A 72,089-nucleotide genomic window follows, 5' to 3' on the forward strand; every position below is an offset into this window, starting at 1 on the left:
AGCTGCTGTGTAGCCATGGGGGCAGCCATTCAAGCACAGGATACACAGTAGATAACAGATAAGTACTACTATAGTTTATATAAACAAGCTGCTGTGTAGCCATGGGGGCAGCCATTCAAGCACAGGATACACAGTAGATAACAGATAAGTACTACTATAGTTTATATAAAAAAGCTGCTGTGTAGCCATGGGGGCAGCCATTCAAGCACAGGATACACAGTAGATAACAGATAAGTACTACTATAGTTTATATAAACAAGCTGCTGTGTAGCCATGGGGCAGCCATTCAAGCACAGGATACACATTAGATAACAGATAAGTACTACTATAGTTTATATAAACAAGCTGCTGTGTAGCCATGGGGGCAGCCATTCAAGCACAGGATACACAGTAGATAACAGATAAGTACTACTATAGTTTATATAAACAAGCTGCTGTGTAGCCATGGGGGCAGCCATTCAAGCACAGGATACACATTAGATAACAGATAAGTACTACTATAGTTTATATAAACAAGCTGCTGTGAAGCCATGGGGGCAGCCATTCAAGCACAGGATACACAGTAGATAACAGATAAGTACTACTATAGTTTATATAAACAAGCTGCTGTGAAGCCATGGGGCTGGCCATTCAAGCACAGAACACACAGTAGATAACAGATAAGTACTACTATAGTTTATATAAACAAGCTGCTGTGAAGCCATGGGGGCAGCCATTCAAGCACAGGATACACAGTAGATAACAGATAAGTACTACTATAGTTTATATAAACAAGCTGCTGTGAAGCCATGGGGCTGGCCATTCAAGCACAGAACACACAGTAGACAGCAGTTTTATCAGTGCAGAGCAACAGTACGTTATATTGGCATTCCTTTAAAACACTTGCAGGTTTTGGTGTTACTAGTCCTTTACAGGAAAAGGAAACCCAGTCGGCGCAAAAAGCCTCCCCCTCCCATGTGTTGCCCCCCCCCCCTCCTCCCCCTGGCCTACCTGTCCCGCTGGGCAAATGCCCCTAACTTGTTACTTACCCTTCTGCGCAGGTCCAGTCCACGGAGTCAACATGCGCAGGTCACACGCACCATCTTCTTCCACGCGATCTTCTTCCTGCTTTGACCGGCGTTTTGGCGCATGCGCAGTATGAGCATTTCGCCGGTACAGATCTACTGTGCATGCGCCAAAAGTCACAAAGTTTTCAGACTTTTGGCAGTAGATCGTACCGGCGAAATGCTCCTACTGCGCATGCGCCGGTCAAAGCAGGAAGAAGATTGCGGCGATTTAGAGCGCTTCGTTGTCACTCGGAGCGTTTCGTTTTCCGAAGTCGCCAGAAGTTTCCTCGTGAATCGAGTTTGGGCGACAGAAAATGAAGAGCTCCGAGTGACAAATCTCCTCTTCTTCGGGGGGCGTCTAATCTCCTCGAACCGCCTTCCCCTGTCGCCCCACCGGCGGGAAGAGGCAGTTCGAGGAGATTAGTCACCCCAAATTCGAGGAGATTTGTCGCCGGGCGACTAATCTCCCCGAATCTGACCGTATATGTCTCTGCCCTAAAGTGTCATAAAGAAGAAAGTAGAAGATATATCAAAGTCATTTCTGTCACATGTTGTATATGGGTTTGTATAAGGCAGAACATTTACATCAAACACTTAATGAATAAACAGAGAAAAAAAATGTATGACAATGAAAAACTTTCCTCTAGGTCAGGACAACATTTATAGGACAACAATTGTCTTTATTATTATTATTTATACAGTATATATATATATATATGTGACTGTACAAAGTGCTGGAAGAAATGAGTCCCATGTTGACCTTTAAAGAGGACCTGTCCCCGGGACATAAAAAGCTGTTCTATAATAAAAGTTATTTGCAAATAAAACATAAAAGGGGTGGTTTGACTTAATGTGAACTTTCAGTATTAAAGTTTTCAGTTGGTCTTTATTTTTTATATATTTTTAATGTTTTGCCTTCTTCTTCTGACTCTTTCCAGCTTTCCATCTAAAAAACAAATGCTCTGTAAGGCTCCAAATGTATTGTTATTGCTACTTTTTATTCCTCCTCTTTCTATTCAGGCCTCTCCTATTCATATTCAAATCAATGCATAGTTGCTAGGGGAATTTGCACCCTAGCAACCAGATGGCTGAAATTGCAAACTGGACTTATGTCTTCACAATGTTCTTTTTCTGACACACTTTCTTTGGCTGGGGCTTGCTTTCCTGTCATGGGGAGAATTTTGGGACTTGGCCTGTACATGACATCAGTAAACATTGCCCTTTTATATCTTTCTTTCTTGAGCCACCATTTTGTGTTGTTCTGTGTGTGTTTGTCACTCACTGATCACATGACAGGAAGCAATGCAGCTGTGTCATGGGAAGTTAGACAGCTCTGTGCATTGATTGGCTGATCTAAACTAGCAGTGTGTGTGTGTGTCCTTTGTTTGTGTGAGAGCACGTTGTCTTATATAAGTCAGACAGAGACAAATGACACCAGACTGTATTGAACTGAACAGCAAATTTAGTCAGTGTTAAAAGAAAGTAATTCAATTGGAGCTGGAGCCTCACTCCTCTGGGGCTGACTGGGATTCTCTACCCAAAACACAATTACTGTCATGGCTTTCCATTCACTGCACTCTCTACAGGCCTTCACACAACTTGCTTCCCCTCAGGTTCCCTCTGTTCCAGGCCCTTGGGTTTCTCTCAGGTTCCATTAGTCTTACATTTGGGTATAAAATACCTCCCAACTGTCCCTTTTTCGGAGGGACAGTCCCTCTTTTGACAGCTCAACCCGCAGTCCCTCATTTGTACTGGAAAGTCCCTCTTTTCTCTGCACTGAACAGCCAGAAAAAGAAACAACGTTTCTCACTTAATTGGCTTTTAGCAGAGAGCCCAGAACAGCTAACAGGTGCAAATAAGATACTTTGTAACAATTTTGAGACACAAAAACACAGTTTAGATAAGGAGAAATATTTTCAAACTTTCATAACCTGCAAAATTTTGTAAAACGAACATGGTAATTAGGGGGTGTGGCCACAGAAAGGGGTGTGGTCAAAAATTGCTGCGCTACATGCGGAAAAAAACATTTTGTCCCTCTTTTTACTTCCAAAATGTTGGGAGGTATGGACTATAACAGGCAGACCCTTGTCTCCTCTTCAGTCTCACAGGAGAGCCCATAGGTGTGTGTGGGACCCACCACTTCCACCCTGTTTACTTGAGGCCTCCCTCTGCAGCCCATACACTGCATGTAAAACACACATTTGTACAGCAAATCAAACTGTCACTTATTTTGTTTCCATTTTATTTCACCTTTTGATAAACAAGTCCCTTGTGTTCTTTACAAAAAAGAGCAATTAAAAACAGCTTTATCAGCCAAACGTATTTGCAGCCGGCAATGACTTCACGTCACCACAAGAGGCCACTGTAGAACTTATTAATGATGATAATAATAATAATGACGATTATAAGCAGAATGCTAAGTAAAGTATAAGGAAAACGAGTCGTACTAGTTTATATGGGCAAATAACTATTTAAATGGCAGGTGGAGCTGCAGTGTATTGTGTTGCATGTTGACTCTGCAGATGCAAAAGTTATATTAAACAACCCCAACCTTGTCAGTCTCCCCTCATAATTTAACTCTTCCCTCCCTCTAACCAGTTTAGTTGCACTTAGTCTCTGCACTCTCTCCAGCTCATTTATATCCCTCTTAAAGGGATACTGTCATGGGAAAAAAAAAATTTCAAAATGAATCAGTTAATAGTGCTGTTCCATTTAATAGCGCTGAAATCCATTTCTCAAAAGAGCAAACAGATTTTTTTATATTTAATTTTAAAATCTGACATGGGGCTAGACATTTTGTCAATTTCCCAGCTGCCCCAAGTCATGTGACATGTGCCTGCACTTCAGGAGAGAAATGCTTTCTGGCAGGCTGCTGTTTTTCCTTCTCAATGTAACTGAATGTATCTCAGTGAGACATGGATTTTACTATTGAGTGTTGTTCTTAGATCTACCAGGCAGCTGTTATCTTGTGTTAGGGAGCTGCTATCTGGTTACCTTCCCATTGTTCTTTTGTTTGGCTGCTGGGGGGAAAGGGAGGGGGGTTATATCAGTCCAACTTGCAGTACAGCAGTAAAGAGTGATTGAAGTTTATCAGAGCACAAGTCACATGACTGGGGCAGCTGGGAAATTGACAAAATATCTAGCCCCATGTCAGATTTCAAAATTGAATATAAAAAAATCTGTTTGCTCTTTTGAGAAATGGATTTCAGTGCAGAATTCTGCTGGAGCAGCTCTATTAACTGATTCATTTTGGGAAATATAATTTTTTCCCATGACAGTATCCCTTTAAGGACTGGAGTCCAAAACTGCCCCCATACTCCAGATGAGGCCTCACCAGGGACCTTTAAAGAGACATAATTATATTTTCATCCCTTGAGTTAATGCCCTTTTTTATACAAGAACTTTATTTGCTTTAGTAGCCACAGAATGACACTGCCCAGAATTAGACAAAAAACCCAGATCTGAGATGGTCTGACTGAACAAATTCATAAGCAATATAACATCATTTTAACTCCCAATTGCTGATCCCACCCCAAATGTGGGAAAGAGGTTACCAAAATACCTTTTATGTTTTAATGCTTTATGCTTCAGTGTTTTCAGTTGTATGGATGCATCACGTATATATTATTTTGCACACTAGAGATTCAGGCTTCTTATTTAGTCCCAGCCTGGTTGTCTGCAAGTTCCTCGTGTAAAACTCAAATTCACTGGACACCACAGGGCAGAGCAGTCTGCTGTATACAGATCAGTTTCCAGTCTCACTGGCTGTATCTAATGAGAGCAGGCATAATGATGCCCAAAAATCTTATTCTATGAAGTGACAAATAATACATAAGAAATGATACTGTGGTAACTAAACTGGTTAGAGGGAGGGAAGACTTATGAAGGTAGACTGACAAGGTTGTTTTCTCTGGAAAAAAGGCGCTTGTGAGGGGACATGATTAGACTTTACAAGTACATTAGAGGACATTATAGACAAATAGCAGGGGACCTTTTTACCCATAAAGAGAATCACGTACCAGAGGCCTCCCCTTCAGACTAGAGGAAAAGAAGTTTCATTTAAAGGAACAGAGTAGGGGGTTCATCACAGTGAGGACAGTGAGGTTGGGGAATGCACTGCCGGGTGATGATTCAGTTAATGACTATAAGAGGGACTTGGATGATTTCTTGGACAGACATAATACAAAGGCTATTGTGATACTAAACTCTATCGTTAGTATAGATATGGGGATATATCATTTATGTGACAGTAGGGAGGGGTGTGTGTATGGGGCTGGGTTTTCATTTGGAGGGGTTGAACTTGATGGACTTTGTCTTTTTTCAACCCAATTGAACTATGTAACTATGTGAAGCATATTCTGCCTGTGCTTTGCCATATGATTTCTAGTAAAGTCATTGCGACATTCTTATGAAACCTGGGTCCAGCTTATTTACACAGCAGGGCAATTACAAACAGCAGCCACGCTAATGTAACAATAGGGCGGATAGATACCAAGCAATGACTTCCTTACAGAAAAATAATTACGAGTGAGATTTTATTATCAGCCTCTGCTAATGCTTTAATTATGATGCACTGCGGGTATCTTGTGTGCGTGGCAAACATTGGGCTTCATGAAGCTGTGCCAAAGAAACAAAACATCTCCAGGGACTATTAACTGTCAGACGAAAGGAATCCTGTCTTAACCGTACAGAGAATTGTTCTAGATATTAAAGCTTTAAACTCATTGCTATTTTTTAATGTAATTACTTTATAGCAGGTAAGATCTTCACATTTACTGTGAGTTTATAACCGTATGATACCCCAAAGAGCACAAAATCCAGTGCAATGTCTTCATACAGTATTTGTCTTATAATAAAGAATATATACTTTAGCATCTACTCAAGGAGATTCATTTCCTCTAAAGGTAATGTCCCCCAGAAAACATTCCTCCACAGTTTTCTGCCCCAATTCAATCAGCCAATGATAAAGCTACCATCTCTCAAAAAATCCTTCTCCCAGGAACATCAACTTATAGAAAATCATCCTTTTCTTCCAGAGCATTTGTCACCCCAATAATCAACTTCCTAGAACCCCTTCTTCCAGAACAATCAACTCCCAACTCCTCATCTTCTTGAATAATCAACTAACTGAAAATTTTTGTCCATTTCAATCAACTGCTAGAAAAGTTTTCTCTCTGGACAATCTGCTCCCTGAAATGTCATTACCCCAAAAAATGAACTTATTGAATGTCCTTCACCCTGTACAACGATCTCCCTCAAAAATTGGCCAAATAAACACCTTCTACCTGAAAAGCCTTATGTAACCAATAAATATACAGTAGAACAGAAGAAGAATATTAATTATTAAAAAAACAATGTAACTCCAACTTAAAGTATATTTCATTGATGTTTCTCTCTCCCTTCAAACAAAACCACCATAGAGGACAACTCAGCTAAGATCAGTCATTGGCAGGCCAGCTAATCAATAGAATTTGTAATATAATAATTTCTACTATATCTAATTCTTGACAATTATAGGAAAATTGTATCTCGCAATGTGACATATATAAGACTTTATTTTACTTAGTGTTAGCCTCATAATCCCTGGCAAGGGCACCGAACATCCAGGACAGACCAGCTAATCAGTAGCATGCATTGATACCTCTTACCCTGAAGATCCTTGGGTACCAAGCATTCTAGATAATAAATCCCACACCCATTCAAAACAAATAGTCCACCCGCTGGTCCAAGAGCATTTTTGGATGTAAGTGCCACTAATTTGTGCAACCACTGTATCCCACTTTGTACAACTACAACCCTTGCATTTTTAACTGCATCTCATCATTGTCTAGTAGACCTATACGGTTGTGTAAAGGTATTATCTGTGCGTGGTTCAGATGTTATTTCAAACCAAATACTGAAGAACAAGCACAAAATATGACTGTGGTCAATATATTAAATAAATGAAGTATTTATGATGATATATGCATATGTGCATTGCAAAAAGTATATCATTTAAGCCCCTTTCAGATTTATAAAATGCTTTACTATCTGGTAGATGAACATTTCGAAAACACTTAGACACAGGGAGGAGGAAGTGGATGCAACAGTACATGGCATATCTGTCGACATTTACATGATTAAAAGGACATAAAATAATACTTATTCTTGCTCCACCCAGTTATCACTCAATCATAACCACAGCCCTAAGGGATTTGACAGATTAATCAAAGTGGACACAATCAAATGATATTTTAATTAACATTTCACCAAGCATTAAGACACCATAAAATGTGTTTGGGAGGGCACATTAAATAGGAACACCCATATAACATTGAATATAAAAGCTATTCGTGTTTGAGAGTTACTACATCCTCACTTCTTCTAGACCAGGAGGCTTCATACAGCTTATTCTGTACCATCAGCAACATGTCTTGCAAAAAGAGCTGTGGATCTTCAAGAGTATCTGTAGGGTGTGGTGGATATGGGACCTCTGTTTGCTCTTTCCTTGGGAGCTCCGGAGGAGCGTGTAATACTGGTGCTTATTGTGGTAGCATGAGTGGAGGTGCTGTTGGTGGCTTGGGTGGCGAGTTCGGCAACTTTGCTTTTGGTGTAGGCACTGGTGCACCATATGGCTTTGGTCTTGGTGCAGAGGGCCTCCTGGCTGGTGGGGAGAAGGAAACCATGCAGAATCTAAATGATCGTCTGGCTGCATACCTCAACAAAGTGCATGCTTTGGAGAATGCCAACTCCGACCTTGAGTGCAAAATTAGAGATTGGTATGAGAAGCACCGGAATATGTGTATGCCTGACAGAGATTACAGCAAATATTACCACATTATTGATGATCTCAAAAAGCAGGTATGGAACTTTAAAAATCTTTCATGTATTACCTTTCAATATTTCAACCTGGAAATTTTGGAATAATTTCAGATGTATGCATGCAATTTAAATATTTACATGTTCCTCATGATCATACTGTTTCGAGAAGTATGTTGGATTTGAGAATGCCTGGCAGAAGGGACTCTCTAACCTGGTCATTTTCTCACATGTAGATTCAGTGTGCCAGTGTAGATAATGCCCGGGTCATCCTCCAGATTGATAATGCACGCCTTGCTGCTGATGACTTCAAGCTGAAGTAAGTTGATGTGTTCATAACTTGCCTAATACTTGTCTACAATACAATAGCATTTACAATAACATTTGGTTTCTTTAAAGGTACGAGAACGAGCTCTGCCTCCGCCATGGCGTTGAAGCCGATATTAATGGCCTCCGCAGAGTTTTAGATGAATTGAATCTTGCCAAATGTGACTTGGAGTCTCAGATTGAAAGCTTAACAGAGGAAATTGCTTGTCTCAAGAAAAACCATGAGGAGGTAACACATATTAATGAATAAATACATTTAACCTAGTCTCTGTTTAACAACTTTTTCATATAATAGGTCTTAAATTAAAAGCTAGTAGTTGCAGTTCGTTTTTTTGCAGTAACTTCAGTCTTTGTTCATGCCTAATAGCTCATTTCTCCCATATATTGTAGGAGATGAAGAGTTACCAGGGTGCCACAGGACACCTCAGTGTGGAAATGAAGGCTGCACCAGGAACTGACCTTACCAAACTTCTAAACGATATGAGAGCAGAGTATGAACATATGGCAGAGAAGAACCGTAAAGAGGCAGAGGCTCGATTCATTGAAGCGGTAAAACTCTTAGAGGAACAATTAAAAAGGTTCGAGTTCCTGGTTTGATATGGAAGGATTCATTTGTTTTTTCACGTGTGTGTTTCAGAGTAGAGCACTCAAACAAGAAATATCATCTGGCGCAGAACAGATTCAATGCAGCAAAACTGAGATCTCAGATCTGAAGCGAACCCTCCAAGCATTAGAGATAGACCTGCAAGCTGCCCTGGCTATGGTAAGGGAGCACCATTAAAGAAATAAAAGGGATATGAGTCAATTTCCAAAATACAAGCATGTTATAAAATGTAAGAACTGGAGGAAATGTTTGGTTTCTTAACAACAAAACAACAGAGGTGCAGAATAATAGTACAGTACTACACTTGTGGAAGTAAGCTGGTCAGTTTGCAAAGCTCCTTTAGAAATGTAAGCAATCTTTGCAAAAATGTTCTGGTTTTCACATTTCAGAAAAAAACACTGGAATGCTCTTTGGCTGAAACCGAAGGGAACTACTGTGCTCAGCTCTCCAAAATCCAGGCAAAGATCAGCACCCTGGAACAACAGCTATGTGAAGTAAGGACTGATATGGAAAGACAAAGCATAGAGTATGAGCAGCTCCTAGACATCAAGACCAGACTGGAAATGGAAATAGAAACTTATCGCCGTTTGCTCGATGGAGAGCCATGGTAAGTAGAAATCATGGTAAGGAATTTTCTTTTGAGAAGGTTGACAATAATGAATAAAAAATGACCAGGCACCATCCACTCTTGTGCTATCATCCAACCATTATCTGATACAATGTACCTATATTTATCAAGGATGGTTTCTTCTAAAGATAGGATAACACCATAGAGGGCAAGTTTTTGGAGAACATACTAAAGCCTACAGTTTTGGCACAAAAGTTTTACAAAGTTCTTTATTTCTTTTTCAGTATTAAATCCTATCCTGCTGTCGCTCCAAAAGGTAATAAGCTTTATATGTTATTAAAATATGAGTTTTTAAGAACCATGTTTTAACTGTGTATTCCCCAATGCCCTATGTAGGCACCCTACATTAATACACTATTCTGCATGAATTAATTCTGTTTTCAATTGAATTTACAGAACCATGTAAAACCAGGGTAATTAAAACCATAGTTGAAAACCTCGTCGACGGAAAGGTTGTATCTCATCAAGTCACAGAAAGAAAGGAGTAATTCACCAATACATGCAACACGGATCTGACCTTCAAAATCTGGCCTTAACTTTCTGAAGCACAGAAGCCTCCTGACATCAACCCTTCTCTTTCCTGCTACATAATCTACATTATGCACTCTTCCAAGAATTATACACACCCATCAATCTCTGGTGTTTGCCTTTAAAATAAACTTTTCCTTTGAAGCAAAGTTGCCGTTTCTGTGAATTCTTAAATTGTGATGATGTATTGCAGTTTATACAACATTTTCTAGACAGCCAACATTATTCTTATGAACAGTACAAGGGGTTCAGGTGTCTCATTGCACATGTACCACCAAGCATGGATACTAATATACGTAACTAGAGATAAAGGGGTAAATTGCAACAGGAGTAAGGTGAAGTCTTTTTTAGAAGTCATCAATTTATTTGGCCACAGTTTGCATTAAGTGTCTTCATGACCACTCTAAAAGCATGAAGTTACATTTACAGAAGGTTGCTCAGGTAGCAGCAGGTTGGTTAAACTCTTTATGTATCCTTCTGAAATCAAATGGTCACATTTGAGAAGGCCTCCATACAATAATCAGAACAGGGCTGATTTAAAGTTGACTTTGGAGACTACAAAGATCTTTTGAATACATGCCCAAAAATACCCAAATATACCAGACCCACTTGAATCGAGAGTATTGGGTTTTAACAAATGTTCCCATATCCTCACACGCAACACCCTTACTGCACAATCTAATATTCTAAAATGGCTTTTTAAAGGCATATTAAATGGCGTGTAATACATTTTCCATCTCATAAGTAATGATGACATAAATAAAATAAAAAAATAATGGCTGTAATTCTTGCCTATTATGTGTGTGAGGTTTCATCTGCTCTGGGAGGATGGTGTTGAGGAAATTTCCATAAAAGCTTTTCTAACTGTTTGTTTCAGGGCTAATGTATGTGTTAATGATGTATAACTTGTAACAATGAGTTGTGACCACACCCTAACACAAGAGAATTCTGTAAATGACTTTATCTATGTGTGAGTAAGTACATAATTCAGTCAACACTTTTGGTAGGACTTGCTTATTAGAAAATGTTATTTATACATGTTAAACCCCTATGAATGTTCTCCACTTTTGTCTGTAGCTTAAAGGAATAATATGGGCACAATTAAAGGGGAGTGCAAAGTTTTTGCCCTTTTCTGGCCCAGGCACCCGATGAACTTGCACTTAGGCAGATAAGCTGGAGAACAGCAGGTCATTGCAGGGGCAGTGGCTCCAAGTAACAGCTAAACAGGCCATTCCTCAAGTCTTCAAGTCTTGGTCTTCCATAATAAAAATAAAGGTTTAAACTTAACAGTAAGTTATATATACAATCTTTAGCGGAGTAATACAGCTGTGAACATTGGAGTAGGCACTCAATGAGTAGTCCATCGGTGGCAGAGAAGTAAAATAAATGTGGATTTATTTGGTACCAGCAAGCAGAGGCTGCCTTATGCATGTCCTGTTAATGAACACCTAAGATCATAGGCTCCATCTTGTATTTCCTGCCGACCACCATTGTAGGCCCTTGTCATATATTTAAACAGGGCTGAATTCCTTTTGCAAACCACAAATGCTGCTTCCAGAGTGGGCCAATCAGGTTGTACTCCAAGTTAACTATGATAGAGAACAATCAGACTCAGATTGTGTTGAGACTATCTAGAACTGACATCTATGGTGCTGTGACCAGCTTTCTCGAGGGGATTTGTTTCTAGCTATGAGGATTAAGGGCTACATTTACAGAAGACTTCTGCTTTGTTTCCCTTCAAAGCCAGTGTAAAATATAAATAAATACAGGAATTTATTTAATAGATGCTGCAACATAACATATGGAGAACATATAGGTATGGACATAGTCTGAACACATTCCCTCTATAATAGTATAAGTAGAATCAGGGTTTTAGGGTAGAGAAGTAAGTATTTGTTCCAAAGCCCCTGCATCAGAGGGACCCTTGTGTAAAGTGGGGGAGGATGCCCAACTTCCAAGCCTTCAGCTTCTGAACTTTAAAAGGTGTTATGGGTTTGAATTCCTACACCCGTTCTATGCATCTCCCAGGCGTTGGACTTCTCCCAATGCCTCTAAAGTGATTAAGATATAAGTTATATAACACTTATCTCATTAAACATAGAACTACAGCAGCAATATAATTACTTCTCCTTCACCAAGGCTATCAATGTATGTCATGAGACAAAGCTTTGTCTGGAATTCCGCTGTGCTTCCCTGTAAACCACCGTCTTGTAATGACAGAGGTAATACTACGTTTTTCGTCAATGTAGATTATCCTGAAGGGAAAGAAACTTTGGCACGTCTGTTGCTATAGGTCTGCAATTATCCTCATTAGCAAAATAAATGTTTTGAAACCATTCATTTACTAGGTCATTACATGCCATCCTAATCAATCATTCCAGTTAAAATATAAAGCTTCGACTTCGCTGACAATGGGATAAAGAAGACGGCATCAGAGGGAGGGCTCATACATGATGAGTATGTGCCATATTGCACAGGTTGGATATAATAAAGAAAAGGATATACCATAAGGTGATATACCATAAGCAGAATTCCAACATTATTTAGGGTACATGCTAGTTTGTGTTCACCGCAACTTGAGTGTAACTCAATAATATTGGTGCAAATAAGTAATTTGTTTGCCTACATTAATATGGTTTGGTTACTTTGTAGCAGGGTGCAGGAACAAGGCTCAAACTAGGAATGTAGCATGGGGTGAAGGACCCATAGGGATGCCAGGAAAACTCCTGGTGGACCCAGTGTCAATAGCCCTACTTATCACTCAACCACTTGCCTTGTATGCTTATACCATGGCCACTTCCCATTTCTATATGAGAACAAAGGTAAGGATAGGTGATAATATGTACGGAAAAGTGGATATCCTGGTTGGCTTAAAGGGTTAAGGAGGGGTGCTGGCATATAAAAGGGGGTTAATGTGTAAATTGGTAGACATACCCTAACACAAGAATCTTTACTTTACAAGGTCTTAAATATTGGGATTTTCTAATAAGATTAAAACTCTTACTGTATTTCTGTACCTGTATCACTGTCCTATAAATATTTCACTAATGTATTGATAGTAAAGGCCAAGACAGACTCCAGTACTTACTGCAATTGAGAAAACATGGCACTTGTTCTAATTTGATATACCCCTGGAAATAATTGAAGAGCAATAGGATTTAAAACCGGCTGAAAACCAGATGAGCCACATTCTTATTTAAGAGTACACATTTATAAGCTGCATTCTCAGGAAGGGTAAACTTTCCATAATGTCCAGCGTGGCAGTGCTTAGAAGATATGCCATCACCTCCCGCACTCACAAAAAAGAATCATCACATCCCTGGATCCTTTAATAATACTCAGCTTTTCCATTGGAATCTGTAAGTACTGCAGTCGCCTTATCTGCTTATCTGTCTCTATTGAGGTTCACAATAGCAAACAAGGGTTGGGCTTTATGTATTCCAGAAGAAACACAAACATACAGTAGCGTTCCCTTGTCTGCTATGCACACGACTAACAACGATCACAATAAATTGCTCGGAATATACTGGAAATATATGAGGATTTGGTTTGGGATTCGGCTGAATTCTAGCACTTTTTTATGGGTTCGGATTCAACTGAATCGGAATCCTACCAATCATGTAACTTTAAAGCTTTGCACAACCAAAAGTGACCATTTTGTGTTTGCAATTGATTGAAATGTTCTAAAATTGTAATATTCAGATTAAGTTTGGTATTTGGCCAAATCTTTTGTAAAGGATTCAGTATTTTCCAAATCTAAAAAATGATTTGTTTTTGGTCCATCCCAAATGAATCTTTACTTATCCAGAACTACTTAGTAGACAATTTCAGATTCATTAATACAGACTATATACAGATACAAAGATTAAGTGCCTCATGGTTACAGGGGTTCAATAGAGCTTACCGTAGGGCTAATTTACAATCGGCAAGTATAGCATAGGGTGCACCTGTTACACCAGGGATCCCCAACCTTTTGAACCCGTGAGCAACATTCAGATGTAAAAGGAGTTGGGGAGCAACACTAGCATCAAATATGTTCTTTGGGTGCAAAATAAGAGTTGTGACTAGCCATTTGGTAACCCATATGTGGACTGTCAACCAACATGAGGCTCTGTTTGGCAGTACGTGTGGTTTTTATGCAACAAAAACTTGCCTCCAAATCAGTAATTCAAAAATAAGCACTTGGTGTGAGCCCACTGGGAGCAACATCCAAGCAGTTGGAGAGCAACATGTTACTCACAAGCTACTGGTTGGGGATCACTGTGTTACACCATTACAAAAGTGCTGGTGCCTTCTTGTACTCGTCTATGCAGTTGCCCTTGATTTACAAAATAAGGTGCAATGCAGTGTGGTGTAAAGGAGCCCCGTACTTTAAAGCTACCTTGAATGGGCAATAATTCAGAGGTTCTTTTTGCATGTTTTCAGCCTACAGGTCCTCCTGCTTCTGCCAGATGAATTCTACAGGTTTAGGAACAGCTACATCAAAGACAATCCATTTTACAAAAGGCAGCATGCAAATGTTGTCTCCTGCACTAATATGCTGGGTAATAATGTTGTTTTGTGGGTAAACAGAAACCCCTAACATGTCCCATTATTAACAAATCTACATCATGTACCATAATCCTATTGCAAAGAACAGGTGTGCAATTAATGTTATGAGATTAGAAATACAGTACTAAACCTTTTTCCCAAGATTCTTCAGTGTGTTTGGTTTTTGAATGAGTCATTGTTGACTTTGTATTAGATGTATGAGCTCCTAGTGGCACGATTCTATGATCTTACTCAAGCACAACGGCTTGGCTGGAACCATGTTACGGTATCCACACACTTTCCATTTGTTTGTCGTAGCCCAGAAAATAAACAGATACCTGTGATTATATAAACTGGGGATCTTCAGACAACTGAAACAAATTTTGGGAGTAGCAAAGGCTATACAAGTTATAGTTTCAGTTTGTAAGGATGATAATAGACTGGGCAGGACTTATAGGATTCATCTAGCTGTTGCCTTACATGTAAAATGGATAAAGTCGCCCTGTAGCTTTTGTTGAACAACATCACTGACATCCTTGTCTGACCATAAAACATTATCCCAACGTGATTGGGGATCAGCCATGCATTTTCTTGCCATATGTAAAACATTAATTGATGTTACTCTTGGATAGCAGTGATTTCTTTCTTAAATGACTCTACATTTGCTTGTTATGTTTCTTTTGTGATGTCATAAACACTAACTTGACTTGATGCAGGATATATGTCTAGCACATGTGTCCCCCAAGGAAGGCCTAAAACATTCTAGTTATGCTGCATGCTGATTACTCCTGGAACTATAGGAGGGTGAACGTCCCTGTTTCCACAGAAGAACCTGCGGGGGTACCAAGAGGAAACAATAAAACCTTTCAACAGGTGTTTCTGGATTTCTGGACCAACTACTACTTATGAAATGCTCTGAAGGAATTTATAGATAATCTGTAATTGTACCTGCAAAATCACAAAGGAGCCCTTGAATGAATACCTGCACATTTAGCCTACACACAACTGACTTGCCCCTAGTGAACTAACACCATTAGTGTTTCTGTGCCCGCGGATGCATGCTATTGCACTGGAATTCAGGGGGAACATTTTTGGATTAAAAATATGGCGACTTGCATCCATCTTTGCACTTTGAGCAGTGCACTTGTATTTGTAAATTCTCTTTGTTTCTGATGTGTTAGAAGGAGAAGGAAAGGTCTTTTTACTTGGGGGGCTAAAAGTTAGGCACCCCCAATGTACTTACCTGAAACCCCAGGCTGGTGCACCGATTAGGAGAAAACTGCACTGGTCCAGGATTCTTCCAGAGAGCACCACAGGGCCAACATCTTCCAGCTTCTTCTTTTTTCTCACGGCTGTGCATGCTCAGTAGAGGGAAAAGCCGAACTTTAACGAAAAAAAAGGTTATTTCGTTTTACTGCGCATGTGTCTGCCCCGGGAAATTTGAAGAAAGAGGAAGAAGAAAGACGATTGATCCGTGGTGCTCGCTGGAAGAACCCTGGGCCGTTGCAATTTTCTCCTAATAGGTGCACCGGCCCAGGGGTTCAGGTATGTAAATGCAACCACTTGGGGGTGCCTAACTTTTGGCACCCCAAGTAAAAAGAGCTTTCCTTCTCCTTTAAATTACATTTTTGATGCTTTTGTAAACTCTTTATCAAGTGATTGAAGAATGCTAATCTAGCACCCTTACCCTGTAGTCTTTTATACTTTTATTCAGCCTCCACTGAAATTATATATATATATATATATATATATATATATATATATATATATATATATATATATAATTACTGGTGGCTAGAGAACTGCACACAGGAATGGTATTAGTTACAGGTTCATACCATGGAAACATAGTGATCACATATGTCTTTAGCATTTCTATACGAGAGCAGCTTTACCATCCATTGTCTCTGAACAATCGAACAATAATCACCGTTATTACTTGTTGCTGCAACAGTACAACCAGAGCGAATGAAATGGATTTGTTATGAATTGATCAGATTTTAAAGGGGATGGATCTTCCTGTCAAATGAAATGTCATTTCGCTTCCAGGAAAGAGAATCTGATCAATATTCATATTTCAATCTAATCTTTACAAAGACCAAACATGCAGTAGTTTTATTTCTCTGTTTAGCTCGAGAAATAATGAAAACTATAGATTTTTTTTGTGATTAAAATAGAAGGCAAATAGTATGCGCAACACAAGCCATTCATTAAACTTGAGCAAGGGGTATCATGCCCCTCTAAGCCAAAGGCGACTGTCAGCAATTAAAACAAGACAATCCTATTAATGACAAACCCTACATGTCAGTTAACCTTTAAAACTTTTTTTTATATTTGAGTGCTTTCCCCTTAAAGATGTGTTTTTCTGTAGTCACAAGGCATGAAGCTTACATGACATTAGACTGCAAGGCTTTGGGTTAGTTCCATGCCAATAAGGTAAAAGGGTTACTCCCTGCCCCTCCCTCTGTTGCCTCCCGGCTGTGTTTAATCAATAGCTCGCTCACCAGACGCAAACTCCCAGGCACGCTAATATGCCATCCTGGCAATATTAATGGGATTGGCTCGGGATTGGGAAGCCCTGGCTGGCAACTGGGAGTAGAAGGTAGGAGTTCTGTATATTCGCTTCCCTTGTCCTGAAAACTCTCACTCTCTCTTTACTTTTCCTTTATTTATTTCCTCCTTTGTCCCCTCCCAAATGCAAAGGAAAGTTCTCTGCATGTTTAGTTAAGAGACGTATATCACGTTACTCCATTACTTAATGAATAACTTCCGTATGCCCCGAGCTGTTGTTGCTTTTGCAGGTACCATACCCTCATAGTGAGTTATAATCCAGTGTTTTATACAGTGCTTATATTATATTTTATTATATTATTCAGCACAATTGTGGAAATAATAAATGGAAATCATTCCTTTCCAGGCTCACAGCTGTCTGGGTAGCGAATGATAAAGCCAACATGGATTTTCCGATGGACGACTCCATTCTTCTTTGGAATCCCGATTTCCCAATTTCCAACCCGAAGGGGACGATGAGAAATCTCAATGACAGACTGGCCGATTTCATGAAACACTGCTACGACCTCGAAAAGTCCAATCTGGTGTTGCAAAAGAAGATTGAAGAACGAGTGAAAGAATTTGCCCCCGTGGGGTATGACTGGCAGAAAAGAGAGAAGGAGAGCAATGATCTTCTGCAGTCAGTAAGTTCAGTCCATATGTATCAATATAACATATTAATTATATGTCCCATTATATGTCTCTGTCCCACTGTGACTCAGCCAAACACACAGCCAATCTGCACAACCCACCATGTTTTTTATCTACAATTGGGGCCACCATCAGAGGGTCCAATGGCAGAAAAGTATAATTCAAGGGCTGTGAAGGGGGTGGGGAATGTGCAGATTATGGGTGGGGTTTTAGCAAATTGGGGCGTGACTGGATGGATGATTTTTTTTTCCATTAGGGACACCATTCTTTTTTTTGGCAGGGCCCTCCGCCTGGGACCCTGGTGACCAATGGGTTAATAATGGGTGCTCCCTTGGGAAAGGCTGTGTTTTATAGCCCTAGAGGTTATTTATTTAATTGGACAAAGTTGACACTGTTTTAGTAACTCATACAACCAATGAGTAATTTTTTTTTTTCATCTCTAAATGCATTAGAACATTAAAAGCTAATGATTGCATAGTCCTCTAGCTTGGGATCCAGTACCCCATTACAAAGGGGGCGCAACATACAAACCCACTGCATTGCGACACCAGACAAACATTCATCCACCATTAAACTGCAGCTGATCCAAACTTCTGTACAGATTCAAGAAGAGGCTCCAGTTAGAACCCACACATTCAAACACTTGCAAAATCTTGTTGTATTCAACTGCGCAACATTGCCCGAATACGACCCTATCTCAGTTCAGAATCAACTAAAACACTGATTCAGTCGCTCATCATCTCCCGCCTTGATTACTGCAACTTACTCCTCACAGGTATTCCAACAAGTCACCTTTCACAACTCCAATCTGATCTAAACGCGGCCGCTAGACTCATTCATCTATCTCACCGCTCAACATCAGCTGCTCCCATATATATGTCCCTTCACTGGCTCCCAATCTCCTCTAGAATCAAATTCAAATTACTTACACTCACCTTCAAGGCCCTTAATAATGAAGCCCCTCCCTATATTTCATCTCTGATCTCCAAATACTCTCCTTCACTAAACCTTCGCTCTGCTTCTGATCTTCACTTCTCCTCTCATCACTTCTGCCCATTCTCCTCTACAAGACTTCTCTGAGGCTTCTGCTTCTCTCTGGAACTCTCTGCCTCCAGCTCTCAGACTTTCTCCTTCTTTCCAAACTTTCAAGCGCTCCTTAAAGACCCACCTGTTTAAAGAAGCTTATTCAACGTACATTAATTAATCAATCATTGCTGTATCAAAAAATTTTTTTCTAAAATCCTAATATCTCAATTGTACCCTAACCTTTACTTTGTAAACTCTAATTTGTAGGGCCCTCTAATCCTATTGTACTCTGTAACCCTTGCTAGTTATCCACCATTTATTCCCTGTTATAACTAAGGTAAAGCACTGCGTATCTTGTCGGCGCTATATAAATAAATGATGATGATGATGATGAAGCTTGCATTTGGGCATATTGTTGTGAAACATTGGCTGATATTACACTGTAATAAAATATAGGTAGGGCAAATAAAGTACTATTAAGGTGTTCAACATTGGAGCTTTAATATGAAGCTGATACTGCTCACTACAGCTGCTAGCATATCGTTAACCTTATTAATAATAATAATCAGGATTATTTGGGAGCTGTAGTTCAGCAATTGCATAGTGCAGAAACACTGATCACAAGCTTATATTTACAACCTTTCGCAAAGGTGTATTTGGAATAAAAATGAATCCAAGTCAATAGGCTTCTGCTCGCCCACTCCCTGTTAAGGATCCACAGGCCTCAGATGCCTTATAACTGGACTTTCTAGATCAGGAGGAACATTGTGCAGAAACTATTGCCTCCTCCTGGGGACAAGGGTTCAGCATTCATTGGTGCACATTCTAGGAAACACATATATTTGTGAATGATACAAGACAAAATGTTGGCACTACAGCATTATGTCTGTGCCCTGAGCTCACAGAGGCCTTTATAGAGTCCTTACATACATAAATGAAATAACCAGACTACATGGAATATTTTGGTACTGAATCAGCGACCCATGTTACACCTCAGAGAATGGAAGGTAAGTTCCTGCTTATTTTAAAGTTCTGCTTATTACAGAGTTCCTTTCTCTGACCTGAATAAGAACGGAATTCCAATACAAGGGAGACACAAGCACCGACTCATTTATAAACATTGGGCAGCAACCCAGTGATTAGGCTTTTGCAGCCAGCTGCAGGTACAACAAAGAAATCAAACATCTGATTGGTCGCCATGGGTTACTGACCAGGTGCAAACGTGCCCAGTGTTTAATTGACCCCCAGTCCACTCTCTAAATTGAGCCCCTAACTAGGCAAGAAACCCCTCCTCTCCACAGTCTCCTACTTGCTCATCCTCATTAGGTAGAAGTTGCCCTTGAACACAGCAGAACTGTACACTTAGCTCAGCGCCCGTGTGACGTTTGCCTTTTCACTTGTAACAAATTGATTTGCTAATCATGCAGTTAAACAGCTCCCTGTCTGTTATTAGTAATGACTAGGATAATTACTTGTAATCCTTTTGTTGGGTGCCAGAAAGCTATAAAGGACATGAATCATACCTGGCACCTCAATCGCGGCTATTAATGTTTGATATAATGCATGGCTTTTGGCTTTGCTCTCCTTTAATTACACCTCTGTCTTTCTCTTGCAGATTGGGGACACGGTTATGCTAAATGCTGCAATCTCTCTAGACATTGACAATAACCTCATGGAACTTACACTCCTTAAGGAAAGGTAGGCTTTCTTCTTTTGCCAATAGGTCAAACATTTTTTAGAAGGACAACTGGAGTTGTGCTGCCAATAGCCACCAGCTGGAGCTCCTGGGCCAAGGGATCCCATGAAACATCCAAAAAAACATGCAGTTTTTTCAATTCCTGTTCTTCTCTTACGTCTCACTAGCATTTTTATAAAAAAAGTGCCTGATCCCTATTCCACCCTTGGAATAAAGGGGAAGCAGCTAACTAATGAAGAGCCTATCAACATCTCTCTTATACCTATGGGTTTGAATTGGGTGAACCATTCGGCTTGAATAAATACATTTCCTAAAAATCCCTTTTTTGCCATGTATTGGAATCTTCTGCCTAAGCATGTTAATATGTAACTCATAATAATAATAATAAATATCCATTTCCAGGCTATATCATGAGCAATTTGAGCACAAAGACATTTTACAGAAAAAGAAACTTGTGGAATCCGTGCTCGAAGAAGTCAAACTTTCCGTCCGCGATATAGAATTTGCAATCAATGACAAGATGGCGGAACTTAAAGACTTAAAGCTGAGTCACCAAGAGGCAAGTTCAGTTATTTCTCTGATTTGTTTAATTTGAAAGGCACAGAGAGGTTGTTCACCCAAAACAGGGCCAGTGGCTGTAGGGGGCACAATAAAGTTCAGCCATTTAACATGATCCTCATTATGTTAGTCCCCCCTATACCAACTGGTCATTGTTATTATAAGTTGATCCCTGACATTTTGCATTATACAACAAGACCCATGCATTGGCCTTGACTCCTTTAAATATCTGCTATGCTTAGCCAATTTAAAGAGTCCAAACAACAGCCTATTCATTGATGTTGGCAAGTGAACTGAAAAATTCGGTGTTTCTAAAATTCTGACATTGTCAGCAACTCTGCTTCCCTGTCTGTATGAAAGAGGCGGCAGAGGCTTGAAAGCCAAGAACAAAAACAACCAGACATAATCACCGGAGACCTGAAAACACTGAGTTTTGAAATCTTTGCAACAGTTTTACAGCGTTGTTGTGTAAGGGATTTGCTTTTGAACAATACAAAGGGGAAGAACAGAGTTTCAAGTTCCCTTAGTTCAATGGAGATGAAAGTTCACTGTTGTCTCTTTATTAGATAATGTCTACAAGAAAGCCTTGGGGAAAGGTCTCTCCTGTGGACCAGTTTTTCAGCAGTCATGTATATATAATTGTAGTTTTGTGTCTAGTCACTTTATTATTGCAGTTGTGCAAGAAAATAAAAGGGCTGGAGTTCCTGGGTGACACAACATGTGTCAATAGCTTAGAAGTCCATAGCTGTCTTTGGTGAAATACAATAAAACTAATGAACTTGCCACTGTGTGTCAACTGTTTTGCTGGCCCACTGAATGGGGCCAATATAAGGGATGATGTGTTGTGAATGAGTCAGTTTGGGGTACATAATTGGAGTCGCAAACCTTGTTTTGAAGTAGGCGAGGCTCTGACCAAATATTTGTCCATAAACAGTCAAATAGTAATTGAGGATAAGTTGCCCAAGTAAACCCTATTTTACCTGTACTTTATCCAGAAGAAGATCCATGTTTTCAATTAGGAAGAGTTGTCTATCTTATTAGAGATATAAATGACCTGCTTATCCCAAATTCCAGTGGCATAACTAAAGGTTTAAGGGTTCCATCTTTGTGGGGCTCACTGGGCTTTGTGGATTCTGGCTGTAGCGTTGCAGATCTCCAACAGGGCTCCACCAGAGTTGTGCGTCTTGGTGCAGTCACACACCCCTGCTCCCCTGGTAATTACGCCACTGCCATACATTTAACAACACCAAATCAAATCTGGCACTTAGCCGCCCAGATCTCCATGGAAGTTTTATGGCCTCCAGCCAGCTTAAGGGTTCCATAGGCTTCTGTGTAACAACAGTATCATCAAATGATTACAATATGGTGCAAGAAGCTGTGGTGTGTCAGATAAATGCCCCACTACATAGCAGAAAGTAACAACCTTGCGCACGGCTAATAGTATTACTAGAAAACTGTGTTTAATCCATTATGGAGAACCGCTGCTAAAATATTCATAGGATAGACCAAGAAGACATGACCCTGTCTTAGATGTTTAATAGCAGCTGGCAGTGGAGACTTTCATTTGCAAGAATAATTGAGCAACAGTCTACTAGAACATTTGCAGAGAGCATTGCATAGAAAACATATAGGGAATATCTGTATGTGTTCTTAGGGATCATTTATAAACACAAGTGCAATGTGCAAGTGCAACGTGGGACGCAAATCGCTATGTATAATGCAGTGTTTTGTATTGTGGCTCCACTCTGAGTTGTGTCCACTGCAATTGCGCCTGAATGATAAGCAAGTTAGGGTTACGGCTAGTGGATTGGAAGGAGGTACTCTTTTTGTGAATCAACAATCTCTTCAATGGATCACCAGCTCTCTGTGCTCCAAGAGACCCAATACAGCAACCAGTGGCTAGACACTAGACACCACCGGGCCTGGGTGCATAATGTGCACCTGGTGCCTACAGGGTCCTCCTGGGACCCCCTTTGGATTAGCCCCAGCTCCAGTAATGATCACACCCCCATACCACTGGTAGTTACACCACTCACAGAAAACGAGGAAAGCAGTGTTCAAGGTGCAAAAAAATGGCAGATTGCAGTAATTGTTTTGCACTTTGCCTTCCTTGCTGCCCATGACCCCTTTATGCCATTTTATTTAGTTAGTCTAATGAAAGAGGGTGCCACCTTTTTCAATAACTTCATGAACCCTTTAATCCTTTTTTTGTTGAAGATGTTGGATTCTGGTGGAAGGCACAATTATTCACATCGTCAATCCGAGGAAAAACAAAAACACAACTTTATGTGACTTTCAGGGGTCTTTTACCAGACCCCTATATACTGTATATACATTTTACATACAGTGAGGAAGCTAAGCAATTCAAAGAATAATAATATGATTTGATTTGATAGTAGAATAGATGCTATGTGCATATTGAAATGACTATTATACATTAGGGATATAAATGTTTATCTTTACTGATTGCTCTGGAGATAGGGGAGGATGGATGTCTGGTTCCTGCTGTTTTTTCACTGTCTCTGTCTCTCCTAATGACTGCAGGCAGTCCAGGCTGTGCAGCAGTTAATTCCCCCTATCGATGAGATTCAGTTTGCCGTGGTGGAGGATGGGAGCAGGATGGAACTGTCCCAGCTTCTCAATGAGATCAGGACACACTATGAATCCCTCATCAGCAGCAGTCAGATGCCTCTGGACCTTTCAACCAACACCCAGGTAACAATTTTACTTGACTGGGGAGCCCTCAGGGGAATCCGTGCAGAGTCATCACCTACCTGACTCAGCTTTTCTACTGCTGCCTTAGTGCAAGTAATGCTGGGGAGGGAGGGAGCGCCACTGCAGAGGGCAGCAAACTACTAAATGCTGATTATCCAGCCTAATACACCCAGCATGCACTCTAGCGTGGGACTTTTATGATCAGTTGGATGAAAGCCTATTTGCATTATTGAATATCAATAGGCCTTGTGCTAAATCCTGGCCTGTGGCAGCATAAGATCATAATCAGCAAGTTTCTTCACTTTCATGCATCAGATGCCATAGAAGACATTCTTTTTTATTTGTTATTGTTTTATCTTCCATAATGTTCTAATGTATGCTTTGCATAAAATACTTCATCATCGGAGCAGGGACTCTTCTACTCAGGCTACGTCCATGCTATTTTGGAAAAGTCTGTACTTCTGACAACCCAATAAAAAAATCCACTGAGAGGGGACATGGGCTGTTTATGACTTTAAAAATATAGTGCATCCGAACATCCCTTTTGATGTGCTTGGTTTATCCATACTGCTTTATGTAAAATATATGATATTAAGCTTTAAATCCAATCCATGTGATGTGAGATGTTGAGTTGATTCATTTATTATAAGGTGGCCCTATGCAGTGATGCCACTCAGTAATGTCCATTATGCTCCTGGTATTTCTAAAGATTGTGTTTTAAGTTAACCCAATACTAATATGACATTAGGTCTGTGGATGGTCTGACCTTGTGCAAGAGACTTTGTTTTGAGCCTTAAAATACAAAGTTCCTGCAGACCAGAAGTTTCTACAAAATTCATACACAAAAGCAGGCTGTTTACTGAGCTGTATTGTAAGGTTTTGCTACTGTGGAATGTACCAGACAGATCTAGTGCTCTGCTGCATAGTCCCACAGGCCAAGCTCTGCCCCATCCATCATCTCTCTTACACCAATGAGATATGGAAAGCTGCACTTTGCCCACAGGCTTCCAAAGCAGTAATACAGGTACAGAGACGTAATTACTATGTACATTCTCCATTCTTACTTTTGCTTTGGTTTTCTACGTCATTTTATGTAACCTGCTGATACTCATTGAGTTACTGCAGCAACCAGTTAAGATGTTTGTTTGCATGAGGCAGAAATGGAAAGCTAATAATTACAAAAATTCACAAAAATAAGCCGCTTGAAATATTCTGTTTACATCTAGAATGCTCTAAATATGAACCTGGTCTCTACTATTGCTCATTTATTTAGTGTTGTTGTTAGGCTAATTTAATAATACCTTCTGTGGCCATATAGACATACAGTAAGGTTTGTTCCTGGAATTCAACTTTTATTTTTGATGGGAGAAGCACTAGGCCAGGGCCAGAGAGCTGTATTGTAGTAGATAGAGTTGTGAGCTGCCTGTAATTTCCAGTGATACCGAGTCATTTATGGGTTCAGTGGCCTGTGGTTGGGTAGAACATGGTGGGGCTCATTTATCAACACTGGGCAGATTTGCACATGGGCAGTTACCCATAGCAACCAATCAGTGAATAGCTTTTTAAAGCCAGCTGCAAGTAGAACAATGAATGCAGCAATATGATTGGTTTCCATGGGTTACTGTCCATGGGCCCGGTGTTGATAATCGACCCCCGGTGTGTTTACTCTACTGCTGTCCTTGGGTTGGCCCCTTTTTGCTGGGCATCATTCTGAATAATACAGTATGACAAGTACTTCATCCATCTGAAGGCAACGGCAGACAACTCTCATGAGTTATTTTGGGGAACAAGCATATGAGAATTATGCATGGGAGAGGGGTTAAAGAGGGAAGAAGGCAGATGGCTATAAAGGAGAAAAGGAGAAGCAATGGCACATCGGCAAAGAAAGAACAGTGAAACTGCAGATTACACTACATTCGACCTACTGGTTTGTGTTTGTGTTGGGGGGAATAGTATAGGTAATCAGATCTTCCACCCAAACAAGCTCAATCTATCATGAACTCCACCAAAACAATCTACGAATCCGTCATGGATGCTTAATAATTCTTTACAAATTTTATTTTTTTATAATATTTTTGGAGCTAATAATGGTTTATTTATGTGATTCCGCAATCTAACACTGTTTTTCTTAATCAGCCATGCTGTTTGCCAGAAATGCATTGCAAATTGCTGGTTCATGCTGGAATCATCCATACATGAAAAGGCTTCTTTGGCAAGGTCAGCAAACAAGCAGATCTTTGCCTAATTTGGCCACTCATTTGCTGATCATTCTGTGGGCCTACAGGGAAAGGTCAGAGGGCTGCATCAGTGCTTCAATGTGCCCAATAGGATTTTCAAACCTCAACTGATATCTGTCCTGAGTCAGCAGCATTTTTCTGGGATGTTGATAGCCAGCTTTTGACCTGATAACATTTCTCAGCAACTCACAACATGAGGGCATCGGTGCTGGAAGAAACAAATTTAATAATACCAAATAAATTATTTCTTGATAGTAATGGTTCTCATTTAATTGATTGCTGCTCAGGGGCCCTCTGCTGTCTGTGTCTGGCCCCCGTGAATCAGTTTGGGTGTACAGCCTAATGACCTGGGAGAAGCTCTTACTGGTGCCAGGACCAAAGCGGAGAACATGAAGACATAACTGAGGTCTATAATTGTTGGTTTTCTTTCATGTTGAGTATAAATGTATTGCATGACTTCCTAGTTCTTATCATGATTATCACTTTTACATAAGGCTTATATTGGAGATTCCAGGCAGACGTTAAATCTGGATTCTGGAAGATGAGAGCCTAACACTGCAGTGTCTATGTCATTTACAGCTAGAAGAAGAAGCACGGAAGAAAATGGAGAAGGAAGAAGAGGAGCTGAGAGAAGCCAGAGCCAATCTCAATGAAGCCAGGCGACAGTGGAAAAGCCTTCAAGTAGAGATTGACACTCTCCAAGCTTTGGTATATATTACAAAGCATTGAAGTGTGTGAGTAGTCATGAAGGTCCCAGAAGCATCAGTTATGAAAACTTAATTCCGAAATGAGTTAGCCTTTGAGGGAGAGTATATGGATTAGTTGAGGTCTGCGGATCTACCAAATAGAATAATTACTTAAAAGGTTGTTGACAGGACTTTAATATGAACAGTTCCAAAATCTTAAAAAAAAGGAACAATGATTTTTTTTTAGAAACAAGCTGGATTTGGTAAACTGGGCTAGTTCCAATTCTAGAATCTCATTCAGTTTCCTCTAAGAAAACACATACAGGTTTAGAAAAGTCTAACATATCATTAACATGTTAGTTAATGTTTGCAAGAAGCCATTCAAAACACTTCCCAAATACAACTGAAGCCTTTCTGTTTAATGCCTAGCATTGCAAATGAAACAGAGATAATTTAAAAGCCATCATTAGTTTGGAATGATAGTATTAATTTAAGCAGATTATTTTATTTATGCTGTTTTAAAGGAAAGGAGCTTGAAATACACCCTACAAGCTACCAAGCAGCAACACCAGAAGCAACTCAAAGATCTGGCTGAGGTGATTGTGGATTTGGAGCAAGAGCTGAAGGAGGTGAGGCAAGGCATCCGAATCCAACTACAAAAGCACAAGATGCTCCTGAATACCAATATGAAGCTGGAGCAAGAGATCTCAGCCTATCGAACCCTACTGGAGAGAGAAGAAAAGAGGTGAATTATTTTTAAGTAAGAATACATTGTACTGCATACTATATTATTTATTTTGGAAAAACATTTTATATTGATGAAGGCCAATGTGAGCGGGGTGATCCTTTTCACTGACCTGACAACTTCTAGTTCCAGGAATACTATGCCCAGTATAGTAAAAATTTCCAATTTTGTCCAAGCCCATGTAAGGGATCCCTGGGACTTAGATGTTCAATGACTGTGCAGCCCTTCCTTAGAAAGGTGCATTTTTTTCCAAAACGGAGCATCCGCACAGGAAAAAATGTAGGGACACCCCACAATGAATTAGCCTTTTCTTGCCCTTTAATATTTTAGTTAGAAAAATCCAAATTTAATTTTGAGATCCTGGCTCTCCTTACATTCAAGAAATTTTCAACAGTTTGACATTGAAACCTGTATCAGAATAAAGGTTGGAATGAACATATAATCATGATTATTAGTGTCAAAATCCTCTCTGTAAATGACCATCCTCAAATCCTTGATTTAACCTGGAAGCAGTTGTTTGTGCAAAATGCAATGACCAACTAATATTGAAAAATATTTAAATTTTTCTACCTTTAGGTTGGTTGCTACTGATGCTGAGAAATTTCAAGAGCAAAAACCATCCACAAGTAGAATAGCTTTTGCCTTTCCTCCTGGTGAGTATCTTGAAAGCTGTCACTTATCTGGTCACCCAAGTGGTTGTCCCTAATTGAGGTTGTCTGGTCACCCATGTGGTTGTCCCTAATTGTGGTTGTCTGGTCACCCAAGTGATTGAGTACAAAATGTTTTAAGCAAAGTGTGCATGCCCTAAAATAGTGACCATGTCTTTCAACTACTACCATAGCAAATTAAGAGCTGTGTTGCATACAAAAGGGCATTGACTCAAGGGATAACTTACCTTTTTGTTACACCCTATAGAAATGTAAAAAAACTATTTCCTCTATAACATTATAGGCTTCTCATCTGATTTGTTAATGTAGGTATTAGCTGGGATTCAGAGACGGATGCCTCACAGAATCAGAGTGAAACATGCATTGAGGAATCTGGCAGTTGGTTCAGCGAGGATGATGAAAGTAAGGCAAACCTAAGTAAAGAAATACAATTGGTTGTAATGTAGAAGCAGGGGTAATGCTAACAGGGTTTGGACCAAAGGGTTTAAAAGGGGGATCCACATGCAAAATGATGCATTTATATGGATTGCCAGATCCATTTTTCAATAAAAATGGGAATAGTTACAGAGGAACTGTACCCAAAAACATATCCAATATGGATGAATCAAACCTTTTCAATGTTCAAGAGCAATGCCACAGTACTGACTGAGCTGAAATAAATGCATTCCTACAGGCTCAAGTGTCGACAAGATTGCTGAGAGCGACAACGAATTCAAACAAAAGTGGCCAATGTTTAATGGAAAAATCGAGGAAGAAGGCTTAGAAGCAAGTGGCACTGTTCAGTAAGTTTTTATTCAATACTATGCTTATTATAATATCTGGGGTGGGTTTTCGTCTTTTTAAATCTCTGGTCAAAATTAATTTGGCAAAGACAATACATTAGTTGTAAAGAACATACAGTAGGTCACACACACAACACTTTATAGGCACATAAACCTTTGGACTGTCTCCTGCCTAACATGGTCACGGTCAAGTGTCCCCCATGAGATAGACTGACAACCAAAGAGAAAATGTCTATATGCCTCAAAAGATGTTTATGATGAAAAAATACATATTTTAATTCATCTCTTAAATATCAGCTCTTATTTCTTCAGCTCAGAGTTTGGTTGTTGAGACAGCAAACACCCACAAACGTACCAATATCGCTAACTTATTTTTGCAGAACTGCCAAAGTGGACAAAGTTATTAAAGAATGGGAAGGATCGTTCTTTAAAGACAATCCCAAGCTTAGGAAGAAGTCGGTGTCCTTGAGATTTGATCTTCACCTTGCTGCAGCTGATGAGCAAAGGCCTCAAGCCAAAGAGGACAATTTAAAAGACATAGAAGTTCGGTTGGTAATGAGACGCTCATGTAGCATTCCCACCTTGAGCCCGTGAGTTACTTCCAACGAATCCAAAGATAACTTCATGGACAAAATGGATTTCATGGCAAAGTGCATCGATACACACTAACAAAAGGTGAAAGTGTTTGAGCTATGTTGTTATCTGCAACAAAACCTTAGGTAATACTGTACATGTTATACTATTTCAAAAAAAGAAAATGTGTAGGTTTATGGTTATTGGTCAGAATCCTACTTTTTCATATTTATATACCCTTCTCCCTTAGCTCCCACCCACATTTACACCCCAGAGTTTTTCACCAGTTAGTGGGGTTAACATAAGCAGCTCCAGGTAAACAGAACATTATTTATTGACTCATCATAACATTTTATTGACTCTACCATTGGCCATTCAACGTATGTTCAGCAAAATCTGCAGAGTAGCTTTAAAGAAGGAGATATCCCTTTACAAAAGACATGGACCTTCATCTTCTACCTACATGTGATGTGCAAGCCGAAACAAATGTTACCTGCAGAGCAAAGCAACCAATTCAAATGACTTTATCACTTGCTCACTGGTACAACCTGAAAAGGTTGTGTTTGTGCTTGTAAGACTTACTCTGAAAGACATGGAGTCTCTTTCTATAAGTGCAACATGGAGCTATGATCTTTGGGGCTAGGGGTGTAAATATAAAGGGGTAGACTCTGCAACTGCTGGGCGGCGAGGAGGTATGGGGGTTCCCAGTGGGGTACTGACTCATAAGCAATTGTTAATGAAAAATGCCTTACTCCCATAGTTTAGGGTGGTCCTAAAATTATTTTTGATGTGGTTTCATCATTGTTTGAAGCACCCAAAACCTTATCCTGAAGTAATTTCTTGGACTTCTAGAGAAACAGAAGAACTTTAGCATAGGGTATGAAATATGAAACTAAGAATCACTAGGCTATGAGATGACTTGAATTGTAGTTATTTATATACTGCTAAGGTTCCTTCTCAAAACAACATACTAATAATTATCTTTACTTACCATATGTTTTTCGGTTTTCAAATTTGAACTTGAATGTATCTTGAGTGCTATGCAATAATCAAACCAAAGGAAATGCATATATTCCTCTGTAGTAGAAAGTGAAACACAAGGTGTTTTTTTAGCTTTATTTCATATATTATTTTCACTGGCTCCTCTTTGCTGTACGGCTGATGTATGTTGGGGCAAATAATTCTGTAAAGGGAGCAAGCTGGTCATTTACATTTTAGGGCAGTGATCCTGTCATGCACATTAATTCCAGCTTAGGTGACAGTTGAAGTAAAAAGTAGTAGAAATATGAGTTGCCACCTGGGAGCTGTTAGTAGAAACTAATAAAAGCATCGAAGCTACAAAGGAGACAGGTATGGGAACTATTTCTCAGGGTAAAGGAGAGAAAGAAGATTTATGCCTGGAAACCAAAGTTAAGGTGACAAAGGATCTTTTACCAGATCTGCACAGATCTCCAAATAGCTCCAACGTCAGTGCTCTTAGCAAGGTAATAAATAGAATTTTTTAAAACATTTTAAATCTGGCATAAGCCTGCTGTAAGTGAATCCTTGTGGGATAGGTTTTTTTTGTCTGGATCAATTATGTCAGCTTTAATAGGGGGCGGGTTGTGGGATAATGCTTTAATATTCATATTGGCAATGTCTACATATCAAGTAATAACAGATTTCAAAAACTGCTGCCTTGCGAGGAGAGCCGTTTATGTGTATAGATTTTTTAAGGTAAGAATGGCCTTAATCAAGAATTTTATTTAGTCGTTTGCCAGAATGCAATATTTCAAACAATTCTGAATCATTTCACTTCAACGCATCATTACTTCTACTTAATTTCATTTTAAGCTGCATTTCAGTGGGATGTAAATACCAGTAAAATAAAAATATTGCTAAATCAGTATTTTTCTTATATTTGTCATGGTTAAGATGAAGTGAAGACTCTATTCCACTGACCCCTAGTAGTGTACTCATCGAAATATCAAGTTATTCTGTATATTCAATTCAGGTAACTAGGAACACCAGTGAATGACAGGGTGGTCTTCCAAAACATAATATAGTACCAGGGACCAATGCAACAGAACATCTGCAGTCTACCTCTGGTCTTTCTTAAAAGAGAACCAAACCCTTTATATTAAAATCCCCTACCCTACATAGACCCCCTCCCTGTGTTACCCTGCGCATGTGCCGAAAGTCACAGGAATTGCTGAAGCATTGGGAGAAGGCCCAAAGATAACTGAAGAGAAGAAGATGGTGCCCGTGAACTCCGATGCAACGAGGGGAAAGTAAGGAGTTAGGGACAATGTCAGACTGGCCCATTGGGATACCAGGAAAACTCCCGGTGGGCCCAGGTGTCAGTGGCCTCTTGCTTCTGACCATTTAGCCTATTTCATGGTCATTCCCTATTTGTTTATGGGAAACAAATGCTTTGGATATAGTTTGGAAAGTGAGTCCAAGGTCTAAGGTGGGCCCACAGTCTAAGGTTTTCTAGTGGGCCCCTGGCATCCCAGTCCAACACTAGTTTGGGGCCTTTAACCAGGTTAACACCTTAGCTGATGGGAAACAGGGAGGGGGTCTATGTAGAGTAGGGGGTAGGGGATTTTAATATAAATGGTTTGGTTCTCCTTTAAATGCACAAAGCAGACTATCGTGCTGCCACCCAATGCAATTAAAACATAGTATCACACATTGGGCCAGATTGAATTCAGTGAGAAAAAGATTTATCACGTGAAAAGTCATGGACGAGATTCCACCTCAGGCCTGTGTAACATATTGAAGCAATAGAGAGTAATTGAGGTAGGAAAGGAATTGTGCCATAAGAAGTCGTAACCAATAAAAGTGTAGAGGCCCACAATGGTTTTAGCAAACTATTTCCACTCACGTAAATACATTTATTACACAGCTTTACAAATAAAACCATTAATAACGTGTACTTTAATATGGGCAGTGTATTGTAATGTTCTTTTATTCACATAACTTTAGAAATATGCCACTGGATATTGTTCAGTGATGGGCAGTGGGAATTGTCTTTATTATTGGGCAGAATTATGCGACTATTTAGTGTGATCCACTTGTCCATCAGTAATTAAACTCGCTTGCAGGAATATAGATGTAGAATATTTACTGAAATGGATTAAAGAAGGCTCATATTTGGATCCAGCTACTGAACCTCTACTTGTTTGCTATATCCCCCCATGGTATTGGGTCTGTCTCTTTACTCTGTCACTAATTGCTGTTATATCTATGATTCATGTGAGACATTTGTAGATTTGTCTTTCCTCTGTGGTGATTCTGTGCAGGTAGTGGGAGGAGTCTCCACCCCTGGGAGCTGACAGGAAGTGCTGGGAGAGAGGCTGACAGGAAGTTCTGCTGAGGGAGTTGTGTGAGAGAAGGAAGGATAGTGAGGGATAATGTCTCTCACTGTGTGTGGGGAAAGTCAGTGGGGAACCCCAGTGGCAGAAAAGCGCACTCTGTGTGGAAGGAAAGGGGGTCCTTGTCAGGGCTCTGAAGAACAAAGCGTGCTCTTTTCAGGGCACGGAAAGCCAAAGGGAGTCCTTCTCAGGGCTCTGAAGAAACTGCCACATAAGTGGGACCCCCCCAGCCACTCAGTGACCAAACTATCTATAATATTATGTGACATTGCTCCTGGCTGGCAGGCTCATGTATCAAATATATATATATTTAAAGGGGCAGTGTCCTGCAAATACACCAACCCTATCTCTGGGGGTTATTGCGCATCAGGGAAGTTCCCAGGGAGGGGTATTACAGCCTTATCTGCCCTGCCCCTGGCTGGAGGCTCCCCCAAATCATAATGTACCTGCAAGGCTGTTTACACACACCCTGTGTATAGTGCTGGGAGAGAAGCTGAGAGGCAGGAGGCCTGCAGAGTAAATGCTGAGAGACAAGGAAGGAGAATGAGAGAAAATGTCTCTCACTGTATGTGGGTAAAGTCAGGGGGAACCCCAGTGGCAGGGTTTTTAGGGTGTGGAAGGAAAGGGGGTCCTTGTCAGGGCTCTGAAGAACAAAGCGTGCTCTTTTCAGGGCACGGAAAGCCAAAGGGAGTCCTTCTCAGGGCTCTGAAGAAACTGCCACATAAGTGGGACCCCCCACCCTCAGTGACCAAACTATCTATAATATTATGTGATATTGCTCCTGGCTGGCAGTCTCATGTATCAAAGTTATATAAAGGTGCAGTGTCCTGAAAATCAACTTTTCATCCCCCAGAGAGGGGATGTTACAGCCCAGTCTGCCCTGACCCTGGGTGGAGGCATGACAAATCATAGTGTACCTGCTCTCCCTTGTAGCAGAGGCTCGGGACTCCTGTAGCACAAAAAAGAAGGGAATCAGTGCAGAATTTCCATCAGCAGCAGAATAGGTCTCCATCTGGAGGCACTGCTGATATTGAAGTAGGGTTTTACTGCTGATATGCTACTGCTAATGCCAGTCCAGACCCATGTGTGCGCCCTAAAGCAAACAGTGAACCCAAAACACACATTTGTAATTGATCATGTACCACGTGTAAGGCAGTTTACACACACCCTGTGTATATGGCTGTAGGGAGGCTGTCAATGCCTGTCTCTCACTGTGTGGGGAAAGTCAGTGGGGAACCTCAGTGGCAGGGTGTTTAGGGTGTGGAAGGAAAGGGGGTCCTTGTCAGGGCTCTGAAGAACAAAGCATGCTCTTTTCAGGGCACGGAAAGCCAAAGGGAGTCCTTCTCAGGGCTCTGAAGAAACTGCCACATAAGTGGGACCCCCCCAGCCACTCAGTGATCAAACTATCTATAATATTATGTGAAGTTGTTCCTGGCTGGCAGGCTGCATGTATCAAAGTTACTTAAAGGTGCAGTGTCCTGCAAATAAACCAACCAAAATAAATCAACGCTATTACTGGGTGTGATTGTGAATCAGAGTTCCCAAAGAGGGGTATTGCAGCCCAGTGTGTCCTGTCCCTGGGTGGAGACATGCCAAATCATAGTGTACCCACTCTCCCCTGTAGCATGATTTACATTGTGAACAGTGAGAGGAGATACAGTTATGGTTTATGTGTATAGACCGGCCTGCTCTTGTGAACTATGAGTTTCCCTTTAACAAGGACTGAAAGTGGTCAGTTAGCCCTGACGCAATGCCAATATTTACCCATGTGCCATTAGCACAGCCTCTCCATAATAGAATCCACTATATTCTCTGCATCATCTTCCCCACAGTTATCAGTGTTGTCCAGGCCCGGACTGGCAATCTGTGGTTTCTGGCAAATGCCAGAGGGGCAGCTGTAAATTGCCATAGACTCCCAGTCCGGACCTGGTGTTGTCTCTCACTCTTACAACCCACAATGAAACTATTTCCAACTCCTGACACTTTCATCTACACAACAGTTCCCACATTTGTTCTTTAACCAGCTTAGGGTTAATTCAGGCAATGCATTTTCTCTTTTGTCAGAAACATTGTGGTTGGGAAAATGCCAAGACAGCCGGAAACAACACCGTGTGAGCCCTGAAAGGAGGGGAATTAGTCACTGTACATATGGGGCTAGGGTTGCCACTTTTTCTTGAAAACAATATCGGCCTTCCTATATTCTTGCGGTTTTATCCTATTAATAACCTAGCATTCAAGCATCATTTTAACCAGTCAGGCCGGTAGAATACCAGCCAGGTGGCAACCCTATGTGGAGCAGATCCAGGCCAAAAAATGCAAATAGTGTGGCCAGGCCTTTGCTTTCTGTTTCTAAAGTGATGTAGACTGTTCAAAGGATTGTTGATATTGGCAGTCGCTCATGAAGAAGCAACATTTTTGCCTCCATATTTTTTGGCACCTGATCATTACAGGTTATGACCAGGCCCAGAGCCCAGACTGGCTATGCGTGGCTTGTAGGAAATAGCAGAGGGGCTGCTGTTAGATGACATAGACACTATTTATTGGGCAGTTTGGGTCATCATACCTCCCAACTGTCCCGTTTTTAGAGGCACAGTCCCTCTTTTGACAGCTCAACCTGCAGTCAGTCCCTCATTTGTTTTGGAAAGTCCCATTTTTCTCTGCACTGAACAACCAGAAAAAGAAACAAAGTTTCTAACTTAATTGGCTTTTGGCAGAGAGCCCAGAACAGCCACAACAGAAGATAAGATACATTTGTAACAATTCAAATGTATCTAGCAGATAAGTAATTGTAACAATATAAGATAACAGGTCCCTTGGGAGAAGTTAGACTCACGGCAATTCACCTTCATTAGCATAACTGTAATAACTGGGAAAAAAACCACAGAAATATGTTCAAACTTTTATAACCTGTGAAATTTTGTAAAATGGACATGTTAATTAAGGGGTGTGGCTATACTTTCCAACATTTCAGAACAAGAAAGAGGGACAAAAACATTAGGCGAGCGTAGTGCGGCTAATTTTTTTTTGGACACACGCACTAGATGGCCACGTCCCCAAATACACGGCCTATTTTACACAAACGCACCCCTTGGCCTGAACAAGGTCAGCAAATAGTTAATGTAATTTTAAAAGATAAAAAAAAAATTCAGCCCCCTGTTTTGCTAAAGGTTTTTGCTCATGCCAAGTTCGTGGCCGTGCAGCCAGCACTGCAGCCGCACTCTCCTAGTGTAATAGCAAGAGTCAGCTCTGCTCACTTCAGTGAGAGAAGTCTACTTGGGTCTGACGCGCCAAATACCACCCACACGCCCGGAAAAAAACGGAAGTTAGTAAGATGCCTCTCGCGCTGCCCGTGCTAGGGAAGATCCGACAACAAGAAACAGACGGCACGGGACATCTTTGCTAGTACCTTGGACAAGCAGAGAAAAACTGGACTGTCCCCCGTAATGCGGGACAGTTGGGAGGGGCGTGGTCAAAATAATTTGCCAGGCTGCCACTGCAACTTTTTTGTCCCTCTTTTTATTTCCAAAATGTTGGGTTCACTGTCTGTGTATGAGAAATGCCAGGGCCTATTTGGGTTCTCAGTTCAGACCTGGTTGGTTATACTGAACTGGACAATGCTGCAAAGTGCTTAAAGTCTGACTCCTATTAGAAATGTGTATTTTGCCCCAGGAAACAATTATTTTCTTCAGGAACCCCTCTTGCTTACTCCTTACCCTGTCATTTATCTAATGTTATGTGTGGGAGCACTTGCACTCACTGAATGAGGGTGTATATTTCATAAAGCATATTATTTTTACACAAAAAGATCATCAAGAGGCAGGATCTATAATTGTGTACATGTTATTAAGCAAGTTCTATGTTGGAATTGTAAGTAGCGCCATTTTGTTGTGTCGCACTACATCTCCCAGCATGCACCAGTACCCGCCCGCCAGTGTGGAAGACTGTAGCGGAAATAGCAAGGCGGAAGTGAATAGAGCTGCGCTGCTTCCTGTAAGGGGAACAAAGAAGCCGGGAGGACAGTGAGAGGCGCTTGAGGAAGGGAAGAAACAGTGTGAGGTGCTCGGTATGTGGGTGAGGGTGGCGCCATGTCGGGAGGCCTAGGACAGATGTGAGGGGAGGAGGGATGTGCAGTACTGGGGGTTTGCTGGGAAATCATGTGCTTATGGCTGGAGAAAGGGAAAATGCTGAGGTGCATATTCACAGCCTTTGTCTGGTTTCTACAAGAACCTCCATCTATTACCTGTGTGACCCCCCTGCACCACTTACACTCTCTCATTATTATTATTCACTGCACAACTTTAACTCTCTGCATTCACTCCATAGCTTTCAGTCCAGCTAGATGCTGCAGACTGTACTGATTTCTATGCAGCCCTGCTCTAAACATTTACTTCATTCAATATTCTCCTCTTCTAGCTAGCAGACAGTGTAACATTCCCTGGATCTATCTATCTATCTATCTATCTATCTATCCACACACATCAGTCTTGCCTTGCATACATCTCTAATCATCTTGTTTTTTTTATTGTAGCTTCTATGGAAGAGGTCTGAATAAAACAAAGCTGCAAAAATGTCCAGTAAGTTCCCGTTTTGCTGTAATTGTTGTTTTTTAATGCCTTTTAAATGTACATGTTGCTGCCAGTTGAAGTGTTGGCTAAACTGTCCCTTTTCTGTAAGTTCAATTCCTCAGCGCACCACTTACTTGATTTTACTTACATACACTTCCTGGCGGCTTCAGAAAGCAAATAGTATCCAGGGACTGTGTATGGAAGGAGCACACCTACGGCCAATGTCTTTTCAATCCATTTACTGCAGCAGAAAAAAACAGCACAAGCTTTCAGGGGATACCCCCTTTGCAGCTGAGGAGCTTGTGCTGTTTTTTTCTGCTGCAGTAAATGGATTGAAAAGACATTGGCCGTAGGTGTGCTCCTTCCATACACAGTCCCCACTTTTCTGTAAGTGAAACGACGAATCAAAGGCAATTGTACAGAATAAGAGGTCATAGTTCAACAATGGTTTTTATACTTCTATATATTTATGGTTTTACCCGCATTAAATAACATAATCATTTTTATTGTGTTTTCTACAGAGCGACCATCATATGCTCCACCTCCAGCCCCTGCCCCAACTACAGTGAGTAAAAGACACTTGTCACATTGTTTTATACAGGAGGGAATGTTTTCATTAATCAATGGTGCCATTACATAAGGTTGTTTGGCAACACTAGACTCAGGCATGTTGGCAAATGAACCCAGACAGCCTTGTGAAATGGCACCTGTACAATCACTACAGTTACAAATGCAGCTACAGCTGTGCCATACTTTACACACAAGACAAATTCAATCCATGAAATTGAATCCATGACTCCTAAACCCAACAAAAGGATGTGCACTGATTTTAAAGCACAATTTTGTGGTTTAAAATTAAAAATATATATATTTCAAAGGGCACCACGAATATTTGGATCTCTATAAAATAAAATCCCTCATACCTGCTTCTCATAAATACATGTTAAGTGTCTGTCTGATGTGTGCCGTCATTTTTTGTGTTTGTGAAGCGTGAATTTTTGGCTTTTCCCCGTCACTTTTTTGAAATATGTAAGAAAATGGTCATATATTTTTTTTAAACACATTCATAAAGTACACCTTGTTCAGATCTTTTTAGCTTTGTTGGGAAATAACCCCCAAATCACTGGCACTCTAACATTTAAAATGTTCCTTTTTTTATAGCTGTAAGATATGAAGTGCTGAAACCATCTATCACTGCATAGCTAAGGATTTTAAGTTTCTTACCTCTGAGCTGTCTACCTTTTCCAGTGTAGTGGATCTTTAATCTTTTTGTCAAGCCTAATTGTATTCTTATGACCTAATTGAAAGAATTCTTGGGAGCTTCTAAGCAGGCTGGAGGTAGGGTTGCTACCTGGCCGGTATTTTACCGGCCTGGCCGTTAAAAATGATGGCTGATCCCATTATTATTAATAGGGAATAAAGATAAACATATAGGAAGGTCAGTGATCCCGATGTTATTAATAGGGAATAAAGATAAATATATAGGAAGGTCAGTGATCCCAATGTTATTAATAGGGAATAAAGATAAATATATAGGAAGGTCAGTGATCCCAATGTTATTAATAGGGAATAAAGATAAATATATAGGAAGGTCAGTGATCCCAATGTTATTAATAGGGAATAAAGATAAATATATAGGAAGGTCAGTGATCCCAATGTTATTAATAGGGAATAAAGATAAATATATAGGAAGGCCAGTGATCCCAATGTTATTAATAGGGAATAAAGATAAATATATAGGATGGTCAGTGATATCACAATGTTATTAATATGGAATGAAGATAAATATATAGGAAGGCCGATATTTTTTTCCAGAAAAGGTGGCAACCCTAGCTAGAGGCCATAGAACTCACCAAGCCCCCAGACAGGCCTGAATATATACAAATTAATTGTGAATCCCTGAGCACCTAGCAATTGTCACATTTGTGAATATGCAGTGCTATTAAACTAGAGAATTTCTGGCCTCTTTCAGGTATCATTGATTACCTGTTGAAAGCCTCTCACAATTTAATGATTAAGGTGATTAGTTCAGAATAGGACATTTATTCCTATGCACAATTCACTTATTGAAACAGCAGTTTTCATTAAACACTATATCAACCAATACACTTCATTAAAAGTGATGGTTTGTATTTTTTTAAGCCCCAGCTGCTTTTACCTGCCATAAGCTTATCACATTCTTTTGTTTTGTTTTTTTTTTAGCTCCACAAATTATTTTTTTAATATAAATTTTTTCTCACTAGTTTGAGCTCATTTCTCATTTGTTTTTTGTCTCATTTGTTTCCATCAGCAAATGCCCAGCACACCAGGGTTTGTGGGATACAATCCATACAGCCATCTTGCCTACAACAACTACAGGCTGGGAGGGAACGCAGGCAGCAACAGCAGGGCCACGGTAGGAGAATCAACGTCACGCTTGGCGTTACTGCACAGCTGAAGCTGGTGTTTGGGGGAAGCTGCTATTAAAACACTAGTGGTGAAAAGGGAATTTTGCATTAACCTTGATTGGAATGCTTTGCTTTAATCCATGTTTGCATAATACTTTTACTTAGAAATGTAAACCATCTTCATGTACAGGTATGGGATCTGTTATCCGGAAACCCATTATCCAGAAAGCTGAGAATTACCGAAAGGCTGTCTCCGTTTTATCCAAATAATACAAATTTTTAAAATGTATTTCCCTTTTCTGTGTAATAATAAAACAGTCGCTTGTACTTGATCCAAATTAATATATAATTATCATTATTGGCAGCAAAACCAGCCTATTGGCTTTATTTAATGTTTTCTTCATGATTTCCTACTAGACTTAAGGTATGAAACCCAAATTGCGGAAAGATCCATTATCCAGAGTACCGCAGGTTCGGAGCATTCTTGATAACAGGTCCCATGCCTGTACCATTTATATGTTGTCCAGCAGCTGTAAATAATCATATAGAGAATTAGTCTCAATACAAGCCGGAAGAGCTAATTTCAGTTGTCCCAATTGCCATGTTCCTATGAGACTTATTTATAAACTAATTTAACTGACATTTGCTTCTGGCCATTAACTTTGATTGAACCAGTTTTGTGTTTAGCTCCTTTTATGTGCTCCTGCCAAGTCTTACTTCAGTATTCCTCTAGCACATGAACAAAGGGTGATACAAATATACCAAGTAAAGTGGATATTTTAAATATGGAATTTACAATATGATTATTTTGGCTTTCTGGACAACAGCATATACTAAAATGTTTCTCTTCAGAGTAGCTCTTTGGCGTGCATCCCTTAGGTATCTTATAAAGTGTATAAAAGACAAAGCAAGACCTTTCAGTTAAGTCTTTGTGGAAATGTGGAAGGTGTATCTTGAGTGAATGCAGGACACCAAATTCAGCAAAACCTTTTTATGACCATTTTTATTTTTTTTTGGAAATGTGTATAGAATGCAGTTAAGCCATCATTAAACATGCTTGAGTGAGGAAATAAATTGTTTGCTGGGTCTGTCGAGCACAAGTAATACTTTCCTAATAGAATGACTTTATTAATATTGTACCCCCAGAAAAAAATAATTTTTATTATTGACAACTCTGCTTATTTTTAAGTGAAAGTGCTGCAGTCCTGTTCACACACCGTATCTATTGAGATTGATGATGATTTCAGTCCCTATGTGGCAATGGCCTCCATTTCCTCCCAAGTCTGAAACCATTGTTTCGGCTCTGGTGCAAACACACTCGGCTGATTTTGGAGCAAAATGCAAAGTCACTAATTTCTTCACCAAAATCACCCAAGGGGCCGATTCACTAACTTCAAGTGAAGGATTCGAAGGTAAAAAAAACTTCGAATTGCGAAGTTTTTTTTTGGGCTACTTCGACTACGACTTCGAATCAAAGGATTCAAACTAAAAATCGTTCGACTATTCGATAGTCGAAGTACTGTCTCTTTATAAAAAACTTCGACCCCCTAGTTCGCCATCTAAAAACTAGCGAAGTCAATGTTAGCCTATGGGGAAGGTCCCCATAGGCTTGGCTAACTTTTTTTGATCGAAGGATATTCCTTCGATCGTTGGATTAAAATCCTTCGAATCGATTCAAAGGATTTTATCGTTCGATCAAAGGAATTATCATTCGATCGAACTAGTTGCGCTAAATCCTTCGACTTCGATATTCGAAGTCGAAGGATTTTAATTCCTAGTCGAATATCGAGGGTTAATTAACCCTCGATATTCGACCCTTAGTGAATCGGCCCCCAAGTGTGTTCATGCTGGAGTGACACAATGGTTCCAGATGTATGTGGGCAGTAGCCTCCTCTTCCTTTGACAACTCAAATCGACCTTCATCGTATTTCAGCAGGCTGATTTCGGCCCTTGTGTGGTACTAGCCTTAACATCTCCACATTAATTAATCTGACAAGTCATTCACTTATTTATTTTCATTGAAGGAATCCCTGACCTAGTTATTTATATAGCACCAGGAAGTTACAAGGCACTTTACATTCACTAAAGCTGTATACTTTTTGTTTATTATTTATTATCCTTCCTTTATATAGCGCAAACATATTCTGCAGCTCCATGAGTCTGTGCTCGATGGAACCAGTTGCCCACCCCTTAGGCTCACCGTGTAATGTAACCCGTTCCTCCCGTGGTTCTATTGTGAAGATTTGAAAATGTCATCAGCCAATGACAGTGCTCTGTTTCATGGTGCAGCGGCAGGAGTTGCAGCTTCTTTTCTCTTCCTGATTCTTCTGTTCAGGGCATAGGGCCAGTGCTGAGTATCTTGTTGTTTTTAAATATTTCTTTGCACTGAGCAGTTCAAAACTGTGCAATTGAAAGGAACTTCATTTTACACTTGATCTCTTCTCCATGGTTCTGCAGAGATATTGTAGGTTATCAAACTACTCCTCCCTCTTGTATAATAAAGAAATAGAAACCAACGTTTTTCCATAAGTACCTAACTCTGTCCATTATTACACATAATTGTCAGGCAAATGGCCTGAAAGAATTGCTCCTCTGATGCCCTGTAAAAGGCAAGACAAGCCCAGGCCGTCTGTTTGTAATGGCAAGAATCTTCACCAGTCAGCTTGCGCTTTAAATAGCAAAAATTACCCTTTTTTATAATGTTTTATTTGGAGGAGCACATTTTCATTTGAAAAGTGAGGACAAATCTTTCTTTTTCCAAAAATGGTCTTTCAGAATATGTTATGCACATATTTTACATATGTATGTAGCGGTTAGCCTCCCCAAGGACAGACCCAGTCTCCCCAACGTTCATTATTCTCAGCCCATTTGCAAAGTGTAGTCAAAGCTGGGGCCAGGCACTATTCAATCTAGTTTAAAGTGGACCTGTCACCCAGACACACAAATCTGTATAATAAAAGTCCTTTTCAAATTAAACATGAAATCCAATTTCTATTTTTTATTTAAGCATTCATATCTTCATATGCTTGCTATCATTTTGAATTCCCAGACTGAAAGAAACAAGATTCAAATAATTTATACAGTGTAATTAAAGTTCATTTTGCTTAACTAATGTGATAAAATAGGATTTTGAATAATTTTTTTTGGGTGACGGGTCCCCTTTAAATGAACGACAGAAGCAGAGCATGTACAGAAATGATGTAATGAGGCCATGGCACTTTCTAGAGCTGATACAGTTCAGTGATAAATGACTGTAACAAAAGATAATTCTAAGTATAAAAATGAGAAATGTAGCCAGTGAGCACCATCTGCAGCCCAACATTGGTACTGTCACTGCTTTCATATGTAGTACGGTACATTGCCCTCAAAAGCAAAATATCTATCCCAGCATAGATAAAGTATCTTTTTGTTCAGTCTAGAAGAAAATCTAGTCACTATGTAAAGTGCCATTGGAACGGTCTGCTTATTGCATGGGTCTGGATTTGATCAGAAGGTGTCTGGAAGGAGAATGAATATAAAAGAATTAAGATGGCATTGCAGTGGCCCACTCTTTTGAAGCGGAAACTGGTTCTCTTGTACTTGACCCGCTCGTCTCTGCATCATTAGCATTAAGGGCTCTGTGATCTTTTGTAACCCTATATGTTCTAAACTCACTGTAACTTGCTTATGCTTTATAAATGATGATGATGAGTGGCAACTTCTAGAAGATGATTGTGTGTGTTTGGGCCGGAAACTTCTTGTAGCCTTCTTCATGTGTGTTATTTGTTTTTAGAAACCGTCGTTTAGTAAGGGGAAGCTAAACAGATTTTTGGGACCTGTTACTTGCAACTAGTTAAAGCAAATGCATTATGTGCAGGCAAAATAAAAGTAGAAGATAAGATTGGTACTTGGCGTAACATATACGCTATGTGCCATAGACCAGCAATGCTAACTGCCTGGCAACAATATGTTTTGTAATATATATATATATATGATATGTCTTGTGATATCAGTGCTGTAATCGCTGCCATTTAAAGGCAAAAAGTGTTTTATTAATGATATAAGTATTTTACTCTAGCAGGAAATGTCTGCAGCCTTCTGAAAAGATACAAAGCAAAGATTTGTCATCACGTTCTATTAATCCGTTTGTGGTTTTCATTTTGTAGGCTTCATCAGGCATTACAATACCAAAGCCACCTAAGCCTCCAGATAAGCCATTGATGCCATATATGAGATACAGCAGGAAGGTGAGTGACCAGTTTGGGGAATGAGAGACTATGCACCACTAATATGAAATTCCAGGGCCCCACTTAACTGCCACTAAACTACACCAAACCATTATATAGATAAAACATTAGCCACCATAATAAAAACCCTCTCCATGCCCCAATGTCTTTGAATAGGTCTGGGACCAAGTGAAGGCTTCCAACCCTGACCTTAAGTTGTGGGAGATTGGCAAGATCATTGGTGGGATGTGGCGAGACCTAACCGATGAGGAGAAGCAAGAGTACTTGAACGAATATGAAGCTGAAAAGGTACGAGGAACTAGTAGTAGAAAACCAATCAAATCAAAGAAAATCAATATTTTTTTCAAATCCCATCCCAGTAGAGCCTTAGGTTTGCCACTCTTGTTTTCTCTGAAACGTGAGGGTTGCCAGTTTTGTTCACTAGGTCCCAGGCTGGAAAACATCATCTTCAAGTGTCGAAAGGGATATCAAATAATGTTCCATATAGTAGTTTGTGGGCTGGAGTTTTCTAAAGGAAGCTGAAAACTTTTTTTTAATGGGTTCAAGCTCAGATCTATTCAAATCTAGCCTTCCCCATTGTATATGTAGATAAATGGCCCTCACAAAGTTTCCATGTAGATTTTTTTGTTTATTCACTTGTTCAGCCCACAGAGTCAGTGCAGCTTGATAAAGCATTGTGTCCTGGTTGTTTGTGTCTGCTCTCTAGAACACTAGTCTCTTTGTCAGTTGCTAACATTGAGTGGTGGGGCCTTCAGTATTTATGCAGGCAGCTTTGTCATGGAAAGTTCTTTCTAGCATTGAAAATGTTTTACCAGTTGGCTAAATATATTTCTGAGGTGCACTGCTCCCTACAAAAGGAAATGTAAATATAGATGCATTGTCTAACAGGATTGTGGATCGGATTTTTAATAATGCACAAGCCAGGATATAGGTGTAATCAGTGGTTTGCACTCCGACATGTACAAGAATCAAAAGATTAACCCCAAGAATTGCTTGAAAGGAAAGTACCAGGTTCTAACTATTATTACGCACTTCATGCTACTACTAGACACAAATCCCACAATGGAGTTCTTCCACCAGTGTAAAACACCAGTTTGGTGTCGGGTATAAGGCTCAAAGCTGCCCAAAAACTGCAACAAAACCAAATACCTGTGGCACAACTGTAAGCATGTATGCTTAGATGAGCAGGAACTTAGAAATTAAGAAATAAAAATTTAATTTTACATTTCTGTCCAGTACTACAGGCAACTTAATCTGTTGTATTTATACAAACCCACCCATTCAGGTCTGTTGTTTTAAGGGAGTGTAAATAACGATATTTTACCTAGCATTATGGTGTATCATGGGGGTAAAGGAACACGCAGCTGTTTTCTTCAATTCTAATTTCACAATATCTTGGTCTTCTTTCAATGTCAACAGCATTTCGTTGCCATTTAGACGTATTGATTTGCAGTCATGGCATGAATTGCTGATATACTTACTCATATGTTCGGTACCCATAATATTTCTTTCTTTTCTTTAGATTGAATACAATGAATCAATGAAGACCTACCACAACTCTCCTGCTTATCTCGCTTACATCAGTGCCAAAAGCCGAGCAGAAGCCGCCCTCGAGGAGGAAAGTCGCCAGAGGCAGTCGCGAATGGACAAGGGGGAGCCATACATGAGCATCCAGCCTGCTGAAGATCCTGATGGTTAGTCAACTTGTCTTCCTATAAAAATCACGTATAAGAGGCTCCGACATCTCTTGTTAGGCAACAAACCCCTGTATGTAAGAAAAGGCACAGGAGCACTAACCCATAACAACCAATCAGCAGGTAGGATTTACTGGCCACCTGATTAAAAGCAAATATCTTATTGGTGTAATAGGTTACTGCACTTGGGCAAACTTAGTGCCTTTTATTACATATGGGGGAAAAGACTCAAAAATAGGTGCCCTTACAGTGGCTAAAAAAAATCTGATATTTCTAGGCGTTATCTGTATTCAAGCAGTACATGTTTGTGTGTATTACAACACACTTGTATTTTAATTGCTGCGTCCTTTATAATACTTGTTTGTCTGGCTGAAGCTCAGTGTCTATAACGTGATAGGACCTGTTAGTTCAGTATGAAGTGGCATCTGGCAAGTGGCCTAGGAAGCAACACACAAGCTCTCTGTTGCACATTCTGCTTTCATTATAGACCCAGCATTTGTTGGAGACCCCCTATCTAGAAGCAAGACTACAACTAGAGATATAAAAACACTGCCCTAGCATTCATCCTGCTACAGTTTTATCTAAGGCAGCAAATGAGATCTCACAGTAACTGGACCTCATTATGAGCTTGCAGGAAGTACAAAAAAATCCACAAAGCATGCCACCCCAGATTAAGTGCCTGTAATGTTTAGGTGCCATTTCTTGGTGGCAAATGGAGATGATGGTACCCACTGTTTTATGCATTATTTGCATTTGTAGGTTTAGTTGTAAAAGAAAAGTAAACCTGAGAAAGTTCCTTGCTGTCTTCATTGTTTTTGTATAATGGAAATGTTCAGGTCTATGATAGGTATATTGTGCAGCAGAGGAGAAGTCTGGCACAGCTCTAGGACCCTTCGGCCAAATACCATTTAACTAAATGACAGGCTGCACAGCTACCTCGCCAGCTAAAAATTACCAGATTTCTACTCTTAGGTTTTTTTTATCAGGTGCTAATTAACCTGTTTCAACAATTTTGGGAGCAACCTGAGATACTTGGGAGAACATACAAACTCCTTGCAGATAGTACCTAAGCCAGAATCAAACTCAGTCCCATCACTACCCTCTGAGCTGCCCTCTTCCCCTGGATAGTATATTTGCACACTGTTTTATAGAAAACTACTGTGTAGTTGCTAGGGTAAGTTCTACCATAGCGACAGATAACCGAGCTGGGATCTTTGGACCCATAGCCTTACAGGTGAACATTTCTTGCTAGATGCCTGACTGTGAGCCTCTGCTTCATTATGTCCTCCAGATTATGACGATGGCTTCTCCATGAAGCACACAGCAGCTGCCCGTTTCCAGAGGAATCACAGACTGATCAGTGAAATTCTGAGTGAAAGTGTGGTGCCTGATGTCCGGTCAGTGGTCACGACTGCTCGAATGCAGGTTCTTAAAAGACAAGTTCAGTCACTCATGGTGCACCAGGTAAGAGAAAGAAAATTGCATTTGTCCTTGCAGTTTATTTTATTTAGGGGGGAGCTAAGTTTGGCATTACATGCCTGTGGTGCTAAATGAAGGTTTCACTTTTTCCCCTTGTTTTTTTTTTTTATTGTGATGTGTTCATATGGACCCCACTTACTGGCTTCAGCGCCTTTGGGTATATGAGGTCTGTCCATATTCCAGGTGTTAAAAGAAAGGCATGCCTATATTCTATGAGTAAACCTGCGTCTCTACTCTGTGTCATAACTAGAAACAGGGCAGAAGCCAGCCGCTCCCAAATCATTGGGTGTAGTCTGCGTGCTCATAATTAACCCCAAGCCCATTGCTCCAAAATAAGCAACTCATTTTAACATGAAGAGAATGTAACCCGTGTGTTTCTTTTCATAGTCCGTGGTCCTGTTGCCATGTGTCCTTTAGTCTAGTGACACACAAATTGGTTTGTTGCAGAAACTTTACCTGAGAAAACAACTGGAATTGTCTCAAGCGAAGGCTCTAATAAATATATTGTTTGTCATGAAACTGGATTTGGTAAAGGCTCCTTTAGCCTGGCTATACCATATGTCACAAATGTTAAGAGGGAAACCATATCCCCATTTTTAACATCAACTCGTCCAGTTTGCCTTGTGTCCAAACTGCCCAAAATAAATGTATATTGAGCAGAAACCATGACAGTCTGCCCGATCTGTTTCAGTTAGGCTGAACCCATTTCTTGCTTTGTTCTATGACGAGGTTTCTACTTAGTCAATAAGAATGTGTCCAAACACTTCATTATTCTCTAACAAAGTGTAAGATAAGTCTGCTGAAGCAGTAATATGAATTGGCCAATGCACTTTGCTTACTCTGCCTCTAACGTCCCCTTTTATTTCTCTTACCAGCGCAAGTTGGAGGCAGAATTGTTGCAGATAGAGGATCGCCACCAAGATAAGAAGAGAAAATTCTTGGAAAGCACAGAGTCCTTTAACAATGAGTTGAAGCGGGTAATTGTCCACATAGGATTAGACATTCTCAGAAATGAATGTCTCTTCGTTGGTATCGGCACTGTCCTTTGTATTCTTTCTTTATACAGAACAGGAAGCTGCACATGGAATCTTGCCAAATTTTGAATTTTTTAACATAGGGGCAACTTTTTTTTTCCTCTCTAACCCTAACCCTGTACTTATAAGGATGTATGAGGGGAGACTGGAAAGTGTGCTCTACTTGCACACAGACCTTCATTGGCCGGGGCCAATAAGATGGGACTCAAAGGCGGGGAGAGAGTAGTTCACCTTCCTGAATATTATCCATTTTTTTCCAACAGTTCACCAAAAATAACTTTTTTTTTTCTAATTGCTTTTTATTTTGATGAGTTTTTCTAATATTAAAGTGCAAAGTTTTATTTTTCACCTTTTCATATCTCCCTGGAGCAGCTCTGTGAGACTCTGTAAAGTGTTCTAATCAAACAAACTGGAATCTTACAATGACTTAAGCAATGGTTCCAGAATGAGATCAGAGCACCCTGTGCACAAAAGCTTATACTCTAATTAGATACGTTAGAGAGAAACGGCAAATATAAAAGTTAGCTTCAGACATGGGAAACAATTGAAAAGTGTTCTTTATAGTCTGAATAGTGTTTGGAAGGTGAACAACCCTTTTAATTGGAGCATGTTTTTGAGGGGTGCAGTGGGGGGGTTTTTGGATGTTCTGTGTTAACATGAGATTTGCTCTTTCCTTGTCAAGCTGTGTAATTTAAAGGTGGAGGTGGATATGGATAAGATTGCAGCAGAGATCGCCCAGGCAGAAGAGCAGGCAAGGAAGCGGCAGGAGGAGAGGGAAAAGGAGGCTGCGGAACAAGCAGAGCGCAATCAAAATGCAGCTGCTGCCGCCGCCGCCACCGCTGCTGCAGAGGAAGAGCAAGAAGCGGCAAAACCAGAAGAAAAGACTGAAGAGGAAGAGGCCCCAATGGAGACGGGTATGTGCCAGTGAATTTCTGTTTTTGAGTATAGTACAGTAATTTGCTCCAGATATTGAACAGATCTAGTTGCACAGTTGTGTCTGTGAGATGAGGGGAAACCATCAAGTCCAACCCACTGCAAAACATTCAGTGAAAAATTCCTTCCTGCCTGATTCTCGTACAGAAATGAGAAAATTGTTATACCCCTGTTTAAATGAATTCATGCTGGCTGCACTGCCTCCAACAGTAGCACATTGATAGTAATAATACTTTGGAAGGCATTAGTTCCCCTTCAAAGGTCTGGTCCTGACTTGTATATCAGCGGGTTACTGAAGCCTAGATACATGTGTATATACAGTATGTGATAGAGGCACTATTTGTCTTTTGTTGTCCTTTAATGTGGGGATTACTGAACCTGTTTTTCTTCATTTAGAAGACACCCCTTCCCTGCCCCCACCAGATGAAACCAGTGAGAGCCAACAGAATGGCGAGGAGGGAACATCAACCCCAGATGACAAGGAGAATGGGCAGGAGGCAGTGGACAGCACCCTAGATGAAGGGACCACCGACAGCAACACTGGCTCTGAGAGCAACAGCGGCACCGTGGAAGAACCCACCACAGACTCAGTAGCGGAAGAGCCTGATCACAAGAACTGAACACTCTTGATTCAACTAAATCTGTTTTGTTGTGTTATCTGTGTCTGCATGCTGGCCACGGGGAAAGCCATTCCTAGATGTATTGGGCAAGTGCCACGACACACGTTTAGCATCTACTTAGCCTGGTAACCCTCAGGTTTTGTTCACTTCTCATCGGACAAAAGGCTCACACAGGGGATCCTCCTCCCATGATCTGTAGGAAGTTACAGCAAATGTGGGTCCGCTGTGTCCCTGTATTTGTATTCACCCAGTTAGTTTATCAAAGCAAAAAGCCAGCAGGACTTGGGAGATGAGGGATGGATAGAAAGTAAACTTTTTTTATATAATTTTTATGTTTATTTGTTTTTTTACAAATGAATTCCAAATAAATGATCCCATCACACATCCCTTTGTGTCTGTCATGCATCTATTCTAAGCTTCTCTGATTTACAACTGTAATCGCCACTCCTTTTTGTTATAAATGTTTGGCTGGCTCTGTTTCCCAGAAGCTGCTGCCATACTGCTTGCCTGATACCAAGGCTGCATGAGGAAAGCACAGTATATACACTCAGGTGTAAGGAGAGAAATGTCCAGTGTTTAGGCACAGCACCGCATGCATTTTTTGCTTATTAACCTAACAATTTACACAGGGAGTGCAGGTAAGAGATGGAATGTGGGAGGAACGAAAAAAGGAGAATTCAACCAAAAATAATGTAAATTGCAAGTGATTTAAGGGGCTGCATGTTCTGTCCCTCAACCGTTTACATTTTGTCCCCTAACTAATTGATAGAGAACTGCAGAAGTGCCATTCCCATTAGGCCCCTGTCTGCCGTATCAAGAGCTGTATCACAATAAATCTGTCATGGTGAGACTGGCAGCTTCATTGTTTTACTGGATCATTTTCCCATTATATTGGGTGAGCACTTAACAAAGTCATGAAAGCCTCCTAATTAATCTTGGGAAATTCTTCTACACGCCCTGTACCTTAATGCATTTAATGACAACTCCCCATGCAGCGTCTGGGAACTAGCACACCGTGTCTGGAGCTCACTGGAAATGTCTAGTCTGAAATTATTCCACTAAATATGAAATATAAATAGGAATTTTTGTGCCTTTGGAGAGGTATCGGAACCAAACAGTGCAAATCCATTCCGTCTTATGTCCTTGACTTTGGCCTGAGCTGGTATAAGTGTCTGCTGGTGAGAGTTTGAGTAGAAAGGTTGCATCTATCAAATTAAATGTTTAACTACCAACCCATGGGGAGAGGTCTAGATAGTCAATCTAGAACGGAACATACAAAATTGCAGGGAGAGAAGAAGCTGATTCCAAAGGGTTGCCATGGTGCAGAGCTTCCCTCTATTCTAACACAAAGTGCTTTTAGAAGAAATGATAAAGGCACTAAGACTATTTAAAGGGATACTGTCATGGGAAAAAAAATTTTTTCAAAATGAATCGGTTAATAGTGCTGTTCCAGCAGAATTCTGCACTGAAATCCATTTCTCAAAAGAGCAAACCGATTTTTTTAATTTTAAAATCTGGCATGGGGCTAGACATTTTGTCAATTTCCCAGCTGCCCCAAGTCATGTGACGTGTGCCTGCACTTCATGAGAGAAATGCTTTCTAGCAGGCTGCTGTTTTTCCTTCTCAATGTAACTGAATGTGTCTCAGTGGGACCTGGATTTTACTATTGAGTGTTGTTCTTAGATCTACCAGGCAGCTGTTATCTTGTGTTAGGGAGCTGCTATCTGGTTACCTTCCCATTGTTCTTTTGTTTGGCTGCTGGGGGGGAAAGGGAGGGGGTGATATCACTCCAACTTGCAGTACAGCAGTAAAGAGTGATTGAAGTTTATCAGAGCACAAGTCACATGACTTGGGGCAGCTGGGAAATTGACAATATGTCTAGCCCCATGTCAGATTTCAAAACTGAATATAAAAAAATCTGTTTGCTCTTTTGAGAAATGGATTTCAGTGCAGAATTCTGCTGGAGCAGCACTATTAACTGATTCATTTTGAAAAAATTTTCCCATGACAGTATCCCTTTAATGAAAAAGAATGAAAATCCACCTCATGCTACAAAATTCAGTTGCTCGGTGACATCACAAGGGATCACTGTATAATGTCACGGGGCAATCAGGACAAACCTTGGAAAGATAAGGATGGAAATACAGGGACGTTCCTGCAGGTGACAAACCACAACCTACTATATGTAGTATATTTTCTAGCCAAAGAAGCCAAGAAGTGAGATTAGTTGGTCATTCAGAACTAGAAATTGAAGGTGAAACCATAGCATACAGAGCTTTCTTGTGCTTAATCCAACTTCCAAACCAATTTAGTCAAGGTTCAGATAAGGGTCCACTCATTTTTTGTAAAATCTGTGCCTGGATGTTCAACATTGCTCCCAACAGGTCCCTGAGTAGTTCTGATCTATAGTACAGTAGTGTTTTGAGTTGGACAGCAGCAGTACCAAGAACTATCACATATAAAGGCTAAAGGATTCTGCCAGTTGAACAAAATCCAAAACCCTCGGTGATATTTTACTGAGCAGTAACAGCCAAGAATTCATAAATCACCTTCCCACATGATGTTTTACCTTAATCTGGGAAGAACATACAGCAACCCCGGGGTACTGAGCATGTACAGACGAGCCACCCATTATTTTCCCATGGAAATCTTCACTGTAACAAGACTGCTCTATCTCTGGGGTGAAGCAATAATACCTTCTGTACATAAGAAGCATTACTAGTTGTTTTTTTTGTTGTGAATGTTGATTTAATAGAGCCATACAGTCCAATCCCTTCTCTATTTACAGGGTCAGTACTAGAGGTACAGTATGTGATTGGGGTGCTGCTGGCTGTAGAGCTGGCAGTGGGAAGACAGTGCTGGTAGTTTGGAGTGCAACTGATTGGTGGGGAAGTGGGTGGGATCATGCAGCAGAAGTATTGCCTTGGGTGCTAATACTATTTGGTCCATCTCTGCCTACTTATTAGCCTACTAATTACTCATTCTCGGTTCTTCCAATCGGGCCCTAACATGTGCAGGGTGAGTCTTCTGGGATGAAGCTATCAGGACCTTCAGCCATGGTCAGCCAACATGAGTTGTGTTTCTTTGCAAGTCCAGTGGCATCTGCAGGGTCATTCCAGCAGATTCAAGTGTTGGAGAGGCCTCTAAATACCAGCTTGGCATCACTTACAGTGGGTGATGTATGAAGTCAACAATGTTATAGCCTAGAAAATGTTCTGCCGGGCTAGGTAGTGTGCCCAAGACAAGCCACCCTTGATTCCCTGCCCACAACGTGAGCAAAGAGTGATGAGTGGGTGGGGATAGTTTCAAGAAGTCCAGACCCCTCACATCTTACCACTCATAATACAGAAGAGGTGCATGCCCAGCACCACCACCGTTGTGCCCTAAACAAGTATTTCTACCTACCTTAGTTCCAACCCTGATTTTAAAGAAAAAGCATACCTGCCTTTTCAACATAAGTAAATTCCTGGACCATGGAGCCATATAAACACAACTGAGCAGTCCACTGAGTAACCTAACTTTTCCCCCAGCTGCAGGATGTTACCCTTCTAGATAAGGAGTTTTCTGATTTTTCTTTTAACAGGGTTACTGTAAAGAAGCAACTTCCTACATCTAAAAAATATGTTCTTTATTAATAGAATTAGCATCAGGTATCACATTTACTAGCTGGGATGGTACCATAGCAACCAAGTGACAACCCAAGGCATGAAGCAAATGAGCAGCAAATTGTTGTAATTTAGCCTTGTTAGTTGCATCTGTAATTCATCCCAGGAGGCATATTTTGGAGAGCAGATATCTGGCAGAGCCAAGGATTAATTCACAAAGCTCAATATGTATCTGGAAGGTAGTTCATTTCAAGGTAGAGCCGGAACAAAGGGTTGAAGATTAGTTTCAATTGCAGTGGAGTCAGTGGCCTACTACTTTGGTAAAACAGGATCTCCATCTAGTGGTGACTACCAGTCATGGAATATTTAGCCAAAACACAATACAATTTAGTAGGAGTAAGAAAATCTTTTTATTAAGGAAAATTGAAAAAGCAGTCAACTTATAGAATAGTAGTATCTATTAGTAACTTACATTCAAGGTCCATCAGAATATGGTGGAAAAACAGTGATGGACCTTGAATGCAAATGAGGTTGAACAACTGTATAATATGCTGTGGGCCAAACAAAGGGAAGGCTGATTATCATGATGATCTGAGAACAACCAAGGAGGAACTGCTGCTCTTCTCACTTCTTCGTCTGCTGATGCACCCACAGTCACCCAGTCATACATGTCCTGTGGTCGATAAACAGAAAATGATGATTTACAAAAAGACTCAAAGGCTTCTTGGTCTCTCCTTCATGAGAAATGCAATATATGTTATAGGATGTGGTAGAAGCAGGATGTGACATGAGACTAAACAGAAGAACATAGAAATAGGATGGTCTCGTTGACCCACTTTCTTTCAGAATTCTTTACCTGGGGTATAAGTTACTCTCAGATACTATATCTGATAACTGACATCCCTCCATTAGAAGACTGGTCCAGTTGTTCCTCTGTAAGGTACATTGCACCTGGTTTCCACCCTTTATTTCTACTATGTATATAATATAGTGAATGAAGTACCCCCTCTTGTAAAATATAAGGATATTATAAGTTACTGAGGAGTTTCATGACCATATAAAAACACGAGGCCGAAGGCCGAGTTATACAGGTCATGGTACTCCCAGGTAACTTCTTATATCCTCATATTTTACAACTGGGGGTACTTTATTAATTATAATACACAAATTTTAGTGAGTCATGTGACAGAAATGACATCACTACTCACCGTTTATAACTGATGACATCAGAACTCACCGTTTATAAGGATATAATTTACAAGATATTCATGGCTTTTGTGTATTATACCATGATATATATTTCAACCATTATACATAATCTGTGGTTATTGTTATTTCTCAGAGCAAGCAGAAAACATGAAGCCCCTCCATTTTTTAACTTCTTGGCAGGTAGCGAATCAAGTTATACCCAGTGCACAGATAAACCTCCTGGATAATGAAGCTCAAAAAGGAATGTTGAATGGAGTGTTTGTTTATACCAGTGATCCCCAACCAGTAGCTCGTGAGTAACATGTTGCTCTCCAACCTCTTGGATGTTGCTCCCAGTGGCCTCAAAGCAGACTATTATTTTTGAATTTCAAGCTTGGAGGCAAGTTTTGGTTGCATAAAAACCAGGTGAACTACCAAACACAGCCTCAATGTAGGTTGACAATCCACATAGGGGCTACTAAATAGCCAATCACAGAACTTATTTGGCACCCCAAGAACATTTTTTATGCTAGTGTTGCTCCCCAACTCCTTTTTCTTCTGAATGTTGCTCACGGGTTCAAAAGGTTGGGGATCCCTGGTTTATACAGTGCTCAATATGTCTAGTTTTACTTGTTTCGGCTTTTCATTTTTAAGTCAAAATAATAGACAGAATAAATTCTCCCAAGTCCGACATTGTGGGTTGGTTTTGGGCCATGATGCTTTGTGTGTCATGTTCTTATCTGCACTCGTTTCCCATTGCTTCATATAAATGAAAGTGGAGCACAACAGTCTGTGTCTAAATTTCCTGAACACACTAAACAACTTTCATTTACCACAACATATTTTTAGGCTTGTGCAGGCGGATGTCGATGACCCTGATAATGGTTAAGACACGAAGTGCGAGTGCCTGAGACTTTCTCTTGCGGTGAAAAGAAACCCACTTTCTACACATTCTCCAGAGAGAACTCGCACAGTAAAGGAATTAATGTCATTCTATTAAACAAAGTCTACTTGTTATTGATCTATTTCATGGGCACAGACTTTACAGCAAAGGACAGTTTTTGTGTTCTAATAAAATACAATGGATATAGAAGAAATATATATTTTCTCAGATCTGTGTTGGAGTCTGACCCAGTTCTTTTTCCTAGTATCTGGAAACTGTCCACAAATGACGAATGAAATATATTTACTTGTCTTGTAAGTTTAAGATGAAACACCCCTTTAAAAAGAACAAAGGGTTGAACAAAAGGCAGATCATTTTGAATCAAAGTGTAGAGACTGGAGCGTTTATGTGCCTGGAGAACGACATTGGGGAATTAGGTCATGCCAGTTGCACTTTAAGTTTTTGTTATTGGTAAATTGCAGAAAACCCCCTGATCTTAACTGAAACGAAAGTCTTTAGTGTCTTCACGGTTATTCTATGACCAGGGCATGGGCTGACCACAAAAAAAGTCCTGAAGGTAGGGCAGTAGAAACCACTAAGATAACAAGATGGTTCATAAGTAACCTCGGCTCCTGTCCGATGCTCTGTACCCTCATATTATATCCCACTGATATAACCCTAACCATTAGTCACCCCTATTAAGAACAATCTGTTTTGTGGCCAAAATCGACCCTAAAGGGTTGTTCCTTTGATTAAAGTGTTCAATGGTTCATGTTCTACTATGTCATGCATCTTCTCACTCAGCACAACATCGAAAAATGATGGCAGGCAAAGTTTTCTATTATACAAAAATGCGCCATTGGGATGGTCTCTCTTGAAGATGGTCTATTTTTTCTCCAACCCTGCCCCCCAGTGTGCCTTCCTGCCTCTCCTCTTCCCAACATCTCTTACCTCTCACCTTTCTCTGCCACTGAGCGTGATCCCCCCTGTCTCTACCTGATGTCTCCCTTTCCCTATCAAAACCCCATCTACATGCATCTACCTAAAATGTGTGCATTGTAACATATTGTATACAATTGTGCCAAATGCAACCTCCCCTGGTGGACCCAATCTTGCTGGATTTATGGGGGAAAACACTGGCTTGTGGGTGAAAAACATGGTGGTTGGTGGCTGAAAATGCTCTTTGCAAACTGTATTAGTGTTTGCAAATGAGCTCTAAAATGTTCCACTGCCATTGGAACCACTAGGTGGGGCTGTTCCACATTGAACCCCCCAGATGCAGACGCAGCAAATTATTCAGCCTGTGTTTTTGCAGAAGCTCCTGAACTGAAGAAACATAAATATATTTTTCTGTGGTTTTCCTCAGTGATTTATTGTTAAAGATGTAATTTTCTAAGCTGCTCGGCTTCCATTTTACCAGGCTTGCACTGGCTACATGCCTATATATAAGCATACTTATTTTTGAGAACTTGTTTCCAGGCTCTCCCACCCTGAAATCCTAAGACAAAGGTTAAGAAACCCTGATTTGGTTCAAGGGGTGGGCAGGAGAATTTTAAAGCCAGACGCCTACATTCAGAAGACCACATTGGGACATGGATGCAGCCCATTCTTGACCCTAATGTGATCCAATTTGTAGGGAGCCAAATCGGCACAATTTAGCCCACCACAGGGATCAAATAAGACAAAGCTCTGCACCCCCCAAGCAAGTAAAGACTTATTCTCTAACACTTGAGCCCAAGGTGACAGATGACCCCTAGTGACAGGGGTGCATTGTTTTCAGTAAAAATTTGAGAGAGTGCTAATATAAATCTTTAGCCCTAAACAGATCTTTATACAGAAAGTTGGTGGTACAGCCGGTGGCATGTCAGAATATGTTGCAGTTCTTCTGATTCCTTTTTGTATGTCACTCACATATTTCCCTGCTCATTCTATTGCGTTGCTGATCTGCTCTAAAATGTGATATTGGTAATTCTCTAATTTGGCTACAAGTTGATTTCAACCCATATTTTGGGCTAACGTCAGAGGAACAAAGGAATGAGACCCATTTCATTAGGGCTCACACATCAGTTGAATACCCCTAAATGTCATGCAAACCTTTCATGTTTTAAGCGTAACAGCATTTCATTAATTGATTTTGGATTGTTATGAAACGTGTGTCTTTGGTAGCCGAAATCAATTGAAAGTTATTTCTTGGTGAGCTCAGGCAGAGAAAGCCACCAGCAGACCGAGAATGGTTAGTGGGCTGATTACTGTTCCCCTTGTTGCAGAGAAAGACAATTTCTGAGTAAAAGATGCAATAATAAGAGGCTGTGGCTTTTGCACTGTGAAAAGAAATATCAAAATTCACCCAGACAATTACATTTATACAGTGTGGGCAATGATACAGCAAAAGCTGTACATTTTTACTTTGTTTGAAATCGGGTCAAGATAAAATCATGGGAAGTTGGGTGGTCAGGAAGCCAGAGCAGACAGCGGAGATCAGAAGAATCCTGGCCTGGTAATATTTCCTTTTTTTTATTTGTCTGTTTTGCTGGGTTTTTTAATTAAGTTTCAGTGTAAGTCTAAGTTCACCTGCCGATCAGCATTTCCGGGGAATCGTTTTGCTCGTGTTCCAAATAAGAATGCTTCTTAACGTATCTCCAGTGAAATCTAGATTCAGTTTTGTAGTGATGTCAAGTCAACAACAGAAGTGTAGTTAAAGCTGAAGGCTTATTTTATTTATTTGGGCTTTTAGAAGAGGATACACGAGGTGACTAGGAGGATATATACTTCAAATCACAGATAAGGTCAGTGGTGATCATATTAAGGCTCAAATTAAGTTAAGGCCTATGTGTTGGGTTATCATTTAAACCTCTTTACCTTTATTGAAAGCCATAAAGGTGGTTTCCCAATTATCTTCCTTCTTCCCACAGGGCCCCTGTATAGCTTCACAGGCTAAACAACTTATAAGGTGCTTTCTGACAAGATTGGCTAGCTATAGGAAAGGATGGATTAGCAAAAGGTGCCCCTGCTGTCCCCACAGAATATTCTTTCTTGTTGACTGATACATTGTGCCCAGGACCGCCATCAGAAATCACAGGGCCCCATACAACAAAATTTCCTGGGCCCCCGGGACTGCGCCCACTGCAAGCTCCACCTACAGGTCCGCCCTCCCCACCACACAGTAAAAAAAAAAAAAAAAATATTGGTGGCTAGGGTTCCCACATGTTAATAAAAAGATATTGGTGGTCAGGGCCCCCCATAAAAAACATTTGTGGCCAGGGACCCCCATTAAAAATATTGTTGTTTAGGACCCCACATGAGGAAAAAAAATTGGTGGCCAGGCCCCCCCCCCACATTATAAGAAAATTGGTGGCCAGGGCCCCTTAAACGTCCACGCCTTTCCCGAAGTCAGCAGCTCTCAGAAAGATTGGGGGCCCATCTAATCAAGTAAGTGTGGCGTAGCCGGGCCCCCCTAACCCTCGGGGCCCCCTACAACTCTCCCCCCCTGATGGCTGCCCTGATTGTGCCACAAGCCCACCAGCACCTCATTCAGTCTGGTTGTAGTTGATGAGTCCTGAGTCTCTCCTGACAGTACAGGGGACGGTTGTCTGCTCTAGGGGCAGGCCCGGACTGGCAATCTGTGGGTTCTGGCAAATGCCAGAGGGGCTGCTAAAAGGGGCCATAGAAAATCAGTATTTAGTGGGCTGGTGGGGGCTGTTTGGGCCTCTCTGTGGGCTGATTGGGCTTCTAAGTACCTGAAATGCCAGGGCCTATTTTAATTCTCAGTCCGGACCTGTCTAGGGGGACACTATTCCCTGACAAGGCAAATCTCCTAAACCAGCGGCAGTTGCTGCTTGTTCCTTAAAGCAAAACCAACTTCTTATTTTGTTTGATCAAGCTTCTGCCTTGCTAACTGTAAAGGTGCTTTTATAAATTGCTGATGTTGGGGAACTGCTCTGCAGATCACAGGTTTGTGGTGAAAGAAATGATGTCAACTTCAGAAAAACATGTTTTTTGTTTGAGGTCTTACTCATCCTCTGCAGAGACCCTTACCGATTCCCATCGGAGCCCTTTGGGGCTTCACACACATAACACTTCTGATTCTATAATAATACCTGCAATGACAGATGGAGAGCCACCACTGTTCTCAACTGGAGGGCAGCACTGATCAAAATGGCCATGTGCCATAAGTTTACCTGCCCAACACCAGTAAAATCTTAAAGCGGATTGGGTTCAGTGGGTTACTGGTCCAGAACAGTCTTTGCCTGTGTTTCTACCTAAACCCAAAAGAACCAGTAGAGACAGGAGAGGGAAAGGAAAGATATTAGGGGAGGTGGCAATTTGCTATCAGCATCTATTTCAATAGTATAAATGGGGACAAATCCGTAGAGAATTACACTTTGCTCTCAAGTCAAAATAAAGAAAGATAACCATACTTGCAGCTATTCTGATCTTAGGACAGTTTATTGGTTGGTTTTGGTGAATGAATCATTTCAGCTTTGCACAAAGTGCCGTTCCCCAAATAGTACTGATGTGAGTGTGACTCTGCTAAATCACACAGCAGGCACCTGTTTTTCACATATCTGGTCTAACACCAGCTCAATTGTCCCACCATAACATTTCTTAATAGGCTATTGCCAATTGTTCATCAAACAAATCTTCTTTTCCACTTTAGAGATTGTCATCAGCAACTGTACAACAGCACAATTATAAATTGTATAGTAAGTCACGTGTTAACATCTCAAGGATAAATTAATACTCATCTTTACAAATAATGTACATTAGCCATGATAGTGACTAAACCATCCACTGACTGTCTGGATTAACCATGCTAAATCTCAAAGGTTGAATATCACAGGATACGACAACATTTTTAAAGTTTGTGTTTTCATGGAAGTCATCTTACCTGAAGTATCTGGGTCTTACTTTTCCTTAATGCACTTACCTAAATATAAACTGTATATACCAATACCTATAACAATGGTAAATCCTAATATCACCATGAATATTATGAACTTTTATGGTTCAAAGTCCCCTTGAAGGTCAAAATGTTGGCGAGGCCATCCCTTGGCTCATAATAAGACTAAGGATATTGTATTGTAGGAGAGCAGAAATAATTAACCAACCCAAATTCGTTATCTCTTTGACCTTGGTTCTAGAAGAATCTAGAAAATCGTCAGATCTCCCTAAACTCCAGTTCCAGTTCTCATTGGTGGGCCTGCACTACAGTATGGGAACCAGTTAATGGTTTGGTTTATCATCCTCATTTTGTTAGAACACAAGCCCATAAGACCATATCTGTATTTCTATATGAGGATTGATAATTGCTCTTTGAGTGGGCAGCTTTTCTTGTGATCAGTTAAAGGGGGCAAATGGCAAACCAAGAAATCAATTTGGTAATTGTACGGGCTCTTAAGCTGAAGGTGCCACTTCTATATATACAACAAATGTTTCTCAGCTATTGTAAATCTGGACTTATGATTGATTTGACATCCCTCAAAAGGATTGTGTTCTGCTTTCCAATACCATTTAGTGAGGACATTTCTCAGAAGCCACCAATGGGATAGCAGGCTTCCGAATCATCAGCCAAAATCTGTCCTTGTATGATATTCTATTGTTTGATATTTCAGATAGTTATACATAGATGGCAATGACAACATCCAATTATGTCCATGGAAAATGCTCAAGCCAACCTCTGTTGAGGCAAGTAGTAAAGGCCACATATAATATGCAAATATGAAACTATCCATAGAAGAAGCTTCTTCTTCATGTCTTTAGGGAAAGGCCAACCCAGTGAATAAGACTGGCCTTTGTCATGAGAACTTCTCCAGTATTATGTGCAAAAGTCCTCATTGCAACCCCACCCTCCCTTTGTTCTCTTCCGCACCTGCATGCACACAACTCACCTCTCTACTTTCACTTCTCCGTGCGCTGACATTTCTGTATCTTTTAAGTGGCTTTTTGTTTTCTATGTGCGTCGGCATGCTTCTTATAGACAGGAAGGCAACTCTCTACAATCTCACACATCACACACATTTCATGACAAGTGTTTGCCATCATGTCATATTTTATATAAACCTGTTATGCACATATTTTATACTGTATATATATATATATTTAAAATTGACGATATTGTTAAAGGAGAAGGAAAGGCTAAAATTATGTAAGCCTTATCAGAAAGGTCTATATAACAGTAGACCCTCAAAGTAATGCTGCTCTGAGTCCTCTGTCAAAAGAAACAGCACATTTCTTTCCTTCTATTGTGTACTCATGGGCTTCTGTACCAGACTTCCTGTTTTCAGCTTAAACCTCCAGGGCTAGGGCTTGAGCATGCTCAGTTTGTTCCTCTCTCCTTCCCTGCTGTAATCTGATCCCAGAACTATGAGTGAGCAGGGAGAGACTCAGGCAGGAAGTGATGTCACACCAAGCTAATATGGCAGCTGCTATCCTAAACAAACATAGAGCTTCTAGAACTAGAAGCATTCTGTAGAATAAATATAGTGTTATAGCTTGCACTATTGTGGCTAATCTATTGGCAATAAACTGCTTTGGTAGCTTTCCTTCTCTTTTAAGAAGATCAAGTCCGTATTTTTAGTTGTATGCACACAAACCCTATTCACACTGATATTTATCTGAGCTTAATAAATTCTCTTGTGGCCTCTTTGGTTGTTTTTCTTACACATAATGGCCTTAAACCCTAAACATCTGAGGAAGAACCTGCTAAAAAAGATATCAACTATAAGAAATGCTATAAGGAAAAGGTAGTTGGTGGGACCTGGATTAAAGAGAAGATCTGTAAGATGCGGTTCATGTGGTATGCTCTGGTCCACTGTACAAACATGACCTCCGCAGTCAGCTGAGACATAGAACAAAACATTACAACAAGACAATGATCCAAAACATACCTAAAGAATGATATAATGGGGCTCATTTATCATCACTAATAAAGATAGGCAGTTACCTGTAGCAACCACTCAGTGATTAGCTTTTTAAAGCCAGCTGCAAGTAGAATAATGAATCTGATTGGTTGCCATGGGTTACTGGCCATGGGCAAATTTGCCCAGTGTTGATAAATGTCCCCCACTCTCTCTATTTAAAAAACAAAGGTAGAGGCTTTGGAATGGCCTTCAAAGATCTAAGACTTATACATGATTAAAAAAAAAACTGTGGCTAGATCTCAAACATGCAATGTATGCAAACTGACCTGAGTAGAGTCAGTTAGTTGGATACTAGTAAGTTAATTAGATGGGTCAGAATGGGCATGAAAACCCCAAACATGTCATGAGATCAGGGGTTTGCTGGTATTTTCCCTGTTAATACTCAGAAGTCCAAGAGCTGAAAGGACAATAACATCTGCTCATTCTGCTTGAAATGCCTCTTATTCAATTCCATGATGGAATATACTGGTGGAAAATCCCCATGTATTTGAGGTCCTTTTTTTCTGGGACAGTGGAGGGTTTCCCATAAACTTCCTATGATCTCACTTCTTATTTTGTTAATGTTTTTCTCAAAGAAGAAGAAGAAATAACAACTTCCTCTTTTGGCCGATGACTAAATCTTCACATTTACAGTCTGGACTACAATAAAGTATGTACTAATGTTCATAATTAGGACCTGGGCAGCCAATTAGCTCTGCTTCAACTAACCAAGATAATGTGGACATCATAGCTACTAAATCATGCTTTTTCGATCAATGCTGTCTACTGAGCCCGATCTTCACATAAGACCCAGATTCTGATTTGAGGGACTGATTTACAATTCACTCACAAGTGCAAGTTGCTCTAAAAAGGGCTCAAAAGAGAGCACATAATGAAACAATTCATTCTTATTGAAGCTCCTGAACTTTCACATGGTTGCCAATGCCTCCATCATGCCTCTTCTGATGAATGGTTACAACTGTGACTACTAATTGCTTGGGAACCCTGGAGATACCACCACCCTGGACATGAAGTGGCTTGCGTTATTAGATGTACTAAACACAGCCTGCACCCAATTTGCACCAAAACTCACAATTGCATGGGGTCATTAATTTTGATAGCAATTAGCTTGAAACAGCCCACTACAGGTTAGAAAATGAAAGTGAAGATCTTATTGGTTTCCATGGGTAAATGTCCTAGTATGTCAAAATATGGGCAACTGATCCTTCATTATAGACTTGTGTATCAATGGAAACTCTTTTTTTTTTTTCCTCCACGGCATATGAAGCCATGGAGCTATTCGTTTTCTTCCTTCATCCTTTCCATACACTTGTGTTGACGTAGGACAGACCAAAGTGAGACTCTAAGAGTGAGTTAATAATATTTACTCGACCATGAACCAGTTAAAAAACCAAAGGGTATGAGTGAGGCATGACTGGCAGTCACACGACTGCATTTCCACTGTGACGCTCAATAACTGAAACAGAAAGTTTATTAGTTAGAAAGGAAACAAAGATTAAACAGATTACTGAAAAATAATGCTGCAAAAGATACAATGCATTGTTGGTCTAAAGCAAAACCTAAAGGCCATGTAGTGGTGTTTTCATTGACATTGTCCATTTCTAGCCAATGGGTTGAAGGGAATTTACTTGCCTTTTAATATTATTGCCATTTAGAGTTCAGCTTTGTAGGATCCTGAAACAAGAACTGAAGATATGGACCATAATAAAGCATGTTTGGGAGCTGCTCAGCTGCATTGCGTTGAACACCTTGCAAACTTTTTTTATTACTAAGATCAGTAAACACCAGATTATACAATCATAAATAGCAAATATGACATTTAAGAATTTAAGGAAACTAAGCCCGAAACTTCAGCAGTAGAAAACTTTCACAGTTCTGTTTTTTTAATACTCCAGGGAGGCCCCACACTATTAGAAGAACTACACAGTCATAATTATTTTAAGAATCTCACAATTATTTTTAAAGAAGCCCTTGAGATTCACAGGCACAAGTGAAGAGCTGTTGAGGGTTGGACCTGACAGTCTTTGTAATACAATGTTGCTTCTTGATCACCCCAAGCCTGGGGAGTGCAAAAGTTTACCAAGATTGTGAAATATTCTAAATTCATGTGAATGTATTCATTGTTTTTTATACCAGTGGTCTTCACCCTGAAATTCTCAACACCCAAACTGCTAGCTATGTCTAGCCCTCAAGTGGCTCTTTGGCATATGCATTAGGGATTCAAAATAACATTGTTAGAGGAGGTGGATCAGGTTTTACAAAGCCATCAAAAATGCACCTTCTAAGGGTGGCCATATTCAGGTCCTTTAGACCAATTCAGCAGCTTATCTGCCCGTGTATGGGGTGTTCCGACGAGTCTCCCTAATCAATATCATTGATATCGATTGGGCACACGATCGAGGACCACATCGGGTAGTGGATGAGGTCTTCGTCCTGTTGGCATCCATTTGCTTCATTGTAAAAGGGCCAAACGATCGGATTAACCTGATATCGAACTGCCTTTCATGGGCATATCGGGTTAAGAGGTCGCCAAACGGCTACCCATAGACAAGCCTGCACCCAAACTCCTAATACCTACCATTTTTATTTTAAGGGAATGGCTGGTTGACTGTGTGTGTAACCCCCCTGCTGGGAAACATTATTGTGTCTTACAGGTCAAAAGTTATAGGAGCCAAGAGAAACATCTTGTTGACTTCTGTAGGTAGTAGATGACCATGCATGGACCATTAACCCACCAACAAAATAGTTTGTCACCAGCTTAGAGCTGGTCAAATTAATAATGGTAGGATAAAAAAAAATTATATTTACATTTTACTTCCCAAATCTGGCTGAGGTTGTTGAAATGTCATCGATATAATGGAATTTTAATGAAATTTTGCTAGTTTAACAAAAAAAATAAGCTTTAACGTCTCAGGAAATAGGAAGAAATTGCTGTCAGTGAAGTATTAATTGAGTGCTACTTCTCTCTTTATAAATAGATCCCTAAATATGTTTTTGTTGCAAAAATTCATTCATTCAAGTTTGCAGGTTGAACAGATGTATTGCACTCCTCCAGCCCAAACTGCCCCAACTCAACCCGACGGCTGCTCTCTCTTATATACCGTCACCTGTCCTGCCTCATGTGTGTCAAGCATGGATGGTCCAGGCATTGCTATATAAGAGATTGCAGCACGTCAGTTTTGGACAGGTCTAAGCTAGAAGTGGGTGGGTCAGGGCAGACAAGGGTGCATGTATGTGCATGCCTAGGAATACATATAGGTGGTCACTAGGCTGGTGGTGGGCCTCCGGTACCCAGTCCAACACTAAAAATATCTGACCTTACACAGTAATAAGAAGTGACCGATTACTTACCTTGCACCAATTCTGTCCAAAAAGACCAAGGGGAACAAAGTTGGCAATCGGTATGATATGTATTTATCTTACTTGGACATGTTTTCAACAATAGGTCAATAAATATTACAAGATGAAAGTAAATTCTATCTGGTTTAATTTAAAAAGATTACATACCTGCCCATACTGAAAAGCTTTTCTCATATCTACCTCCTCCCTATGACTATAGGGCAGCAACATTGGAAGAAAGGGATACGATATCCATAAAAATAAAATGGTAATGTTAGGACATTAGTTCATGGTTGTGGGACCCCTATCCTGTTTCTACATTACTAGCCATGTCTGCCCCTGACTCATATGTTTATTAGTATTAAATAAAGGGAAACACTTATTTAACTCTGAAATTGGAGGACCAGCTGCTCAACAAGAGCATAAAATGACAAGAATTATAGGTTTATTTTGCGGAAGCAAGCCGTCTGTGCCCCTCTTACATTGGAGAGCGTTCATTTTAGGTGTGGTTTTCCTTTAAAATTTTACCCCAGGAAACACCTGATGTAGAAAGGGACGTCCCAGAACGTGCCTATAATATATATCTGCCTGCATGTACAGAAATGAGTCTTGCCACTTCTTCCCGTTCACATGAGACACAGCCTCCCCAACCACACACACATCTCTCAGCAATCCACACACAACCACTTACAGACAATTACACTCGCCTCAAGCTTCCTGTCAAAGCCAATCATCACGGCAGCTCACAGGTAAGTTATATATTCTTTTACCCTTATTAGAGGTCAAGCTGTTACAAAAAGTGTTTAATCTCACATTTAAAGCTCTCTTCTTGGTTATTGTTATGGTAAAAGCTGGGTCAAATCATTTAAAAGCTAAAGTGGCTGAGCAGAATAACTACTTAGGAGACTGTTAGATGGGCACAATCTGTTCTTTTAGGGGGCGGGGGGTAGTTTATCTTCTTAATTGTTCCTAAACAGGAGGAATTTGCTGTAATCTACATGGACTTTATTCACTTTATAGTATGTCCATGTGTTTGAGGGACTAGTTCTACCTCAGATGAGAGGAGGAGAAATCTAGCAGCAGAATGTAAGACTGTAGTGGGGAGAGACGGGAGTGTGGGAGGCTAGTTAGTAGCAGGTGGGATAAGATAAGGGCATAGATGAGTGGCTGAGATGGAAGATTTTTGGCAATATTGAGTAGGAAGAAGTGTTCACCCAGGTGAAGATTTCTAGGAGGCAATTGAGTTCTGATCACCATCTGTTAATGAAGGTGTTGATCTACGTTATCTGGCCAGTATATATTTTCTAGGCAGTTTATAAACATCATAAGACTGGATCCATGGATAGCAAAGGAGTATTAGGATATATGAAGTTCTGTAGAGGACAATGAGCTTAACGTTTACATTTAATATAAGACCCTACAACTCTTGTCTCAAGCCATGCCTTCATCTTCACTGGAACCAATTGTTGCTTCATCGTTCAGAATCCCAGTACATGGTATGTGGTAGCCTTGGAAAAGGAACCCTAGCAGATTGAATATCAGAAGGAACACGTTGCTCAGTGGTTAGCAATGTTGATTTGAGGCTCTGAGGTCTTGAGTTGGGTTGTGATCAAGACCAAATCCACATGGAGGCTGAGTTTTCACAAAGTCCAGCATAGAACAGTATTTGTACTGTAGGTTCATGGTTTTCTTGTGGTATTGACTTGTGTTTGCGTGGCTGCCTTACAGAAATTAGATAAGTAAGTTCTACTATTGTTTGTGGTTATAGTTCGGAAATTAGATTGCAAGCTACACTGTGAGGCAATATTGTGAGTTATTTAGAGTAATAGGACTGATATAATATTATTATTATTTAAATGTGTAAAAAAATATTATTGTGGGACCAAAGTCATGTAACTCTTATACTAGCAACTAGCTATTTCTGATTTGGGAATTCATATTTTTGTGTGTGATTAGGGATAAAATAAATCAGTGCTTGATGATACAACGATAGACAGAAAATTTGAGATTTATGGGGCTTTTTATTGTTGTTTATAAGGAAACCAGGTTCCATTGGGCCAAGGAATAATTGCTGACCCCTACAGTCAGCCAAAGCAGATGAAATCCAAATTAGTAACTGCCACTCATATGAGAACATTGTGAAATTACTATCAGGGGATTTCTAAAGCAAACATTTTTCTTGAGAAGCAGTTAGTCGACAAACATGTTTTTTTTCCTCCTTTTCATGTTTCTTTCATAGCTTTCTTTTCTTTTAAAAATGTTAACGTTCGGTTCATTGAATGGAAAAAAAGTGATACACTCACCGAAACAGAAAGTTGTCAGGGGTTAAAGAGAAAACAGCGAGTGCTGAGAATCTGTATGTGGGTATGTGAGGGAAAGGGAAGTGTAGATTTATCTCTTTCTGTCTTATATCATCAAGAATATGAGCAATGCAGGGAAATATATTTTCTAATATTCATCATTATCAGTCATTATAAAACATATGAGTGTATCCATTTTAAAACATCATTATAAAAACTACAGCTACAGTATTATTAGTACATGTATAGGATCCATCATCCAGAAACCCGTTATCCGGAAATCTCCCAATTACAGGAAGGTTGTTTTACATAGACTCCATTTTAATTAAATAATTCAAACTTTTGAAATATATTTCCTTTTTCTGTGTAATAATAAAACAGTCGCTTGTACTTGATCCCAACTAAGATATAATTAATCCTTATTGAAGGCAAAACCAGCCTATTGGCTTTATTTCATGTTTAGATGATTTTCTAGTAGACTTAAGGTATGAAGATCTAAATTACAGAAAGATCCATTATTCAGAAAACCCCAGGTCCTGAGTATTCTGGATAACAGGTCCCATACCTGTACTTGATCCCAACTTAGATATAATGAATCCTTATTGGAAGCAAAATCAGCCTATTGGGTTTATTTCATGTTTATATGATTTTCCAGTAGACTTAAGGTATGAAGATCCAACTATAATGAAAAAGCAGTTTTTCTTGGGTCTAAGGGGTCATTATAATCACTATTACAATGACGATCTCCTTTAACAACAAACGTTCAATAGATTTCTCTTTTGCTTTTCTAGGCCTCCTAAAGATCGTTCACATTGTCCCTATTATCATGAGTATACTTCAGGTAAGTAAAAGCAGTAGATGATAATTAAGTATTGATGCACCAAAATAACTGGGGGAAGGTTTAACATGTCCCAAACTAGGGGCAGACATTAGAGGAACCTGCAAAGGGCAGAACAACTTTGGGAAAGGAGGGGGAGCAACAAAGAAGGACACGTTTTGAGAGGCTCGTCATTAGACCAGTTCTGCCATAACAATAAGCAGAATATATATGAAAGGTATTATATATGATTATGGGCAGAAAGGTATGATGGGAAATTTCTTTGGCTGGGGCTTATTAGGGGCCTGGCCACTGGCAAACCCTTCTGATTTTTGGCAAGTTCAAACCCTGGTCTTTCAAGAGTGAGGAGTACACTTGTGTGTTGCCAATATCAAATACCTATTTCTTTTTTTTCAGCTGTCCTACACAACCTTCCTTTAACACTTACAGCTACAACAGAATAATCTTTTTCCTTTGAAACCAAATCTTTTTTGTTATGAGGGCATAATAAGAAAAGTACACCACTTCCTCCCCCCACCTTCTATGGCTGCTTTGTTCTGCGGTGTTGGGGCGCATTCTTCAAACCTTATGTTGGGGTGAAGGAAAGACTACGCCCAGACAGAAGGATATAAAAATACACATCCTTTGTTAAATGCCAATTAAAGTCACAACTGATATTGCTTCTTATTAAAAGTATGATGGTCCATGTTCTTATAAAACATAAGCTACTTGTGAATCCATTTTCAGCATCCATAACGTTGGCTCAGGATTTATTCAGTCTATAAATGAGCTAAAATGTGGTTACACATATCCTATGAGCTTTAGTTAGGATAGTTGTTTCTTGGAAAGGAAAGGTCCATATGGCCAGCATGGTCCATCTCACTTCATGACTTTGTGGTCAGTGCAGTTTAATCCCGAACTAAGCCACCTGGCACCCCGAAGAAATACAATTCCAAGCAGAATGGAAAGTGACTTACAGTTTTGTCATGTTCACTTCCCTCTGGATCCCCCCATTTAATGAAAGCAAGTTGCAAATGACCCAACTTCTTTATTCACAAATGAGCCAAGTCAACATCTTGAGCCCAGAACAAGGTAACATGGGCATCCACCATGCAGCACCTGATTAAAACTAAAATAATAGAGTTTATGTATGTACATGAGGGTTATTCCATGAATTATACAAAAACACATTAGGGAATACATAGGGTTTTTCATAACAACCAAGGGAAGCAATCAGAAGGTCCACCCAATAGAAATGTGTCTGTAAATGTGCCTGTAACTGCTTCTACAGGTTCCAAATGATTGTCCTGGTAACCATCACCTCGTTGGTCTCTTAGTTTTAAGGTTTATTTCCCTGAGACTTCAATAAATCATGTTCATTATGTTTTGATCACAAATCACAGATATTGGTGCTCACCATCTCTTTTTTATGTTTATACACAAACTTATTGAAACTGCCAAGTTGGTCAGGTTCCTCAGTGACATCTCATTGGGCCCCCAAAGAGCTGCTGAGGCTGCTTTCCCCATTGGGATGCCCCCTGTTGAAGTGCTGCTGTCCTGTAGTGTCCAAAGCTCAGTCTGTACTATTCAATAGCAGCTGCTTAAGGCAAATAAGTATGCAATCTGTTAGTGGCTTCCGTCCCTTTCACTTGAGGAACAGGTTCCAGGGGAGACAGGATGTGGTTGAGTGAAGTTGTGGCACTGCAAGATTATACAAAGGGCAGATCTTGAGCAGGGACAACTTTGTTTTGCAGATAAAAGACACAAAGACACAGAGTTCTGTTCTTCACTCATACTTAAAGATGGGGAAAAAAACAATTCTGAGAAAATGAACCGTGCCCCGAGCATCTCAAAGACTTTAACCACAGAATCAGTGTCTTGTTGGAACTGCAATCAGAGATTGTGGCAGAGACATGCAAATGAGGGCTATCACGTGGCATGCTGTGGCACTCTTGCATATATTTTAATTGCTCCTCAACAACTAAACAAGCCAGGGTCCTACATGCCGCTACTTGTTGTTCATTTATGGGTCCTCAAACAATTAAAGGACAAACAATCATTACACAAGGGCAATTTCAAGTTGGGGGATCCCCTTTGTTTAAATGTGTCAAAACACAATGCAGGGGATCTCCCACTTGGAATTGCCCTTGTTTGTCCTTCCAATGATGTTGGTGGGATGGGGACTGCGCACCAGGCTGAAGAATATGGAAGTGGTTAGGGTGTTTGCATGCTGGGAATAATTCACTATCCCCAAACAATTAGCACACATTTATGTCATTGATATCAACATACATGCACACTGTAGTGAATGAATAAAGGGGAACTTCACATTTATTATGTGATTATACAATAATCTCTTCTTAACAACTTTCAAGTCTTTTTTTTACTTTTAAGCAAGGGGAAAGCCATTAAAAACCACGAGTGTTTTATTTGACATATTTTGCCTCACTCACTAATTGCGTATGAGGAACCAAATCAAACCCAACAAACTTTGGATGTGCTGTTGGGCTTTTGACTCCATACCTCGAGCACATATTTTTTAAGGACATATATAAAATAAATGCTAAAATCATACTCTTTCTACAATAATTGAGTAGTTTAGTATGGCTCATGTTCATGTCCAATATGGAAATATTCAAAGCCAAGAATGCAACTCCCCTTTTTTTAATATGAGCCGAGCAGATGTCTCCAGGTGAGGCAGGATGTGGTCTATGGGTGAAGTTCTGTAAGAGATGCAGCACAGTGAGTATATTAAATAATGCAGAGTTTCCTCCACTTACACTATACAATACTGTCTTAACCACACACACGCATTTCCCAAACCCTAGTTATCTTTTTTTCTCTAGATAGTGTATTTCACCCCTTTGTTGCCTCGGTTGAAGTAACATGCTGCGTTTGTATGAAAAATTGCAGACTAGGCTTGGCCAGAATATTGACCGTATACTGCCAACATTTTGTTGCTTGTCCTACTTTCATGTGGACATACAGTTGTAGCATTATTCACTGGGGATGCAGCAGATAAAAATCCCACAAGCAGTTTTCACCCAACATTGCATTCAGTTATGGTTAATCAACGTATTCACTTGCAACACATTATTTATAACAAATTTTTCTCTTGTCTGTGATCAGTATTCTACAGGTGAAGACAATGTCAGCATGGATGACAACATGGAGTATTCCACCATGGATTATGGCGGCTTCCCGACAGTCTGTCAAAAAGACGATGTCAGAAGCTTTCGCTCGGCCTTCCTGCCCGCGATGTACTCAGTCATCTGCCTGGTGGGACTTGCAGGAAATGGACTGGTCATGATCAGGTACTTGTACTTTAACAGGCTGAAAACTGGGACAGACTACTATATGCTCAATCTGGCCATAGCGGACATTGTGTTCCTGCT

The 72,089-nt window shown here is 40.2% G+C and overlaps 4 protein-coding genes across 15 annotated transcripts in view; all 4 read left to right on the plus strand.

The window, feature by feature from the left end:
- Positions 1-7,387: 7,387 nt before the first annotated feature.
- On the plus strand, positions 7,388-10,080 carry krt24.L (keratin 24 L homeolog). The gene is made up of 8 exons (XM_041576543.1): positions 7,388-7,886; positions 8,081-8,163; positions 8,244-8,400; positions 8,562-8,720; positions 8,809-8,934; positions 9,165-9,382; positions 9,628-9,659; positions 9,800-10,080. The coding sequence occupies exons 1-8, from the start codon at positions 7,455-7,457 to the stop codon at positions 9,889-9,891; spliced, it is 1,299 nt and encodes a 432-aa protein (XP_041432477.1). The 5' UTR covers positions 7,388-7,454; the 3' UTR covers positions 9,892-10,080.
- Positions 10,081-13,178: 3,098 nt separating this feature from the next.
- Positions 13,179-31,233, plus strand: LOC108700761 (keratin-like protein KRT222). 2 transcript variants are annotated; one of them, XM_041576818.1, is made up of 11 exons: positions 13,179-13,290; positions 17,379-17,655; positions 20,304-20,386; positions 20,787-20,943; positions 23,487-23,657; positions 26,474-26,602; positions 27,105-27,325; positions 27,902-27,978; positions 28,303-28,395; positions 28,667-28,775; positions 29,156-31,233. In XM_041576818.1, the coding sequence occupies exons 1-11, from the start codon at positions 13,208-13,210 to the stop codon at positions 29,367-29,369; spliced, it is 1,614 nt and encodes a 537-aa protein (XP_041432752.1). In that variant the 5' UTR covers positions 13,179-13,207; the 3' UTR covers positions 29,370-31,233. The 2 variants fall into 2 exon arrangements, with proteins under 2 accessions (XP_041432752.1, XP_018090186.2); XM_018234697.2 differs by lacking the exon at positions 13,179-13,290 and adding an exon at positions 16,952-17,063.
- Positions 31,234-36,615: 5,382 nt separating this feature from the next.
- Positions 36,616-50,027, plus strand: smarce1.L (SWI/SNF related, matrix associated, actin dependent regulator of chromatin, subfamily e, member 1 L homeolog). Of its 11 annotated transcripts, none has more exons than XM_018233989.2 (11): positions 36,680-36,760; positions 37,233-37,278; positions 37,791-37,834; positions 39,560-39,664; positions 43,802-43,882; positions 44,039-44,170; positions 45,405-45,576; positions 46,868-47,040; positions 47,931-48,032; positions 48,772-49,003; positions 49,419-50,026. In XM_018233989.2, the coding sequence occupies exons 2-11, from the start codon at positions 37,272-37,274 to the stop codon at positions 49,640-49,642; spliced, it is 1,272 nt and encodes a 423-aa protein (XP_018089478.1). In that variant the 5' UTR covers positions 36,680-36,760; positions 37,233-37,271; the 3' UTR covers positions 49,643-50,026.
- Positions 50,028-66,201: 16,174 nt separating this feature from the next.
- The window catches only part of ccr7.L (C-C motif chemokine receptor 7 L homeolog), a 7,576-nt gene continuing 1,688 nt past the window's right edge, over positions 66,202-72,089 (plus strand). Inside the window, 3 exon segments of the mRNA NM_001097725.1 lie at positions 66,202-66,326; positions 68,669-68,718; positions 71,824-72,089. The exon segment at positions 71,824-72,089 is cut by the window's right edge and continues 1,688 nt beyond it. Coding sequence (NP_001091194.1) covers positions 68,704-68,718; positions 71,824-72,089 — 281 coding nt within the window. The 5' untranslated portion in view covers positions 66,202-66,326; positions 68,669-68,703.

Source organism: Xenopus laevis, chromosome 9_10L (assembly GCF_017654675.1).
Source record: "Xenopus laevis strain J_2021 chromosome 9_10L, Xenopus_laevis_v10.1, whole genome shotgun sequence".
Lineage (NCBI taxonomy): Eukaryota > Metazoa > Chordata > Amphibia > Anura > Pipidae > Xenopus > Xenopus laevis.

Coding starts and splice junctions, on each gene's coding strand:
- krt24.L (XM_041576543.1), top strand. CDS start 7,455: ATGTCTTGCAAAAAGAGCTGTGGATCTTCAAGAGTATCTGTAGGGTGT. Junction 8,401..8,561: donor TCAAGAAAAACCATGAGGAG/GTAACACATATT, acceptor CATATATTGTAG/GAGATGAAGAGTTACCAGGG. Junction 9,383..9,627: donor TTGCTCGATGGAGAGCCATG/GTAAGTAGAAAT, acceptor TTTCTTTTTCAG/TATTAAATCCTATCCTGCTG.
- LOC108700761 (XM_041576818.1), top strand. CDS start 13,208: ATGCCATCACCTCCCGCACTCACAAAAAAGAATCATCACATCCCTGGA. Junction 13,291..17,378: donor CAGCTTTTCCATTGGAATCT/GTAAGTACTGCA, acceptor ATTCCTTTCCAG/GCTCACAGCTGTCTGGGTAG. Junction 28,776..29,155: donor GAAGCAAGTGGCACTGTTCA/GTAAGTTTTTAT, acceptor TTATTTTTGCAG/AACTGCCAAAGTGGACAAAG.
- smarce1.L (XM_018233989.2), top strand. Junction 37,835..39,559: donor CAGCCCCTGCCCCAACTACA/GTGAGTAAAAGA, acceptor TGTTTCCATCAG/CAAATGCCCAGCACACCAGG. Junction 48,033..48,771: donor TTAACAATGAGTTGAAGCGG/GTAATTGTCCAC, acceptor TTCCTTGTCAAG/CTGTGTAATTTAAAGGTGGA.